Source organism: Zonotrichia leucophrys, chromosome 4 (genome assembly GCF_028769735.1).
Source record: "Zonotrichia leucophrys gambelii isolate GWCS_2022_RI chromosome 4, RI_Zleu_2.0, whole genome shotgun sequence".
NCBI lineage: Eukaryota > Metazoa > Chordata > Aves > Passeriformes > Passerellidae > Zonotrichia > Zonotrichia leucophrys.
This window is the reverse complement of record NC_088173.1, coordinates 37,060,800-37,132,888: the sequence shown is the minus strand read 5'-3', so window position 1 is coordinate 37,132,888 and position 72,089 is coordinate 37,060,800.

Genomic DNA, 72,089 nt, shown 5'->3' with positions numbered 1-72,089 from the left:
GTGAGGAGCCAAGTGCTGAGCCTGCAGAGATGCGGAGTCCCTCTCGCCCTGACCATGAGAGTCGTCCCCGGCGGAGAGACCAAGCCGGATAAGCGAGAAGGGGTAACATCTGACGGGGACCTCACGCCCTAAAGCTCCCACGAGGACTGGATCCCCCGGCTCTGCCCCTAGTGGACGGAGCTGCGCTTATCCTCCTCCTCTGAGTCGCCCTGGGAGACGCGACGGGGACTGCAGCCCTGCCGAGCCGCCCAATCCTGAGCTGATCACTTTTAATAAAGGCATTAAAAAGGAGAAGAAGTCTCCTGGCCCTGTTTATTTCAATTTTGTCTTGGTATAGGTACAAACAAAGAGCATTTGTCAAGAATGGATTGCAATATGGGCTAAGCAGAACTTAAGGCAAATTGTGAGCTCCCTTATCACCATGTTGACCTTATCAGACTTCCCTTTGTCAGGAAGAGAAAACACTTCACAGGAACCTGCATGCCACTATCCTGGGACACAGATGGACATTATAGGAAACACCATCACTTGCTTTACCTGTAACCTCATCCACTTTGGAAAAGATGGAAAAAGACACATTTCAGACATAGACCCTGACTTAATCAAGGCTCTGTTTGCACCACTACTCTCTGGGAACTCACATGGCTGGTTTACAAGGCACTAGGCATCTCTCTTGATCTTTAGATCTATTGGAAAAGCAACTCTTGCCCACACTCTGCTCTTTCCCAGCTCAACCCAAAGTAACTCCAAAAGCAATGTTTCTCCTTGTTTAACACCCCATAAACAGTGCTCTCTACTGTGTATGTTAGGGATGTAGCAAAGGTTGAAATAAACAGGGCCAGGAGACTTCTTCTCCTTTATAATGCCTTTATTAAAAGTGATCAGCTCAGGATTGGGCGGCTCGGCAGGGCTGCAGTCCCCGTCGCGTCTCCCAGGGCGACTCAGAGGAGGAGGACATGTACAGCTCTGTCCACTAGGGGCAGAGCCGGGGGATCCAGTCCTCGTGGGAGCTTTAGGGCATGAGGTCCCCGTCAGATGTTGCCTCTGAGCCTCGCTGGTTACCCTGGTCCCGGCGTCCGGACGACTCTCTGCTCAGGGCGAGAGGGGCTCCGAAGGTGTTCAGCATCTCTGCAGGCTCAGCACTCGGCTCCTCACGTCCAGACATCACTTTAATCTCTCAACTTTTATTTGGCTCGTTGTTTTTGGGGTTTTCTCGTTGCATCTCGAGTCGGGGTCCCACAAAGCATTCTGGACTTTGGAGTCACTTTGCATAACCCCCCCCACCCTCTCAGGTGTCTTCCCTATGTTGTAAGAGAGCACAGCCTCGGGGAAGGGTCCACCGCACTTAGCCAGGCTTTTTACTAATACAAAAGAAGAGATAAGCCTCAACGACCCGGTATTACAATAACAAAGCACTAAGTATCCTGGCAGAGACCGACCCAACAGGAGTCCCTGCAACTCCCTCCCACAAAAAAAACATTAACTGAATTTTTGTTCATAACAGTCCCCCCTCTTTTTCTTTGATCGAGCTTAAATTCTTAAGCTCGCATCAACTCACAATTTTTTGTTTTGAATCTACTATAAATCTCTTGTGCACTTTGGTAATCATGCTTACTTAACCTTGTTACTTTGCTTGGTTTTTCCAGATTGGTTTGTACAGCCAATACTGTTTTACTAAAACAGACAAATAAGCATAGTAAAAAGAGCAATCCTCCAAGTACATACAGCGAGAAAAAACACTTTTTCCCATACATATTTTCTGAAAATCTCTAAATTCTCCCACCCACTGGGATCAAGTGTAGGAGTTTGATCTTGATTATTTACACATGCCAATCTTTTTATTTCGTTTGAAATGTCCCTAATAATTGAATTCTTTATTTTTAATACTGCCTGGATCCGGATGACTTTGTTCAACACAGATTTTGGGATCTGAACTTGGCTTTTACAATTTTGGATTTTCTCAATTTCTATTTCACTTTCCCGGTTTTGTTCAATTTCTTCCAATCATTATATATAGGAACTCCCAAACTTGATCCAGTTTCTTTGGGTAATAAGAAAATTGGTGTTATCACCCTAGCAATGCAGCAATCCCAGATGGGATCAAACTTAGGGGTTTAGAGTTCCCCTGAAATGTGTTCCAAAAGGGGTTTCTCTTTTCTAGTACACTCATCTAAATACTTGTAACAAACAATTTTTTCTTACCATTTTCACCATTTCTTTGCTTTTTACTAGATCTGCTGAGCTTGTTTCAGCAGCATCACATTCAAAGCACAACCAGGCTTCCTCTATAGGGCACTCTCCTAGGAGAGGCTGCCTAAAAGTGGCAGTATTCTGGGCTATCCAATACACTCTCTTATTTTTCTCATAAAGGACCAATTGGGAGAGGTTAACACCATCAGGGTTAGAACTGATGTGGACTCTCGACAAGGAGCTCACTTCCTCCTCATAGCAGAGTTGGTAGCATTCACTGCACAGCTCAGCTGGGCTCCCCTGAGCACCACCAGCAATCAGAGCTATCAGTACTACCCTTCCCAAGAGTCCGGTATGGGTCATCTTGCACAGCCTGCCCACCCGGCCTTGCCTCTTGGGGAATTTTTTCTGAGGACAAGCTTCCAAGCTCTTTAGAGTCTCTTCTACCCGCTTCTCTGGTTAAGCCTCTCTTGGTCTGTTCCCTACAAATTTTAGTTTCCCCCCAGGGGAGTGTTCTGTAGAGGGTTAACCTGGAGTCTTTAGAAGTATATTGGGGAACTTAAACTAGAATTACTTATTTACAGCCTTAAACTTTTTACCAACATAATTTACACAAAACAGTTTTGAAACATTTTAAGCAATATTAGAACTCTGATACCAATTTTTCCCATACAGTTCAGTCTTTTTGACTCTTCCTCCTTAGAGTCAACTTTAAATCACCGTATACCCAGGTGAATTAACTTGTGATGTGGATGAATCCTTGTCCAGTGCCTGGAGGTGAGTGGTGTGAACTCTGGCCCAATGCCAGAGGGGAAAACTGGGAGTCTGGCCCAATGCCAGAAGTAGACAGGGGTGTAGTCCGGTCCAATGCCACAAGGAGAAACTGGGAGTCTGGCCCAATGCCAGACGGAGACAGGGGTGGAGTCTGGTCCAATACCAGGGAGAAAGGGGTGCAGTCCGGTCCAATACCAGAATGTCAGAGGGAAAAACTTGGTGTTGAATCCTGGTCCAATACCAGGGGTGAGAGTGATGTGAGTCCAACCGTCTCAGTAATGAAGAATACCTGAAACGGGCTTTTAAACACAGGCATTAATGGTCTACTGTTAATGATTTTATCAAAACTCAGCTTCTCTGTTTAATGTTATCAGTAATTTCTCTTTTTCCATAGCTTGTATGTTTCTCTCATCAACTTCTACATACTCTGTATTTTGCAAGGAGTTGTATTTCTCAGCTAGCTTAACTCTCAAAGTACTTTTATTCTCCTATATATCTGTGTATTTAATTCACTGGTTTTCTGTTCTATTTTCAAGATCTTATTTATTTATCTCTTGCTTCTGTTTCTTACTTTTACTTACAGCTTAAATACTTCTTTCAATCTCTTACACTTAAATTTTTTCCTTACACCATTCTTTTACACAATACACTTCTTTCTAAGGAGATGTGGTAAAACTTGTAATGCACAATCTACATTACTTCTATTCTAACTCATCTATATTCACCCTCTCATTTCTCATTCACTTTCACACACTCCTCCACACCTTTAAGACACAAACTTATTGCTAGAAAATCACAGGTCCCTATAGCCCCCCCCCCCACCTTGGGGTTGGCCCACAGGTCTCAGTATCTCTGGGCCTCTTGGAAGGGCCCTGACTCTGGTTGCCTCTGGTGCACATTCACCTGTGAGGCTGCCTGCGTGTCACTCACGCTCTTACAGCTACGGCTCCCTCACACATCTGGGGAGCACTAGTCTGGCTTGCAGGTCACACACACACACACTTTGGTCACAGCCCCCACCCACCCGGGGGACACAAGCCTGGTTTGCAGGTCACACACACACACACACACACACTCCCACTGCCCCCTTCCCACCTGCCCGGGAAGTTGAGGCTGACTTTTCTTGTGACTCACTCTCACACACACAACAAGACAACAATAAGGTACCTTTTACTTTCACACCACTTATTACAAGTTTAGTTTTACTGGCCAGTTTTGGTGCTATTGGATATCCTTTCTACCTAGCTGTTTTTTTGTCTAACTTCAGATGTTACTTTGTTGAGACAGGACTTATCTGCTCCTGTATCAACCAAAAATTCAAATTCCTCATTTAGGGGTCCCACTTCAAAGTTTACCAAGGGCTCTTCTAGATGTTGCATCGGGTCCCCTATATTAAAAAGCCCCTGACCCTCTACTCATCACCTCTAAGGATCTTTCCTAAATTATCTTGTTCCCTGGCTATTGCCACATCGAGACTGAGCTTTCTACAAAACTTCCTGGTGTGTCCTGGCTCTCCACAGTAATAACACTGCCGTCCTCTCAAAGGGACTTGAGGTGTCTCTATCCCTTTTGCACCTGACAGTACAAGAGGCCTATCCTTGCCTCCTCCTGGTGGTGGTCCCGCCCACCCTGCACTTTCTCTAGCTACAGCAACCATGATCTTAGCCTTGGCCTTTACCTTTTCTTCCTCCCTCCTTAAATGCACTTTTAATGCCTCTCTTAATAACTCATTAATGTCCTTTTCTTGCCAATCTTCCATCTTTTCCAGTTTTCTCCTTATATCAGGCCAAGATTTGGTAACAAATTGGACCTTTAGTAGCATTTGACCTTCTGGGGTGTCTGGGTCTATTCTAGAGTACAACTGGAAGTTCCGTCTTAGGCGATTAAGCCAGGCAGCAGGAGCTTCATCTTTCTCCTGCATGCCCTCAAATGCCAGTTGGGTGTTAGTTCTCTTGGGAACTGACTCTTTGATCCCCTGTATTATCAAAGACCTATATTCCATCATGGCCTTCCTCCCCTCCTCCTGGTTAGGGTTCCAGCTGGGATCCGTTAGTGGCAATTTCTGTTCACCTGATGGCACCTGGGGTCCTGGACGGTTATCCTTCTCCCAAATTCTTATGCTAGCCTCCCTAATCATCTGAACCTCTTCTGGAGAAAATAATATACTCAGGATGGAATTCATCTCCCCCCAAGTGTAGATATTTGGACCTAGAAATTGATCCACTTGGTTAGCTATCCCCACTGGGTCCTGAACTAAAGGCCCCAACTCTTTCTTGAATCCTCTCACCTCAGAAGCAGTTAGGGGAGCATTCACAAAGCCAACACCTCCCACTACTCCTCCCATAGGAACCTCTCTGAGGGGAAAGAGTCTCTCTGCCTTGGAGGTCTTGGATCTGGTGCTACAGTACGGCCCATCTTCAGATGCCAAACTACTTGGAGGGATATCTGGGTTACCCTGAACTTTCTGCCTATCAGCAGGTGTATTTGCTGATAGCTGTTTATCGGGCGAGGAGGCATTTGTGTCCCAACTAGGAGGAGGTAAAGGGACAGCAATAGGAGGTGGAGAAGAGCCTGAGTGAATATTAAGTGCAGCTGGAGAAGGGGTGGAGAATGCAACAGGTGGAGTAGGCACTTGTGGTGGTGCAGAAGGAGCTGGAGGGGATACTGGGTTTATCATAGCGGAAGCTGAAGAGGTAGAAGGAGGAGTCTGAGCAGGTGGTAGTGAGATGACAGCCGGGGGAAGAACCTGACCTGCCATTTGAGGTGCTTGAAGAAGAGGATTATAAAGTGGAGGGGCAGAAGGAGGCAAATAATCCAGGGGATCCCATCTTTTACTAGTCCTATCATCCCCTCCTTCATTCCCCTCTTTCTTCCTCTGTACCTTACAAATTCGCACCCCTTCATCCCAACAGTGCTCTTTAACCAGCAAGCTACATACAATAATTGCTCAGGATCAGTATCCCCTCGAGCTGTCAGATAATTATTTAATAGCTGGCACATCCACTTATCCTTTGTCCCACACCAAGGCCATCCTCCTTGTATCTCTAATTCTGGCCACACTTCCATACAATAATGGATCATTTTCGCTTTATCTAATCCCTCCGTGGCCTCTATAGAATCCCATTTTACTAACAGTTCTCCTAAGGGACTATTGGGATGTATATACCTCAGTCTCTTACCGGTCTTTCTACTATTACACCCTCCCATTTTACAGGTCTCAACAGTAAAAAATCCCAAAGGTGCCTTTACTGACCGGTAATTTCAAAAAGAACCTTCTTTGAGGAGCTTCAGCCTCCTCCACTGAAACTTCAAATTTCTGCCTGATGCTCAGGACTTTATACTGAAACAACTGCCCGATCTCTTGATTGCCTAACTTTCCCCACGTCAGGTCTTACATCTATCGGGACTTGAACACACGAAACCTCGGCCTAAGAATCCGGGTCGTGCCTGACTCCCTCAGTCAGGAAAAACAACTGCCTGATTTTTAGTTTGCCTAACCCGCCAATTTTTAGGCTTCACCGTATCAGGACTTAAAAGCAAACCACAGCCTCCTTCGCTGGGGTTTTTGCCTGGTTCCTGTGCCAGGACTTACTTTTGCCTGCAGGGCTTATGAGCTACCCGAATCCTTCTCGGGACTGATAAAATCTTACGCGAATCCTTCTCGAGACTTACAACTGCTACCCGAATCCTTCTCGGGACTGACAAATCTGCCCGACTTCCCTCTGTCAGGCCCTATTTTGGGTGCGTGCCACTCATACAAATATTCCCTCCGCACGCCCGGAGGGGGGGGGCCCTTTTTCCCCGTTGGGAGACGACTTACTCACGCTAATTCCAAGCTCCGCCCCCTGTTCCCGGCCGGATCCTTCGCAGGAGTCCGGAAACGCGGTACTGAGAGGTCCGCTCTCGCTTCGAAGGTCCGGCTGCCGGCCTTCGTCTCATTCACACACACATGCGCACGTCTCCCGCTCCCGCCACCGGCTTTCTCACCAATCCGGTGTTCCGGTGCTCCTCTGCGTCGCTGCTCCTGAGCTGATCCCTCTGGTCCTGGTAGCCAGCTGTCCTGAAGTCCAAGATGGCCAGTCTTGAGTCTTCTTGCGGCGTGGCTATCCCGGATGAGCGCCCCCAGCTGAAATAAACAGGGCCAGGAGACTTCTTCTCCTTTATAATGCCTTTATTAAAAATGATCAGCTCAGGATTGGGCGGCTCGGCAGGGCTGCAGTCCCCGTCGCGTCTCCCAGGGCGACTCAGAGGAGGAGGACATGTACAGCTCTGTCCACTAGGGGCAGAGCCGGGGGATCCAGTCCTCGTGGGAGCTTTAGGGCATGAGGTCCCCGTCAGATGTTGCCTCTGAGCCTCGCTGGTTACCCTGGTCCCGGCGTCCGGACGACTCTCTGCTCAGGGCGAGAGGGGCTCCGAAGGTGTTCAGCATCTCTGCAGGCTCAGCACTCGGCTCCTCACGTCCAGACATCACTTTAATCTCTCAACTTTTATTTGGCTCGTTGTTTTTGGGGTTTTCTCGTTGCATCTCGAGTCGGGGTCCCACAAAGCATTCTGGACTTTGGAGTCACTTTGCATAACCCCCCCCACCCTCTCAGGTGTCTTCCCTATGTTGTAAGAGAGCACAGCCTCGGGGAAGGGTCCACCGCACTTAGCCAGGCTTTTTACTAATACAAAAGAAGAGATAAGCCTCAACGACCCGGTATTACAATAACAAAGCACTAAGTATCCTGGCAGAGACCGACCCAACAGGAGTCCCTGCAACTCCCTCCCACAAAAAAAACATTAACTGAATTTTTGTTCATAACAAAGGTCAGTTCAGCATTCTGGATTTAGGGCTTCAGCCCTTTCCTTCCCTGCTGCCCTTCCTGCCATTGGTCTGTGGCTGTCTTTCCACTTGGGATGTGCATCCCAGCCAGAGCTGCTCATCTCACTAATGCATTTACAGGGAACCTGAATGGTCACAGAGCACTCTGGGTGCCATGGTGATGGCAGAATGCTTTACTGACTGTAATCCCTTTTCTCTATATCTTCTTGTCTCTTGGATTTCCCAACAGGAATCATAATGCATCAGTCTCTGCCATCGCTAACACATCACTTGCTTTTTTGTGATGGCAGGTGTCTGTGCAGTGCTGAGCTCAGTACCCACCTTTACTGGTACTAAGTGCAAAACAACATGGTTGCAGGTTATTTTCCTTATGCAATCGCTGAAGCATATCTGTTATCTCCACATTTGCTGAAGGTTAATGGCACTCAGCTCTCAAATTCATGCTTTGGCCTATCTGCCTTCCTGCTTGGAAAGCAATGTGTTTATGTTCTCTGCACTGACAAAAACAGAGTAGGTGAATGATAAATGCTGTAGCATTGTGTGCTGCTCCTGATAATGTTATCTCTGAAGATTTAAATAACCCACATCATTACAGAGAAGCTGCCCTCCTCTAGGTAAGCATAACAGCTGTTTGCACTGCTAACATTGAGCTGCCATTATCTGCACATTAACTGAGAAAAGTTTAAGGTTTTCCGGGTTATTTTGCTCATGCTGGTAAAATGATTTTGTTTGTTTAAGTTACTATTTTATAATTTACTTCCATTTTGTTGTTAAGTATGACAGACACACACTACAACACAAATGCTGTATTCACTTGGTAAAGGATATACAGATAGGCACGTGATTTATTTTCACAGGGCAGGACAATTTTGTGCTGGTGTGGTAAACCCTGGAGAATGTGGTCCAGAAAATCTGCTCTCACATAATGCAAAGTGGAGCAAAAAAATCCATAATCATACTGCATTTTCAAACCTTTTTCTCTCTGGCCTATAGGAATCAAGGAAAATAGAGATTAGAGAAATCCATGTGACTCAACAGGGAAAACCTTAACCAAACAGCAAGTTCTTATGGGCTACTGTTCCAGCAGACAGCTTGAGAGATACATCTTCCTTTTCAAGGGGCAAGAGCGAAAGATTTTCCTCATGCTCAATGAATGGGAAGCAACTGCAGGACAAACAATCTGGAACAGCCACTATTTCTGCTCTTCTCATGTCCTACTTAATCTCCCATCTTGCCCTAAATGGCTGTTGACAAACCCCTTTCCCAGTGCCCAATTCTCTCAGGTGTTTTTTTCATCCCTCATGCCCATGTCAGAATTTCCTGTCCAATTTCAATGTAGGGCTTGTCTAATTTAATCATCTCTTTGCTCTTCTTAAAATATTTAATCTTCTCCTCCTTCATTGACCCCCCTTCTAAAAGTCAACTCTCTAACATCAACTCCATGACCTGTCTTATAGTAAAGACTTTTCCACTATGTTATTTCACATCCAACTTCTCTCCCATAATCTCCCCTTGCCTTGGAAAGAGATGCTTCTTGTTTTTTTTATTTTTTTAATGTGAAGTTTCCCGCTGCCTTTGTCCAGGATTCATCAAAGTGCTCGGGGGAAAGGATAGTACTGTTATATTTATTTTTTTCAAATAAGGGTTTTCTTTTCACCTTTTATTTATCTGTAGACAACATGGAAATTCTGTATACAACCTGAAATAGCAAAATCCATATCTTGATTTCCAAGCTGTTTTAATTTGTACTGAAGCAGTGTCTCCTGGGAGTTACAGCTGAAGACCACGCTAACATTCTCATTCTTTGTGACCAAACAATGAAATTTATTGTCCTTTTTCCATTGCACAACAACCTTTACAGAAGAGACTTTCCTAAACACTGTGTTGCCCACCCTTTAGCTTTTACAGATACAGCCTCCTGAGAAAGACCACCAGAACAAGATGACATGGGTGAGACCATGTTATTTCACATGTCTGACATGTAAGACTGCATATCTTCCTACTGTGGAAACCAAAAGATATTTAGGATCTCATTTAGTTAAGCAGGATGGATTTAACTAAATAATCTACCACAGTTTGGGATAAGTATTCCTCTAAAACATCATTTCTCTCTCCACCGAGTCTGTCCCTTCGCACAACAAAGTTAGGATGGAGCATTCAGCAGCAAAAAAGTGTGGATTTAAATTTTAATGTGCACAGGAGATCAATTAATGTGTTTCACATGCAAATATGACTGCAGTGACCCTGATTCAGAATGCTTGTTATTTCTAGAGTTGGCATATGGTTCTGTGTAACAGCAGGCATAATGATTGCAATAAATTGCCTCCTAATGCTAAGTAATGAACTCTGATTTGTGTTAATTTGGGCAGTACTTAGCAATTCATGTTAATTTTTTAAATCAGTTTTGTAAGACACTGTATATGAATTCAGCTTAATGTTTGGGTTTTTGGCAATGTTAAGAACACAGTCTGACATACAAATTCAGCTTTTGTGCAAAACCATGAATCATTAATAAAAATGCAGAAGTGCAGGGAAGACAAGCCTCAATGAATCTTTGGGTTTCAATGTCCTTTAGGTAAGGCATGTCAGCTAGAAATGGACTGCAAACCACTTGGGGTGGGCTTCTTATCTTTTGGGGTTTGTACAGCATCCACAAGAGGCATCATGGTAAGAATCCTTCTTGACAAATCATAAACAATGTTAATGTTTGACAGCAGAACAACTGCCACTTGGGAGGGGAATGGGAGAGAATAAATCAGCAACTTTTACTGTTCTTGTTTTCATTTTATTTACTACTGAATTTGTGCTCTGGATTCTTCTGGATTCTCATAAACCTGCTTATTTTAGCAGTCAATGGGAGTTTTCACAGGCTCCAAATTAAGCATGACTTTATGTACTCTACTAAGCAGGGATAAAATTACATGCTACAGTGCTCTCCTGGACTGCTGCATTAATCAGAGATTTAGTGCCCAGGAGTAATCTTTTCTTGATTAAAATCTAATTCTCAGTGTTATCAACAATTTATGTAATAAAATCAGAAAACAATGTTGGATTTATAATGGAAACTAAGATGCAGCTGTAAATTAAACAAGGCTCTTGCATCACCATTATAAAACTAACTCATTAAAAGTGTATTTTGGAATCCTAATTGTTTGGCTTGCCAATTACTGTGGCTTTTCCCTCCATGCAATCGACATTCCCAGGATTGCCATGCAGGTAACTAATGAGTAGTAGGGAAAATCTCTGACCTTTTATGAAACAGCTCAGTTATTACATCAGTTATAGTGGTTGAGCATGGATTTAGTATCCTGATTCTAGGCTGCTCTTCATAAGACCTACAGGTAGATATAATTACAAAGATGGTTATCTGAATATTACAATATGAGTACGAAGTACACTTTCTCATCCCTGTAAAATAGGAATTTAGTGCAAGATTATATAGGTCCATCCATCAAATCTTTATCCAAATAACGAGAGAGGCATGATTAGAAAGGCCATGTAAGACTGTCAGTCATGGACCAGCTCCTTTCTTCCAATTAACTCTGGATTAGGTAAGCAAGTTGTTAATACAAATATTTGAGGACACATTCTCTTAAAGTTGAACCACTCTTCTAGGTTGTTCTTGTTTGCTAAAATGAAGCACAAGGATGTACTTTTGGCAGTTGTTCCTCTCTCTAGCGTATAAGTTCAAAGCACAATAAGTTGCAGATTTCTCTGTAGGCCACCTGTGAACATTCTTCCTCATTCCTATGAGGGCAGAAAGGAAGAGGGTCCTCAATAAGAATCCCCTTTTGAGATAATTTTTTAAATTCTCAATTTCATAATATCTTTCTGTATGTTGTAAACAAGTTCACTACCCTTTATCTTGACATGAAAGGTGAATTTTTCAGTGGAGCAGCATAAGGGAGTGTCAGATAATCGCTAACACATTCCTGTTATGCTGCTGAAGGGGAACAGAGAGTTTTACATCTTCCTCTGCACTCAGTTTTTCAAAGTCAGGATATAAAGGGTGAGACCTGGATGGTCATTGGCCCCACAGTGTAAGAGACTTATGGATCATAATTTCCTTACACACTGTTAAGATCACTGAAGGACTATGCCCACTATGGCAAACTGCAGAAAGGAGAAGCTGCTCAATCACCTGTGATCCCTGAACACATCCTCCCCTCCACCCAAATATTCCTTCATAAATTCCTGGAAGTTTGAGCAGTTAGATAAACGCCTGACTGGAACCTGAGATAAGGTAAAGGTGGTGCTATTGTCTGGTTATCTCAAACTAGGGGCAAATAAAGTGGTGGAGCACTGATAATGGACATAAAGAACACAACAAGAAAGCCAACACAGCAACTGTGCTGAAAATCAGCTCTGACTGGTCTGGAAGGGGGAACCATATAAGAAACCCACCAACTGAAAGGAATAGAAAGACTGATCATGAGACTTACTAGCATTGGAATTGAGAAAATCATGTAACCCATGGACATTGATTCCTTTGTTTGCTAAAATGTATAAAGGATGAGAAGTTTTGAGGGACAGGAAGAATACCATCACAGAGAAGAACATGGTGAAGGACCAATAGGATACCACTGTATGCACAGGCATGGTGAATATCTTTCTGCTTAGTCTATTTCTCTCTCACTCTCTTTCTCTCACCCCCTCCCCCTTTTCTATTTCTTTCCATCTCTCTACCTCACATTTTACTGCTAGATAAAATCCACACTGTTGATTCCAGCATATGGTCTTGTTTGCACCTTTTTTTTTTGGTGTAGAGGCATCTCACAATAATCAGATCTTAACACACAGGAGAGTGGCTTGTCTAGCATGGTACAATATTTTCCACGCTCTTTTCCACAGCTGGTTGTAAAGCATAGTTAAAATATATTTGCTTCACTCATTTTCCACAAGTCCAGCCTGAAAATCTGCATAGATTAAACAGTCTAAACAGACTCCACTTCAGAGCTATGCATGCCTGGGAAATCAGTCATGCCATTTAAAGACAAAAAGGCTCCTTATGTTTATCTAATCTTACTTCAAGGCAGAGACTCTCATGTACATCACTCTTACATCAAGCAATACCTTCAGTGCTGGTATTAATCCTGCCCTCCAGAAAGGCATCTCTGCAGATAATCAAGATAAAACATCCCTCAGGAGTTTGTTCCTCACTCATCCTTATGTCATAAAATCCATTTTTATTTGTCAGCTGAATGTTGTCTGTCTCTGCTTCCCAATCTGAGTTCCTTGCTATGTGTTTCCCATGTAGAGAAGCAGTTCTTCAGTTTCTAATATTTTTCTGAGTTAGAGGGCACCTCAACCACCTTTTCACACCAAACTTCTTTTGAAGTTGATGTTGAGGTTTCAGAAAAACGGAGCATTCCTATTCTGCTGCCCTTTAGGAATAAAAGACTGTTGTATACTGGCTGTATAATTTTGCATAGATAGTAACCATTTCCATGCAGAAATAAGTGGCTTTTGCTGTTTTATCTTTTATAACAGTGGTCTGGTAGGAGAGGAATCTAATTTTCTATTGATCTTTATTTGGTATCAATCCTGCATTGAAAAAGGAAAAAAAACCCCAGAAATTATTGCATTTTTCAACAAGTTCAGATTTCATACTTTAATTTAGCATAATAAAAGACTCATCCTTTCAAAAATGACAATTAGAGGTCTGTAAATAAGAACTTTAAAATTTTTATTTCCCCCAAGATGGGATTGACCAGATGCCCTTAAAAATCTTTGCAAACCCATGGGGAAAAAAGACCCCACCAGAAAAAAAAAAATCTCCCTGCTTATATAATAATTTCATATATTTCTCATTTTCCAGTTCTTAGGAAATGTCAATTTGATTTTCACCTGAACAAGCCTTGTGGGAACCAAGGACTCATGCAGAGGCGAGTAACTATGATCCTAGAAAAAGGATTTAATATTGCTGGAGTGCAGGATATATGATGTGACACACAGTGGGCAGAAAGCATTTATTTTTTCTTTCAGTCTATTCTGGATGTTGAAAAGCAATCGTGCTGGCATTTTGTGTTACTCACCCTGGACAAAATCAGCTAATCACAGAATCACAGAAAGGGTCAGGTTGGCATGGACAGCAGCAGGTCAGCTGGTCCAGCCTCTCTGCTCAAGCAGGGTCATCCCAGAGCACATGGCATGGGATTGTGTCCACGCAGTTCTTGAATATCTCCAGTGAGGGAGGCTCCTCAACCTTTCTGGTCAATGTGTTCCAGTGCTCAGTAAAGAAGAAACTTCTTCCTCATGTTCAGGTGGAATTTTCTGTGCCTCACTTTCTGCCCATTGCCTCTTTTCCTATTGCTTGAAGAGCCTAGAAACATCCCCTTGACAACTCCCCTCAAATACTCATAGACATTGATGAGGTTCCCTCTCAGTGATCTCTTCTCAAGGCTGAACAGGCCCAGCTCCCTCGGCCTTTTCTGGCAAAAGAGGCGCTCCAGTGCCTTAATTAGCTTTGCCATCTTCCAGTGGACCCACTCCAGGAGGCACTACATGGTAATTATTTAACCTTTTACTCTATTACACTTTCTGATTAAACCCATTTGAGCAATTAGTTGTCAAAAAATAAGGTTTTACATTATCCTATTCCTAGGACCTCTTCACATGGTGTTCTGCTCCTGAGGACTCTTCACAACTCCATTTTCCAGCACCCTGTTGCCACAGCTCCAAGATTACACCATAGTTGCTGTGAAGTTTTTGTGATTTTATTTTTTTAACTTCCTCTGACATAAGCTTTATCTTTGGATTAATTCAGAGCAGTCTGAAAGCTGTTCTGTGTTACAAATACAGAAAATAATCTCCTACCTTTTCTGTACCTTAGTCCTGTTTGAGAATATTACTGTTATGGGTGTATGCAAACCAGCCTACAGGTGAGTGTCCACACTTCATTCAGCTCAGGTTTCTTCACCATCAGAGAGAATCAGAAGATATCCCCTGGACACAGTTTGGCCTTTGCTCATAAACAAGTCACCTGGGGAAAAGATTTTAGAAATATTGGTTTCCCTTTTCTTCCTTATTTCTGTGTAGCCTACCAAAGAATTTATTACACACACAAAAAATTTGATCAAACGCTTGCAAAACCTGATCCCCAAGAAAACTATTTGCAAACAGACAAACAGGCCAAGCAGGATGGAGGGAGCCTGCATATCTAAACAATGTGATAGACATTTGCTGCCATTTGAGCTATTTTCAGTGTCCTCACAGCATGCCCAGTATGACAATTAGCTACTGGCACTGGGAGAGAGCGACTAATACCACAAACTGGAATTTATTTGGGTTGTTCTCCCACATGTCTTTCTTCTTCCTCTCTCAGTCCAATGTTATGGAGTTATCTTTTTCTTAAAAGAAAATTAGATACCCTACAGTAAAACATAGCTTACATATAAAGACCCTTTGAGTCCTCGATCTCTTTCCTTTTTTTTTCCCGTGACAAATGTGATTTTAATAACTACAATGTTCAGAGCAATTATTCCATCACAGCTGGTAGGAGCAAAACATGTTGATTTATCACTGTTCATCTTAGTGACCCTCATGGGCTCAGGGGGAGTTCTTATACTCTGGTGAGTCTAGGGCCAACATCCAAGAGCTGGGAGTGAATGATTACAGTGGTAGACAGAGCAAAGATTACAGTCAAGGTTGAATTACTGCCCTGACTTTACTCCCACCGTTTTCAGACTTTTTTGAATTTGGAGTCTATCCTGAATGAGTTTCCATTCCATTTCCTTTAAAGAAAGTCTGCTTAACTTTGGCATGTTAGCAACAGAATAAAATAAATAACCCATAAACCTATTTTGTATACTCATAATCCTTGTATCTCAACCATATCTGAATGGATTCCATTAAGTCTGCTTTATGCATCCAATAATGTACCATAGTGGGTGCCTGGAGGAAAAATATTATGGCAGGTTATGTAGTAGTACTTTCCTAGTTACACCATCCCAGCTACCAGCAATGTGCAGCTGGGCGAGTAGTAGTATTATGCTGTTAAATAACCCTGATGGATTTTCTTCTGTGAATTTCTTCTGTGAACTTGTTCTAGTGAGTGCTAGCAAGGGCCCTTTGCCAGGGACTCAGAGATGTGCTGAAGTCATGACTTTGTATGAAGTATATTATGCACCTATTATTTTATAATGGTAGCGCACACCTTTCTTAAAGATGTGATTTGTGATTAATTCTAATAATTTTCAGATAAAATTGGCCACATTATGCTCCAAAAGATTTAGAATGTCTGCCTGCCCATCCTTCATAGTTCACAATTTTCTTCACAATCATAGATGCTGAGTGTGCTTTAAGACCTTCAGCCACTCTGTTCTTAGTGATGTCAAAAAATGGTGCTCCTGGAAATGCTATGCAAATACTTAATTTCTCTTAATAATGTCTCATTGATCCTATAAGGTTGTGCTCTTGGCATTCTGTGCTCTAATATTCCAGAGACCTGTAAGACTGCTGCTGTTGGCTCTTCCCTGCTGCAGCCAAAAGCCTACAGCCATCAATATCTACTCACACACTCTTACTGAATTTACCACAGTGGTTCCTGATTTCCTATGCCTGCCCTTGGGAGTTGCTTGTTAGTGGAGAAAAACTTGGTGTATTGTTGATGCAAAAAAAAGTCCTGTTACATAGCAACCAAATTAAAGTGACTGAAATTAACTTTCTGTAGAAAGCATAAATCATAGAGTCACAGAATTGCTTAGGTTGGAAAGACACCTTAAAGATCATCTAGTTCCATAGTTCTGACCATAGGAGACACCTTTCACTTGTCCAGGTTTCTAAAAACCCCATCCAACCTGGTCTTGAACACTTCCAGGCATGGGAGAACCACTTGTCTGGGAAATCTGTTCCAGTGCCTCTCAACACTCAAAGAATTTCCTCCCAACATCAAAATGTTATGGCTTTTTATATTATTAAACAAGTCTTCCAATTGTTCATGAAAATCATTACATAAAAGATTTTTATTGAGCTTGACTTTGGATTTTTAAAAGAAAGAAATTCCCACAGAAAACAGATGCTTCCTGTTTTAATTAAGATCCTCCATGTGTCTGGATATCAGGAGGTGAGTGAGGTTCAGCCTAGCACTCTTGGTTTACTCTGCAGCACAGTAATTTTGGAGGCTGGAAAACAACCAGTCCAGAATGCAGACACAGAAAAGAAATTTCTCTGTTTTAGAAGATAAAAGGAGGATATACTCCCGAGAAAACTCAATATATGCCCCAAAGCCCTTGGGACAAAGCAGGACAGTTGATGGGGTGCTGCTCCTCACTCTGGACAAGAGGGAAGACTGGCACGAGTTTTTAGAAGCACTGACATGTCCCAAAAGCCTTCCCTCCCATCCTCCTTCCTACCAATGTCCAAAAGCAATTCCATGGAGGAAGGTAAGAGTAGTAAAACCACAGAGATGAGTCCCAAAAATTCTTTATGAGTGTCCCTATGACATCAGGCCTCAGTGGACATGGAGTGGAATCCTGGTGTTGTTGGAGCTGCAAGCCCAGCCTTCCTGTGCTCTAAAGGACTCTGGAACCAGAAGATCATGAGACAAATCCTTAGGGAAGTGGATGGAGGAAGGATAAATGGTATTGGGAATGGCTAGGTGGGAGAAGGGAAGGAAATCCAGGGACTGAGTGCTGTCTGAGAAAAAGAGGGTTGGAATAAAGAGGGCAAAATCCAAACTGTCCCTCTCCATCCTAACTCCTCTTGTCATCACCAACCACTCCCTTGGATCTGAGCCTCTGTAACTATGGCAAAACAATTCAATATAAAGTTGTGTATATAAAGATCTTACATGATGAATTTTTGCATGTGGCATGTTATGAATGAGCTTCCTTCTGCCACTGGCCAATTGATTACAGTTACAGTAATTTTACTCTTTACTTTCATTGTTAGGTTAGCAACTGAATTAAAGACTACTATGAAAGACATTTTTTATTCCACTGCTCCTAATCCATAAAGCAAAACATGAACAAGTGGCTGTTCTATTACATCTACAGATGTAATACTGACTTTGGCAAATTGTTTCACTGTACAGACAAAGTAACAAACAATCTGATATTGGTAACAATTTCTGATATAATTAGATAAAACTTACAGTTCAACTTCAAACAGCTTAAAAATATATTGGTTATATTATGGAACAAAGGAGTTGGGAAACACTCTTACAGTGTAGATTAGTAGTCCTGGTAAAAAAACTTTGCATAATTGAAACATCAGTTCAGAAATGGCCCCCAAATTTACAAGATAACAAGAGTGCTTTTCTTTTTGCTTTTATTTTAAATTATGAATTGTAACTCTTTCTTATAAGTAACTTAATACACACAAAAAGATGTGATGGCAGCACGTCCTCTAGCATTACCTTTGTGAAGAGCAACAAAAAGTAGAAGATGGAGTATCCTTAATGGGAAAAGAAATTTAAAAATTACCCAAAGCATTGAAGCCTCATAGCTTCAGCACACATTCTGGACTGAGACTGACTTTAGGATCTATTCTGAAATTAGACTTGGAAAGTCTTGTTTCCTTGGCAATTCAAAGAAACAATTTATGGCTTTATTTTGAGGGCTCTGTTAGGCCCAATGTCATCAGCTCTGCATCTGCAGTTTGTTTGCTCTCTTAGGCAAGAGCTAAGCTGGCCACAAGAGAAAAAATTGTGGGTAAATAAATAAATAGATATGAGCAGCTTTCTGGGATCTTGGGCTTGCTTAGCATTTCAAAGGCCCTCTCTTTTTAATAAGTCATTGGACAGCAGAAAGGATTGCTCAGTAAAATCTGACATTTAGAAAGAAAAAGAACACATCTTTAACAGTCTTTTCCTAGCAAAGCTATGAATACATATCTACATAAGCTCAGCCAACCTTCTGGCTTCCTTTTTATTCTAATTATATTGCTCAGACAGAGTGTTCTGTCTCCAGGCTTGAGTCAAAGGTCTCTGTGTTTTATTCAGCATGGATAAAACTGATTCATGACTGCTGATTCCCTCTCTGCATGGGGTGTTGCTGGGTGCAGAGGTTTTGGGAAAATGTGGCTCTTGACTGCAGTTCCTGCCTAGGACTGGTAATACATAACCAACTATCTCCTACCTAACCACTCTAACTCCTTTTAAAAGTATTGGCTTTGCTGTACATTAATTAAGGTGGATTCCTTACATCCTTCAGCATGGGGGTTGTACTGGGTGATGTGCAATGGTGCCTTCAAACCCAAACTACTCTATGATTCCCTGTAAAGCAGTTTTCCAGATCTGGGTTCAGTACCATGGTTGTACAACAAAGGATTCTTGCATGGTCCAGCAGGACGAGCACATCAGCACAGGGAGGCTCTCACTCGGCTCATGGACTTAGGGTGCTCCCTCTTTGCCCGCCTGTTATCCCTGGGATTTTCCTTTGAAGCCAACAATGGAATAACTTGAATACTGGGTGCAAAATAGCTGATGAAAGCTTTGGTCCACTGTGAGCAGGATTGCAAATCTTTGGCTTCATTTGAAGTAGAGCAGGGTTCATTTGGATGCTGCTTTCACTTTCAATTAATGGTGGCCCTGCTGTGCATTTGCTTGTTATGTGATTCAGCCGTAGAATGACAATCCTGCAATGGATACTATTTTGCAATTAAATCCAGAGCCTTTGATATCTTCAGCACTTGCCTGGACAAGCCTCTCAGAAGTCTGATCTAACAACAAACCTCCAGAGGACCCTTCCAGCACAAATCTTTCTATGATTCTAGCAGGGCTTTTTCATCATCCATAAGAAAAGGTTATTTAATATAGAAAGAGGTCTGTTCCTCATGTGACATGCCAACACTTTGCTTTATCACTGATAACCATAGAAATCACTAACGTAACTCACAGCTCAGAAGTTTTAATCTATTCTCCCAGCTAGTAGTAGGGTCAGGAAAACTGCAGAGGTATTTCTAAAGAAAAGGGAGGTATGGCTCCAATACTTTTATACCAGAAAATGATTCAGTAGAAAACCTGCTGAAAAGGTTGAAGTGTAGTTAAGCAGGCAGATAAAGAAAAGTATGACATTCACCTAAAATATCATAATTAATGAACAAATGTATCATCCTGAAGTAAATTTGATAGTGTGGTCTCATTAAGTTCACAGCACTATTTGCTCCAAAGCAGATGACTTGTTCTTTTTATCCCTTTAAATACAAAAGCATGTAAAAAGAAATGCAGTTTTCCTGAAGGTCCCATGCATGAATTGAAGGTAATGCAGGCTGTGGATTTCACAGGCAGGGTAGAAATGTGGTTCTGCTTAAACAGGAAGATCTATCATCAAATGATAAAAATTATTACAGATCAGATAAATTCAGTGTAAATATATTGAGTCTTAATAAATGAAAACCTGGGCCTGCAGGTTTCTTAGGCTACTCACAGTTATTTATCCAGGAAACTGGCAGTTAGTTGGCATTGAAATTTAGGGCTGCTCAGGTTTTGGTATGAAACATGGAAGAAGCTTTTAATGAAGAAATGTCAATTGTGGCAAAAAGCTGTGAAAGCTGAGGCTACAGCCCCAGCACAGACAGGTTCTGGTAGAAATACCCATGCAGAATTCTCCCAAAGTATCTCCTCACTCTGCCTGTTCCCAGGACCCACAGCACATGGCCTGTCTGTTCTGCTGGCTGCAGCAGTGATGTTAGCAAAAACATCAGGGTCCAACAGGCCTTTAAAAAACACCATGCCTTGATTGTGCATGCTGGTTTCACCCTTCATGTTTTCACCAAGATCATACATATTTGGAAGACTGATCACAAATGTAGAAGAGAAATTTTCAAAGCTGTTCACTCCATTATGTGTACAAGACTTTTATCAAGAGACAATGAAAGTGCAATGAAAGTACTGTTCAGTTTTTCAATGAAACAGGGACATTCAGATGACTTGGGCATTTATAAAAACTCTACCATTAAAGGCTCATTTAATGTGTTTGTGTTTAAACATCTTGGCTAAGATCATTCAGTGATTAAACACAGACCAGGGAGAATAATTTTTGGGGAATGTTGGCCATCATCCCCCATAGTAATCTATTACATATCACTTCTATAATGGATGACATCACCTCTCTTTGACTCATCTTTACATGTCTGTAATGCTTGAAAAGGATTTCAGTGTTAAGATATAGAAGGTTTCCTCATACATCACAGCTGACAGGAGGAATCTCATTTCCCTTATAATTCAGTCTTCATTCTGTCCTCATAAAGCCAACCAGCTGAAAGATATCTTCTAGCAACTGCAGTTGCTGTTACTCTACACAAAATGTCAAATTGTGCCCTTAATTCTGCCTGTGTCCATTGTTACTGTATGCTGCTGGCAATCTGTCAACATTTAGCAAATATTTAGTCCTTTGTTACAGCCCACCTTCTAAGAGTTTTATGTAATATATGCTTCTTTGTTTTTTCTATTGGCCACTAAGAAGAAATATTGTTAAGTGATGTTAAAAAAGGGAGCTTCTGGCAACTAACTCCTTGTTTGTAACAGAGACTGAGAAAATCTGATCTATAAAATGGAAATGGAAAATCGACTGCCCTAATGTTGGCTCAGGTTAAGATTTCAGTAATCTCAGTGTTTATGTAATACAACAAGCCAATCACTTTCCAAACAGCACCTGGTATGGTAAAACAGAAAATCCCGGAGCTGGAAGATGTGCCATCATCACACAGCTTAACAGAAACTATTGAAGGGTGCAGAGAAATATCTTAGTGAGTGTTTTGCTTTATAAGCGCTAAGAACATCTGGACCCTATTGTTTTGCAGATGACCCCCCACTGTTCTATGCTTCCTTCTTTGCTTATGCTTATGTATATTTGTGCAACATCCAAAAATGTTTGACTTATTGAGTGAGCTCATACAGACCTTTTTTCTACAGCCTGGAGTTGGCTGACACCAACTTTGGACTGAAACATGGCATAGCATGTGCACCACTAATGGATAATCCAAGGTTCCTACACTAAATGCTTCTTCCTCCTTCCTATATTTCCTTCACAGTTACTTTTATGTCTCCTCAGACAATATTTTCTTGTTGAGCAAGCTGTCCAGCCACGTGCTCCCTGCTCTTTGCATACATCCAGGGTTGCCCCATCCCAGGTGCAGAATCGGCCCATGTTAAACTTCATATAGCTGGTGATTGCTCAGGAATTTAATTTGTCAAGATGTCCACAAGATCATGACATGTGGCAACCACTTTACTTAAAAAAAATCAGAAGATTTGGAGCTCTGAATCAGGCTTAGGACCCAACAATGTAAAATATGGTAACCCTCAATTTGTACTCAGTAATCAGGTAGATATGTGTACAAACTGGAAGTCTGACCAAGAGGTTGGTTATGTGAAGAAACATAGATAGAGTGAGATGGTACTGGAATCACTCCCAAGAAGACTAATTTTGAGGAAGACCTCTAAACATAGTTGAATGCATATTGTGTTTATTTGTTTTGACATGTGTCTCCAACATGTGTCTCTGTCATTCTAGAAGCCCGGCCTGTAGAAGCCTTTCACTGATCTTCCATCATCTTAAGGAATTTATTAAAATGACCATTCCCAATAAATTTTCCTCCAGGAAAGACAAATCCAGACTTAATGGTTAGAGATCATTTCAGGCATGAGAACGCGCAAGCACATTATTCATGAAGTTTATTGCATATTAATATAATACAATACTGTCTGATCTCATTGTTTATGTAAATGTTCCATTTTTATTTGAGTTCTCTTAGCTACTTGACCTTAGGGATGTCTGCCCAAAAATGACTGATTTCTGCTCTTTGTTAGAGTAGTGTAAATGGGCAGGGCTGGCTGGACTTCTCACAGGATGTGTAGCATAGAGTTTAAAAATGTCATGTTCTGGAAGGTTACAGACTAAACAGGCTTCAGCTAATGGGGTCTGCAGTGTCTGAGGAAAGGGAAAGTTTAAGGCCTAGATGCTTATTACAAAGTCATCCCTGCTTCTTCAATAACTCATCTTGATATTTTTTAATTTGCAAAAATGTGTCTGTGTGATCCCATAGGCTCTTAACTACTTTGTAATGAGTGTGTATGAACAGATGGAAAATGTTTTCAATTTCTGAGAGAAGTGCTAATGGATGTCACCAGCTATTAGAAAAGCTCAGGTGGTTCCATTTTGGGAGAATAGGTATTGTCATAAGCCTCTTCATTTTTAATGAAATGTTTGCTCATTTATACCTTTATGGTAAGTTTAAGACTGCCTGTACTAGTGCAAAAAGATCAGAAATTGACCTGGAAATTATTCACTGTGAAATGATCCAGAAACTTAAATCCAAACATTTCACTTGAAAATAACAAAAAGCTTGTTGTAGGTCACACCAGTATAAGGAAAATTAATAGCTGGGGGGGTAAAAAAACCCCATCAAGGTTAGACTTTTTTTCCCTTCTTTGTAACAGATGCAGAAAAAACCCCAAAAACCCACAAAAAAAAAAATTATCACAGCAGAAAGGAACAATTTTTCTATGTAACATTCAATACTCTGATTTTTATCCACTAACCCAGATGAGATTTCATACTGGTTTTGAGTTCCCTCTAGCATCAGACATTAGGATCTTCCCAAGAGAAAAACCTGAAATATGAAATATGAAAGGATAAAATGAAACTCAATAAGTAAATTTTCCACACTGAAAGGCATGAAGAATTAATAGAGGGAATAGGGCTGAGAAAACAGCTAAAGAAACCAAAATGTTTTCCTGGCTGGGAATTGAAGAATGGGGGGAGGCACAGACGAATTGGGATGGAGTGGTGCTACTGGGCTGCCCCTCCTCCTCTGATACTACAAAAGTCAAAGTTCAATAATATAGATTGCTCCTCTCTGTTCTGGTGTTGGCTCACATGGCTCTGCTGTATTGAGACACTGCTTTGATCAAACAGCTGTGAGCTGCAAAGAATATATTAACAGATAAAGACATCTCAGTGTGCTGTACACAGGCTGATACTTTGGAGATTAAAATGTGTAAAAGACCCTTTGTGCAAATCTTGCACTATTTCTCCATACATCTGATGCACAGAGACCAATCCCACAAACAGAGCTCCTTCAGCACTCAAGCCAGACTTGAAGGAGCTTTCACCCAGCTACTGCTCCTTCTTATGTTCCCAATTCAGCTTTCACCTTGCCCAATAAAGTGGACAAAGGAGTAGCAGCTATGACAAGTAAGCCAACACCTACAGCAATCATTTCTCTACCACTGCAATGTGAAGAGCAACAGAGCTCAGAAGCAGAAATTATTTTTCTCACCTGTCCCATGAAAGGCTTTCCCTGAGTGATAGCTGAGGTTGCAGGTGTTTGTTCAGTGACTGGAAGGTGGATGAAGGAGCTTGAAGAGAAGTGTTAAAACCTGCATAGGGTGGAAAAAAGTCTGCACAGAGCAGGCTGTAGGTGAAATATGCTCCTCACAGGTTTCTTCACAGCACACATTTTTTAGGAACATCTTGAACATTTATACATTTATTTTGCTCTCACATTTGATGAATCCAGGCATAGGGAAAAGTCTCTACTGTGCAAGATCCTGTACAAATTATATTTCTTGGCCTCAGAAAAATTCCACTTAGAGCCATATGCCCAAACAGATAGACCAGACATTCTCCAGAGACTGACTAGGTGAACCATGGACCACAGGTAGCAAGTACCTATATCTAAGTAGAAAAGAAAATAATTGAATTGGAAAGAAATTTCAGTTCCTGCATTGAAAACTGCAAAGAAAATGGATATTTTGCCTTCAATCTGAGAGAAAAAATTTAACCATGTATGCCAGTGATGGTATGTTATCTACCTTTTGTAAAGTAGAAATATTTTAACGACCTCTCTCTGTCCAGCCCTGCCAACACTTCAGCATTTTCCCAGTTAACTACATCCCTAAATGATGCAGGGAAACATCAGGCTTTACATGACACTGAAGCTCCTAATTCTTCCGTGCATATTCCTCTGCAGTCAGGCTGAGTTTGTTAGAAGTTTGTTTTATTTCAAATAATCTCACAGCAGAAGAAATGGAAGCCTCATGAACAGCTGGGATATGGCAAGTCCCATATCCTGACTCATAAAAGTCGCAGGTAATCCAAAGAAAAACTATTCCAAAGGCACAGAATGGCAGTTACTTTGCTTTGCAACAGCTCTGCACTGAAGGTAACAGATGCCTTTCTTTGAAACCAGTCTGTTGGAATTTCACAGAGGGGCAAAAAATGCAGAAAAAAACCCCCAAACACAAAAAAGCCCAGCTGTCGGGTTCAAACAGCCTTGAAGTGGAGCTACAATCCAGGGAGAAAGAGAAACATGCTGAAAGCCAAGAACTGAGAAAAAACTCCTTCAGTGTTTATTTGCAGAAGTGCTTTGCAAAAGCTCTGTTTTCCCAACAACTGCCTGGACCTTTAGGGCTGGGCTGGCTTTGTCCATCCACATGTTTGACACCATCTACTGAAAATGGTGATCTTCGAAGACAGGTTGCTCACCTGCCCAGCACCATAACTCAAGTTGTGGCAGGAGTTACAGAGCACAAGCACTGCTTCCACCTGCTGAGATTAACCATGATAAATGAGCTTTTTAAATTCTGGCACGAAAGAGGGTTCCTACTTGTGTTTCATTAAAACGGAGCTAGTAACAAGTATTTATATCCTAAGCAGCTGGGAGAAAACAGGGCATAGCACCAATGCAATTCATAGCAGAAAGAAAAAGTCTTTTTCCTGCATAAAAGATCCTCTTGGATAAAGAAGCAGCTTTAAAAGCTGCTCTTCCCACAGAATATGACAGCTTTTCAGACAATACTAAAAAATGCTAAAAATCAACCTCCAAGCCGGAGATGAATACTGTGTCTGGAGTACAGAGGAATTGGATGAAAACTTCTGTTGACAAAGACCAAACTTGGTGGCTGAAGATGACTCAAGTTGAATTTTCAAAAGTAAGAAACTAAAAATTTCATTTCTTTGTTAGTTGATAAGCTCCTTTTTCACATGTTTTGTCCCAGAGTTTTGGATTATTTTGGGTGCACAAAAGCTCAGCATGCTCAAACATCATCATCAGCAAAAAGTTCAATTCTGGCAGCACCATGAGGAAGGGAGTGGATGGTCTTACTGTGTTGAACAAGGAATACATACAAAACCACACAGAATGCAGCTGCACTGTCTGTGCCTCTTTACAAACAGCTTTTCCTCTGCTGGCCTCAGGGGCTGCTTTCCTCTTCCCTCTGTCTTTATTAAAAACCCCTCTCTCCTCTTCCTCGATGATATTCTTGATGTTCCCTTTCTCAAACTGTCTCAGAATAGTTAAATGGTGTTGAATATCCCTTTTGTCAGTTTAGGACAGCTGTCTTGGCTATGCCCCAACCTCTTGCCCAGCCCCAGATGTTGGGCCTGGGGACAAGGTGGTGGCACTTTGGAGGAACAACCATGAAGGTGTGGGAGAACTGCTCAGCAGTAGCCAAAACACTGGTGTGTTATCAACACTTTTCTAGCTGCAAATACACAGCACAGCACTGCAAAGGCACTGTGAGGAAAGCTGACCGCCTCCCAGTCAGACCCAATACATTTCATAATATACAACTCTTAATAAAATGTATTTTTTAATATGTACAGATGAAAATGTAACTGTAAATGAGCTAGAGAGTTTAGAAAGAAATGTAAAACTTTTAAGGAAGTCATTTTAAAAGAACCCCACACTGAGTTCATTACTTGTTCCCAAAGTCACAGCATTCTTAGTTTCAAGAAAATTGTGTCTTACAAAAGATGTGTCTGGTGGGGGGAAATCAACATTTCTTTCCTTGGATTACATTCTCTGCTTTTGTCAAAATGAATTTTACCATTTGAATTTAATCTGACCTTGTATCTAAAATAAGCTCTGATCTTTTGCAGGCTATGCAAACTTGGTTTGCTCTTCTTTCACAAATACTTTTAAACAAGAAAAGCATTACACAAATGTTAGCTGAGTGCCTCATGTCTGCATTAGCAGAACAAGTTCATACAGCCCCTTGTTTGATCTGCTTGTCAATTTTGCCCTGAGAGAATAAACAAAGTGTCAGACTCAAGATTTATTTGTGTAACAGAGAGGCATGCAAGGCATGAGTTTTGGAGGACTACAGGGCTTTAATATTAATCCTCATCCAATCCATGCAGGGCACTGGTCTGGAGGATTGACAGATATCTGGTGGCCCAGATGGACTAGGAATGGTGTAAATCTAGGACAAGTAGGCATGGAGCTCGTGTGGTTTGGCTGCATGGGGTGTGTAGTGAAATTCATGTTTTGACAATCCAGATTTCAAGAACAGTGCCTAGGTTGTGTCCAGTTTTGCCAGGTCATATTGATCAGCTTCCAGGAGAAAAAACCAGGATGATATCCAGAGAAAAACCTGCATGAGCGGGTTACAATTGTGCTTTTGGGCCTGGGACTAGAAAGATCTGCTAAATCTATCTATAGTGTATGATAAATGTATTAATCATATACTATAGATGTATTCCATTTCATCAATGGAATTCTTAAGTTTTCTTTCAAAGTATATAGTCATCCCTCAATTCCTGCCAAATCAGGGCTGGACTAAAGCATTAGCAACATTTTGGACAGAAAGGAGAAATGTAGGAGTGAAAAGACAAGACAATGCACAGGTGAAAGCCCTCTCCACCATGGCACTGCATCACAAGTTGCTTGGGCATTCAGCTACAAAGGTGAGGCAAGATCTGTGTAGTCCAGCAGATTTCAGTTTTATCATCAAAACAAAAAAAAAAAAAAAAGGAAAATGATGGGTTTTTCTCCTTATCTCAGCCCAGTGCCTGCTACCTGCCATGAGATAAAAGTACCAAAGTGACAGTTTTCTGCGTTGTTTTTTGGCTGTCCCTCAAAAATGTATGTGTTTTGGGGGATATATGAAAAAAACTTGCAGAAATATTTCTACTACATTTATTCATAGTGCTGAAGTGCTTTGGATGCCTGATCATGAATAGTGTGCCTGGTGGACACCAGCTGGACAACACATCAGAAAATGTTACTTCCACCAATTGGTTTACAGTAGAAGGCCAACACAGATTGATGTGTGAGTGCAAGGGAACAGTGGCATAACAACAGTGTAAGAGGTACACTCAGCATTCTAGCCACTTGATTGTTTCAAGTTTTGATTATGTTAACATTGTTTCTGGGAATTTCAGATGTTTTCTTGGGTGTCACAATAAAACAAAATTAGGGAGGGAATAGAGATGACATTTTCATAGTATATACAGCCAATGCTTCCAAAATATTAAGGAATCACAGCAGGATAAAGAGCCAAAAGAATGATCTGAAAATTGTTTGAAATGCTTTACAGTGTGGCTAACATTGCTATATGCTTTTTTGACTACAGGAATCTCAGATAACCTGTATTTTTTCAGTTGTACATTAACTAATTCCAGTCTGAGTTACCACACACACTGCCCTTGAGTATTACACACCATAAAATGGACATGAAAGAATAACACTTCATCCTCCCTGATCTCATGTAGAAGAAAAGAGAATATCTGTGAGTGTTCTCACATTCTGCAAGCATCAAGAAACACAAAACAAAATGGCAATTTGCAGCTAATTTCACCCATTTCAACTTTAGCTATGGGCTTCTTCCTAAATGCTATGAATTTTATATGCTGATATTGCTCTCTCTTCAGGTGTACAAGCCTTTTGCATACCAGTCTATGGGCTGCTCCATGGGTCCTAAATCTCTCACCTTTTAATTTTTGGTATCTCCTGGCTTAGCAGAACATGATCAGAAGAATAATCTCTAGTCAGGGAATACACTCCTGTTTCTTGGTGCTTTAAGTACAATCCAGTTATTTAAAAAGGATTATTTTTTTATTCCCAGCTAGGAATGAGCATTTGCTTTGGATTCTCAAGTCAATCACTTAATAAGTTATTGCAGGAAATTTCAACCTAAATTTTTTTCACTCTTTCCAAAGGTCCTCCCAAAAAGCAATTTAGTGCTTTGAATGCCTTCTTCAGAGGGTAAGTTTGCTATTCATAGCCAAGAATTCCTGTTTGTCTGAAGCTGAGGCAGACCAAAAAATTCAATAAACATCCATTTTCAGAGCACAATTAGTTCCATTTGATTCAATCCACCTTCTAGACTTTGTAGGATGATTCTCCTGCTAGGCAAGGATAAGAACTGCAGAATCAAGCAGTCTGATGATTCACAGAGATATGAATAAGTATTTTCTAAACATTAATAACTCTTTTTTTCCCTGAATTGGAACACAGTGAATACAATTGCATGTGTAAAGCTCTAAGCCTCTACTTCTGCAATGAATAACTTACAAACATTGGCCTTTAAGTAGTCTACAGGCTAAGTGCTTAAGCTGAAGTAGACTTGAGATTTTCTGGTGGTTTTTTCCCCCCTCTATTCTTTCTATTTCTTCCCTCTATTCAATCCTGCCCACAGCCCTGACACAGGTTGAATGCAAGAGCTTCATTGGACATACTTGAAATCCTTTATAATCAACTCACCAAGCACACATTCTATCAACTTCATGAGCTTTTGAATGCTCTTTGCTTAAAGCAAACACAAGGAAATACGTGGCAGGAAGGTCAAGGGTAGTAGGTCTGGGATAAACACGCTAAAACAAGTGACAACAGAAACTTAAAGTTTTCTGTGCAGAATTCATTGTTAAACTGTAAAGGTGTCATTATCTGTTTAGCTTTTCAAACCATTCAATAAAATAAACACAAATAAATTGCATTCAAAACAGGGTCAAAATGCAAGAAACAAGAAATTTTAATGGGATCCAGAGAGTTGCTAATGGACACTTCAGTCCAGTACTTCTGAGCCCACCACTATGGATTTCTGCACTCAGAAAAGCTTGTGTTGCCTAGAGATTATGTTTTAAATAATCCCAGTGCCCAAAGGCCTTTACAATTTTGAATGTATCCTCTTCCCCTTCCCTCTGGGACTGAAATACCAAGCATTGCTAACCATTCCATAAAAGAGAGTTATTGTGTGTATCTCATCAGAAACCTATTTAGATAAGAAAATAGTTCCTGAACAACAGAAGAATTGCCTACAAAGACATATGTGTGTACATATATATATATGTGTGTGTATATATATATATATATATATATGTATATATGGCCCAGAAAGCAAATTTCGTCCTGGGTTACATCCAAAGCCAGGTGTGGGCAGCAGGGTCAGGAAGGGGATTCTGCCCCCCTGCCCTGCCCTGCTGACAGCTCACCTGCAGGGCTGCATCCAGCTCTGGGGTCCCAGCACAGGAAGGACATGGGCCTGTCGGAGTAAGTCCAGAGAACGGACATGGACATGCTCAGAGAGATGGAAAAGAAAGGTTGAAATAATTGGAATTGCTGATTCTGGAGAAGAGAAGGCTTTGGGATGACATAACTGCAGCCTTACGGGACCTGAAAGGAGCCTACAAGAAGAACGAAGAGGGACTTTTTACAAATGACAGGAGGAGGGTGGAATGGATCCAAGCTGAAAGTGGGTAGGCTTAGATTAGATATAAGAAAAAAATCTTTACGGTGAGGCTGCTGAGACACTGGTACAGGCTGCCCAGAGAAGTTGTGCATGCATCATCCTGGGAGTGTTCAGGACTGGGTGGAATGGGGCTTTGATCAACCTGATCCAGTGGGAGCTGCCCCTTCCCATGGCTGGGGGTTGGAGCTGGATGATATTTAAGACCTATTGCAACCCAAGCCCTTCTATGAGTCTGTGTTATCATCCTCTGTTTCTATACTGTGCACTGCTTGGCCTTACAATAAGTAATTGTAACACACACATACAAAAAAAGGTGAGTGAAGTACCCCTCTTTTCTGTTTTTAACAGTTTTGACTCTTACCAGTATTGTGCAGTGCAAATTATAAAGGGTCTGAGTAAATCAATTTAAGAAGCCGAAGTATTAGTTTTCAAAGGCATACTGAAATGAAGCTCTGAGTATTTGATAGGAAGCCAGAGAAATGGAAATGCTACACATAAGTATTCTTTAAACAGCACAACTTAATGTGGAATGTGAAATCAGGAGTCTGAGATTGTACTGTGAACATTTTTATTAAAAGACAAAACATTGATAGTATAAAATCTGAATAAATATAAACTCTGGTGGAAGAAATAGACTCTGCGCAATGAGACATAATAGTTGCATAACCTCTAAAAGGTTATGCAACTAAACATTGTTTAGTGATGCAACCTTGGTATGCTGGAATTCAATGGCAAAATGAGTCAACAATGTAATTTAGGAGGGACTCTCCTGGTTCCCTCCTCACACAAATCAAATCCGGAGGCAGAATAATGTCTTATGATAGCAAGGCAGTACTTGCTGAATGTGTTGTGTGGCAGCTTGCAATATACCTTCATCTGAAATCACATTTATAAAAGAAATGTTCCATTCAGAACCATTATTTACCCCATTTACTGACACCCAATCTATAATTCTTGAACCACATGTAAGACATTGCGCTATGCAGAGAGCAGTGAAAAATGGCAGTGACAGAGAACGTTTTTGTGTCTCCAGTAATCCCACAGTGCAGGGACAGGCCTTTGGATTTAGCCTTTTAGAGGGTCTATGCAAACTAGGGGCAGACTAGGATAACCCAAATCTGCATATGAAATTATGTGACATTATTTACACTGCCCTGACTGGATTGCTCATTCTCACTTTTCATTTAATTCTAATCCTCCCACTTCTGGAATTATCTGCCACTGCCATTCAGACTCATCTGCAGACAGAATGAGCAATCCTCTGCTCCACTGCCACCCTATATTTGTGCCTGGTGCCATTTGCATGTTCTTTTAATGGAGATAATTCCATTAAAAGTCTAATTGCAAGATGCAGAACCAAGATGACAAAGAAATGTAGTTTTCCCAGGAGGCGTGACTGTGAAAGCTGTTACAAAGGATCACTATTCATGCTTTCTGAAAAATTTTGTTTCCAGCATGTCTCCATGCCTGTAATTAATGGGGAAAGACCTGTGTGAGGGGGCAGCACCTTCCCACTGCAAGGCATGGGAATCCCTAAAAGGAGACAGGAGCCAGGGAAGATATCCTCCTCTGACCTCCATGCTCCCATAGGATGTTTTGATGTGTCTCAACCATTCTTTTAGTATGGTTACCCCTCAAAAACATTTTCTACTGAGGCTGGTAGATGGTTTCAAGCAACATGAATCTTATGCCCAGACTTATGTCTAAATAAGGCTTTTCATGGTACCTCAGTCAAACAATCCTTCCTGCTCTTCCCATGGGCATGAACTTCACTGTTACCTCTCAGTGATACCCCATTGCATTTCCCACTAAAGCCTTCCTATTTTGGAACCATCTCTACTGGACCTAGCAGTCTTCCATTATCAGATGTCACGATAGTAGACAAAAAAAATTTACATAGATGTTTAGATGTTTTATCTTGTTTCTGGGTTTTCCTAGTTACTGATTTTTTTTCCTGCCTGGTTCAAACCACAGTGAGGTGGAAGCTTCAGAAAATACCTTCTAAAGTCAAGAGCTGTTCACTCAGGTGCTACAGGAAGATTAAATACACCTGTGAGCTGGGATCAGAGCTCAAGTTTCTTAACCCCTTCAAATGTTCCATTCAGTTGTTTGTATTGCCTTCTCTGGTTAATTTTTAATGTTTCAAGTCCGTAATTTACACACTCAGACCAAAACTTGTAATTTACTCTGTTTCTCTAATCTAGTTTAAATTGTACTTTTATTATTAAACTACATTAGAAAGTTAAAAAGTGCCTTTGGACAATCTGGAGAGTCAGTGACATTTCATAGTTAAAATTATTATATATTTAGATTACTTTTTTTTATTATCCCAAAGTCTGTTGGTGTGGGAATGGCAGCTTCAAGTGATTGTTAGTTATTGAGAGCAACATTTGGATTATTACCTTTCCAGAAAAGTACTCACATTTCTGCTGAGAAATTGCCTTAATTTGCTTTTATGACTCATACTTAATGATGTATTAATACAAAATATAATTATTTTTTATAATAATTTAGAAATTTATAGGATAACCAAAGCAGCATTCTGTCTACTAAGCTCATTTGGACGTTTGGTCTCCCTGGTAAAAATGTCAAAAATAATGTCTGCCAGTTATTGCCAGGGCTGATGATGACCTCTGACCATGGTGGCCCAAAGTAATCTCTGCCTTGGTTTCCCAGCCACTAAATATGATGGGGAACACAGATCCCTGTAGGCTGTGACCCTTCTTCTTGTTTCATCTTTTAAAGCTCCAATTCTGCAGCGCATACAAGCACAACTTTATCATTGTGACAGCACTGCTGTCAGTGGAGCTGCTCCAAGAATAAGGTCAGCAAGAGCATTCCTACAAGGCCATGGATTGAAAAATATTTGGGGTAAGATTTATTTCCCAGTTAAGAACCTGAATGGTGCCAAGCACAATAGATTCTTCTATTTGTTTGTGGCTTCCTCAGTAAAAAAGTTTGTTACGATAGTAATAAAGTGAGAAGTTCTATCTATCCTTTATCATTTTACAGCACTATCATATTTCACATCTGCTACTGTGTTTGACTTTTATTCCCAGCCCTGTTAATATGTGACATAGCCAGAGAACTGCAGACTCAGAAGATTGATTGAACATTTCTAATAAATATTAAGCTCTAGTGTTATGCACTGGCACATCAAAAGAAAAGGACAAATACCTGCTTTGCAGACATCTGAATTTCCAGCATGTTAGATGAAACACACTGGTTTCAATCAAAAGCAAATCTACTTAAATGGATTGATGTTCTTCAGACAGGCAAAAAATAAGCATGAAATGCCACAGACGTTTCTCTGTTTCTCTGGTTTTATTTCAGTTTCTTTTCACAAGACAAGACAATACAGTTACCAGATATTGGTCATTGAACAGCCTTTCATGAATTATTTAGGGGAAAGCTCAGCTGCTTTAGATGGCAAAAGAGTGCAATGTAAGGTGAGTATTATCCATTATTTTCACTTGAAATGAGATTTATTTTAGCCCAGTTTCGTGTTTACAGAGAAATGAGGCCAGTGGGTGACTTCTCACTCCTATGACTGAGGCCTTGAGAGCTGCCTTAATAAATCCATTGCCAGCTCCCTGCTGACAATTGATCCCATCAAGCTCAATGAACAGAAATAAGAAGTTCCTAATTTGTTGTGACTTTGCATGGATGTGTTTATTTATAAAAGGAGGGAGCTGTGGCAGTGTGCTTTCCATTCAGCACTAGCACAACTTTGTGTTGGCAAGGACTGGGGACAGAAGGGTGGCCCATGCCAGGCATCTTGCAGGAGATGAGATGATATTGATATTTGTGATTATTGCTTATCAGCAGAGCATCTGTGCTCCCTCTCCTTTGTGCCTTTGCTTTCTCTAGCTAATATTCTAAACATAACAGTTTGAATATTGTTGAGAAGCTAAAAGCAGGGGAAAAAGTTTTGCCCTTGTTCTGCACAAGGAGGCTCACGCTCAGCTCACAAGTCCAGCAAGACAACTTCTCTGCCCTTCCTTCCACTTATTTTCTCCAAAAGTAGTTACTCAACCCTGTGAGTTGAAACTAGAAACAGTTTACATTCATGATTAAATAACCCAATTAGCTCCAGGGTTTAATCACCAGGTCTTCTAGTTCATAGGGCAATTGGAATATATTCTTAGAATTCTATATATAGTTTTGCGGGCAATGAAAAGAAAGCAGCTGGGGGAGAGTTTCTGCCATCAGTTTATTCCCACTATCACTGTTTTGTTTCTTTTTCAACAGCTTCAAGGCCTTCATTGCCAGGAATTTCTCTGGTTCCTCACACTTAGTTCAGCATGAAGGATGTTTTGTCAGAAATGGGAGTATGAAATAGAGGAGTAATTCTCCATTCACTGAACAAGGGACTGTCAGGTCTCTGTGGTTCATCGGCTCCCTGTGTGAATAAACAGCTACAGACTCAAATCCAGGAAAAAAACTTTTTGTTTCTTGTAGCCACCAAGCCTAAGGGTCTTCCTCAGAACTTTTGCTTTCAGATACAGGGATAAACTATTCCCTCCTGTCCTGTTTGGAAAAGTTTTTGAGCAGAGGTTTGATAGTGAGATTTGCATCTGCAGCAGTGTCTGGTAGTGCCAGCTCCTTAATTCTGTATTTCAGAGCATGCAAATCTTACCATGCAAACAATTGATAAAATTATGATAAAATTGTGTTAGGTCTAAAATAGGAATACTCAATGCATTAAGAGAATAAAAAGTAAATTAACACAGAGATTCAGTAGTTACATTGAGAATCTCACAGAAATGCCTGCAAAATCAGGTAATGCATCAAAATTTACATTTAATGAAATTACTGTCACAAAGTTTCTTATTTGCACAGTGCTTTAGAAAAGCTACTAGTTGTTTCTCAGTCAGTTGTTTTTATAGTCACCAACAGTTGTAATTTTTTTTTCCTTTGGAGGCTCTGATGCTTTGTGTTCTTTCTCCAATAACTACATGGGGCTGGAAAAAGAAATTGCTATCTGAGAGAATGAAATTTCAAAACTCTGTGTTACCTTAAATTGGGATGAAAATCTCAGAATAACTTGCAAACAAAACATGCAGACATCTTTTCTTTCTGCCATGCAGAGCATCTCATTTCAATAAGTTCAGAGCTGCTAAACTGATATTCTTATTCTGTTATTTCATCAAAATACAGGAAGGACAAAAGATGTTTGGACTTTTTGCAATGAACATGCCAGCATTCTGATAGTAAGCCAATAATATATATCTGATATTATAAATATTACAAAGAATTTGAATGAAAAATAGCATTTATCTGCAGGATATTTTCATTCTGAATTGTAAACATTTTCCAACAGGTCTCTTTGGAAATTTTTCATCTCACTTAATGCAGAATTGTTGTGCTGTTATTATTATGTAGACACTATCCTTTGTTTGCAGGCAGCAGTACCTGCAGAACTTTGAATTTAGAGGACAAGACTGTGCATGATGGTAGGAAGAAGGAAAGAAAGCAGAAGAGGATGGGATAGGAAAAGGAAAAAAAACCCCATGCATATTTAGGTACAAGTCATCAGAAGCAGATTGTTGTGGAACTGCTTGTTTGAGAGATGGATGTGGAGATGCACCTTTTACTCTTCCCACCTGAATGATTCTTCCTCTCTCCTGCCAAGCAGGGTCATAACAACTACATGGGAGGCAAACAGGATCTCCATGTCCACAAACTGCATAAAATCCCAGTAGCATTCTCCCCATCCTCCCATAAAAACTTTCCTTTGCACTGATATGATTGGTGGTACCAGGATCTTTTAGGTGTTTCTTTATATCTTCATTATCATTCAAATCATGTTATCTTTACACATTCCAAACTCCTTCAGTGTCCTTCTGCAAGGAAATCCTGAAGAAGCAGAAAAGCACTTGAACCCAGAATCCAGTTATCTCTGCTACCTGCAAGAAATGATCCAAACTTACAGGGTAAATTCCTTTTCATTTCCTGTGCTAGGAGTCCCTGGGTCTCAAATTTGTTATTATTTATTATAACAACACAGACTGAATGGAAAATACCAACTTGCTTTTTTCTTCCTGGAAGGTGAAGAACTGCAGAGAGAGGTATGTATGAATCTAAGTAATGCTTAAAAATAACTGTGAGATCTTTCCACATTAAATATGTATCAGGTAACTTAAAGGATACTAATGCTGTAGGACTTTATGAATTTCCTTCACACTTGTGTTTTTATATTTTTAGGCTATTCAAATCAAGACACACCAGCAAGTGCAAATAAAATCTTGTTAGAAAGGCAACCACACACTGAAGAATCATATGCTTATTTTGGTTTTTTTTTTTTGATGGTAACATGCTGTATTTACTGTATTCAGGATCAGAATAAACTCCTGATGGTTTTACAAAAACACTTCCTACATTGCTCTTTACTCAGCCCCTCCCAAAGAGAGGCATCACTTGATTACTGCACTCCTGATCACAGTTCCACAGAGATCCACACAGACATGATGGAGCACTAGGAGTGCAGCAGCTCACGAGTTAGGGATAGGATGGGGGAATGCATTCTCACTGCTTGGCTAGAAGGGCTGGTGTTTAAAAGGGAAGCATTTTGCCACCTGTACTGTGAAGTGCCTTGAAGCACTTGTTGAGGCACAAGCTGTGTTTCCCTCCCACCAGTGTGGATCTGGCTGGGAGAGCAAAGCTCACTGATTGATGGCCCAAGCTGCTAAACCCATCTGCCCTCCTGAACACTGGCAAAGATCGCATTCCACAAAGGCTTCTCTGAGCTTCTGTGGAAGCCCCTGGTCTGCAAGACTTGTATCCTTTCTGAATTAGGATTTTCAAAATCTGACATCTAACCTTTGCTGTGTCATAACGTAAGTTCTCATATGATTTCCATTTTAGTAGGTTCAATTGCACTACATGCTGGTTAGATTATAAATGCTGTGCATACCTTCCCTCTCCCTTGTTTTTTCCCTTTTTATCCTCACAGAGTTGTGTTTTGAAGTAAATACCATCTTTTGGAGTATCTGTGCACTGTCCTGAACAGTATAGCTCTTGCTTATGTGACAAGGCAGGTGTTAAACAGTAGGCACTGATTATTATGTTATCACTATTGCCATTTAATTAATTTTAGCTGTGGTTTTCAAGAACAATGATGTTAAGGATGACAAGAGATTGACAAGGAGGTAAGCCTCAAATACGTTTAGGAGGAGGGCAGAGAAAAGCAGTCTCAAAGACCCTTGCTTCCTCTTCACTCTGCAGAAGCCAAATTGGTAAAGGTAGGACTCCAGTGGGAAGTTGCCTTTCATCCTTTTTTCTGTGCTGCAAGAATATTTGCAGTTTCAGATAAGAACAAAAATATGTCATACACTAGGAAATTCTAGGGATTATTCATGTTTTCATATCCTTTAATGAATAGCTGTTGCACATTTGTATTTGGGGTCAGGGAGGATGGTGACAGCTGATATTTTTTCCAGCTGTGTCCAAGCTATTCGCAGAAAGTCACACAGATGCAAATTTAAATGCTCATTAATCACATCCCATCTTGCATAAACTTGCTATTAGAACCAGGTAGCAAGTTACTTTCAGTCACTAAAGAAATTCTAGTACCAAAATTGTATTTGTAACTTCTACTTTTCCTGATTTATTTGCATTGCAAACATTCCCTCTTCAATTGCTGAGCCTTTTCACTTAGACTGTACAACTTAAACACAACTGAACATACAAAGAGAGGTAAATTTCCACAGGGGGGCTGAAATTTGTGATAGCTTGTCTTCTCAGTGGTATCTGAATTGTCATAAAGAGAAGAATTTATTGTTGGGAATGCTGAAAGGGTAAGAAAGTATAAATCTTTCTTTTCTAAGCAGCTGTTAGCTGTCCAGCCAAATGTAAGTTATATACGGACCTGATTTGTGAGTTCAATAAATAACTGGATCAAGGAAGCTGGAAGCACGTACAGGTTTAAATCTGGAAAACATATTTGTGATGGGTCAGTTCTGATTTCTGACAATTATCATAAAAAAGATTTTTGTCTTTATTAATTTAGCTTTGTGTAAAGCATTTTAATCTAAAAAGAGCTAGGGGTGAGTGAGAAATGAGTACCAATGCTTGTTCTGAAGGAAGAAAATTTGGAAAAAAATTTGGTGTTTTGCATGTGATTCTGATGTCTTCTATATCACTACCATCATCTTTTTTATAGTTTTACCTAAGCTTTAATTTCTCTCAGTGGCAATCTACATTAGTTTGTCTTCCTATAAATAATTTCTAAACAAGCCAGGGCTTTGCATTCTCATAGGCACCAGAGCAAACCAGAAAGTTATAAAAGAAGAAAAGACAACAATCCCTCCTCCAACACTGCTCCTGGCTTTTCAAGGCAGTGACCACTATCCTGACATCAGTGTTCCAGGAGTAATTAAATTGATAGATCAGTCAAAGGCTTTCAGTGCGTATTGGATCAAAATTCTCAGCTCATGCATGAAACAAGTGATACAACACTCTAATTCAGAATGCACTAAAAGCAAAAGGGGGAACGAGTCAAGCCACTGCACAGTCAGGTGTCAAACCTTTGACCCTGCTGAGAGACCTGTATCCCAAATCAAAAGTGTGTTCAAAAATTGCTTTGCATTCTAGGAAGGTTGTAGGTGCGCAAGTGAAACCATTCATCCCTGGCATCCTTTAGTCTAGGGCACAACCTCTTCCCCTCACTTGGAGTAACTGATGTGTTTCCCTATTTGCAGAGTTAGAACAGCTCCAGAGGAAAAATACTGCTCATGGAGTGCTGGCATACATTCAGGTCAGCAATTTGTCTAAGGTATGAAAAGAAAGCATGGCATCCATCCATACCTGAAATGTGTCCCTCATGCAGCAGTTTTCAGTAGTGGGACGTGTGTGAAGTGAGGCAGATGATCCCTTTGCAACTTCCTGTGTATACTAAGGACCATGACAAATGCATTTCCATTGACCCCACCGTGTCAGCTTTTTATTTTATATTTTAGTGGATTGTAATCACACCCCTTGATGGTGCCAAACACACATTTGGGCTTAAACATAAGGAGATTTGGTGAGCAATGCATTGGGCAAGATCCTACTGCCATGAGCAGTTCTGCCAAGAGTCTGCAAAGGTGTGTCATGAGCTGACTCCTTACAAACACTGGTGCCAGCACCAACCCCATGAGCAGTGTAGGGCACCTCCTTCTTGAGTTTGGCTCATCCCCCAGCCCCAGCTGTGTTTACCAGAGGTGACATCTGAGCACTCATATTCCACAAAGGTTTCAAAAGAAATACAGCGGCGCTTCATCATCCTCTAAAAATGTTTGGAATTAATTGATGGATTTTTTGTTGCTAACAAAGGAATCTCCAGTCAGGCACTGTGTGGTACCATGCCCATAAAACATTTAAATCTTTCCCCTGAGTTGAAATGTCTTGTTGTGATCCCATACTTCAAAGGAATATAATTTATCTTTCAGTTTAGCTTAACTGATGAAAATTCTTCCTCCTGGCTTTAAATATGTATGCCTCACTTGAAGTCCCTTCTTTTTTTTTTTTTTTTTCCTTAATTCCATATAATAGGTTGTCTAATCAAATTACTAGTTGTGTTTATTTTAGTCAACATAACCCAGTATCTTGATCTCTGGGGGCAGGCATGTTGATTTTAAATGAATTGGTTGATTTTCTGGCAGTTTATGAACTGTTTGTGCTGAATATATCAATTACCATCATCATGTAATCAAATCTGCCAATTATGTGACATTGTGTTAGTTTATTGAGCAATGCAAAGAAAAGGCTGTGACCAAAACTGCTGGGTCCATACTACTTCTGTGATGTGGGAAAAACAATCAAGTTGTAGATTCAGAAATTTTATTGTTAATTTTAATTATCTTCTTCTCCTGTCATGAAAGCTGTGTCTTGTATTCTCCTCCTTACCTCCAGTCACAAAGCTAGGCTGTGATTGCTTCTAATTATTTTATAGGACAGAAACCTTTTTGTAAACAACTATGAGAAACACACTTCTGTGACAAGATGATATCAAACTAGACAGAGTAATATCAACAAAAAGGTCTGTCAGCTGTGACAACTTCATGACAGACTTATCTCTCATCCAAAATGTTTTTCTCCCTGTCATGGGTACTGATGAAACAATGCTTTCTAGGATGATTCCTCCCCCCAAAAAACAATCCCCTCACCAAAATCCTAAGTAGTTCTACATGTTTTTTTGCCAAAAGGAACCAGACATAAGAGATCTGAGATTTTTAATGCATCCCTAGCCATACCTTTTAATGAGAAGACATTTAAGAGAAGGAGCAGTTTACACGGCATATTTTCTTTTCTTTAAAATTTAACAAACTCAGAAGCCTGAACAAAAGGCATTTGGGAGCTCCAAAGGAACACCTCAAAGTACTCATAGTTAGACTGAAGATGCTGGCTGCTCCCAGCTGTCAGATGAAGGAATTGAGGGCCATGAAGAAGGAAAGTGGGGCTGAAGGTGTGTTACAAATCACACCACCACTGAAAATTTTGAGAAGTCCTCTTCACTAGAACAGTGTCTTCTGTCCTCCTCAACAAGTGTTTTCTGCAGCCAGTCTGAAAGCCATGTGCAACACATACAGCTCTATTATTTACAGTACAGCTCTACAGACAGAGTGCCCTTCTCCCTTGCTTCTCTTTCTTTGTCTCTTCAAGAATGAGACCCCCAATTCCACCACACCTGAAGATGGATGCCACTGTGTTAGGAGAGAAGCACACCAGCACATGGACTGTGAATGAGCACCACTTGTCTTCTGGGCTTCAGACAACTTCTCTGATGGGTTTTGGGCTGACAAAAACTTACCAGGCTCATGAATGTCATTAAGCTACTTCCTAGCCTCAGTTCCATAGCAGCATGGCTTGGACCACCTGCCTCTCTGCGCACACACGCCACAGATCAACTGCAGTGGAGATAAACAAGATATTTTAGTCCAGTCACCTTCTGCTGTAGTAAAATCAGATCTTTTCCACGCTTGTGAAATACCCTTGTGAATAAATTGATATGTAAATATGTTTGTATTTGAATATATTTTTCCTAGTGCAGAAGGCATTAGAGAAACTAAGCATTGTTAGTTGTACACCAGCAAAGCTGGATTGATGGTTTTTGTTTTAATCATAACAGTTAATGTGCAATTATGGGAAAATACAATCAGTTTTAAAACTGTGGGGAGCTTACTCAAAGTCACAAATGAAAGGGTATGTTTCATCTTTCTGCCCTAAAGAAGTAAAATTTTTTTCCACCCCATCTAGGCTGCTTATCATATGGGAGAATCAGTCAGAGGGAGCTGGCTGGGGAATCGTCTTTCAGAGGAGCTGCTGAGCAGTGTCAAGGTAGCTCTGATACCCATGGTGTTGGCTGGTGCCAACCAGCATGGAGCTGTTGCTGCTCCCAGGGCTTCTCCCAGGAAAGGCAGAGCTCTTTGCCTGCAAGATGTTGCAAACTTTCTTTGTTCCTGAGGAATGCATGAACGTGTTTGGGTTTCTTTCCCTTGATTGTGCACCTTGGCGTCCCTGCAGCCTCTGGCAGCAAAGTTGGTGGAAAGACAGACAGCTGAGTAGACCAAGTCCACTTGCTTTGTCAGGAAGTCAAGTAAAAAAAGATTTCTTTAATACTGTGTTGATCTTAGTGACCTCTACTGAGCTCCTGTCCTTTCCTGAGACAGAGAATTAGTCTCCCTTCTATTCTTGGTTTGAAGTGATAAGCTTGTTCCTTTGCCATGGGAATGGACAATGGATAAAAATCAATTCTCATTTAAGAAGCTACAGCAGTTTGCCTTTGCCTTTTCCTGCTGCCTGTATTGATTCCCTGAGCTCTCAGGGACACTATCAATCCTGCTGCAGTCCAGATTTATTTGAAGAGGAACTGTGATGATGGGTGCAGTTCCTGAGAAAAGTCCCTTCCATCTCCTCCTTGCTGTTCTGAGAGACAAACCAGGGCCATTTATCCCATCTGTCGTGGTGTGGATTCTCTGGAGCAGTTTACAGCCCAGGGCCATGATTGTCACTGCAATGAAAATTGCAGTGCTTGTCACTGCAGGCCTTGTTGCTGCAGGTCTTGTTTAGGTGGAGCAGAAAAAGAAAAGTTATCACATTTCTGTTTCTTCTTCTTTGAGGAAGAAACAGAAATGTGACAGCTTTTTCTGAAGGCATTTTTGAAGGTATTTTCCTGATGGTCCCTTGACTCTTAATTACCTTGACATAGTCAACAGGTCTGTAGCATCCTGTCCAAACAGTGCTCTGTGTCTGCCCTGTCTCATAACATATTTTTTATTTATTTACATAAGGCACTGGATATAAGCTGGCTCACACTAAACACCCCACCAGAAATGATACCTAAAATGTTAATATTCAAAATTATGCTATTGTAAATAACCATGTGGGGTGAGGATATAGTGGAAAGTTAGGTGCCCAAGACTTCAAACACTTATGCTCTTATAGATCACTAGGTAATTGTTCCCACCCTTTCTCCCAAATAGGAAACCCAAGCCCAAGGAGCTCTTGTGCAGCAGGTTAGTTATGAGCTGGCTTTTATTGACAGTGGCAAAGTGGAGTGGTGCAAAATAAATTTTCTTAGTAGGCTGCATCAAGCACCATCTTCAAAATAATCTTCTTATACACATGAAATAATGTATCTCGTTAGTTTCTTCGCACCTTTATTCTCATTAGTGAAAAATACTCCACAAACCAATGGGAAAGTTAAATCAGGTGCCTGAAGCATCTACCATCATGCAGGGTTTCTTTTTAGAAAAAGTTATAAGCAGTCACCCATTACATACATTTCAACATTCACTCCCAGATTTGAAAACTCAAACTCAATCAGCTATGTCTCTTGGCAAGGAGAATTTCCTACTCATTTTCCCTGGGATTCATGGATCAAAAACTCTGATATTGGCAAGAAGTATGAGTGTGGTACCAAAAGCTCAATACATCCCTGCTCTGTGCTGGCAATGAAAAACATTTTCCGTGGATAATCACCTGAGAAGATTTCTCTGCCCTTCCTTGAGAATTTTCTCCACACTTTCTATTTCCTCTTAGACTTGCAAATGCTCCTGTTCTGCATGGATGGATCTATGCTGGGTTGTGCTGGTCACTTTCATTTGTTACTGTGTCTGACTGAGTTAAATTAAACTCTTTTGGGTACATTGGATCTGATATTTTTTCCGGGAAGCCAAAAATCCTGCCAACAGTGCCAGGTGATTATAAATCCCAAACTGCTATTGCTGGATGCAGGAGAATCCTGAGATTGTAGGAGTTCTCACTGCTTGAACATAAGAGTTAAGCCTTAAAACTATTCACAGTTGCATCTTAGCTTATTTGAAGGTAGGTGCTAGGCTGCTGTAAAATAATTATTAGTCCTTGTAGAGTAAGCCCAAGTGTATAAGGTTCACTAGGCAGATATTTGTAATTAGTTCTGGGTTTTATTTTTTAGTGCAGTTGAAACACATTAATTATTTAATGAGTTTTGAAGTGCCGAAATGTGTTTCCTTCTCAATGAAAAATTTATGCCATGAGGCAATGAACAGTTTGTCTCTGCCTAGTCAATAAGTATTTTTTTAGACATATGAAAATAATGTTTATCCATAGGGGAGGACTGAGGATCCTCAATGTGCATGAGAGGAAGCCTTTCAGTTTCTCTTACTTGAAATTTGTAAAAATATACTTGAAAATCACTAAAATGAAGTTAGTACTGAGAGTCAAGGAATGTGCTAAGGAACTCAGAGTGCATTTTGGGAGACAGTTTTTAAGGATTTCCTTCTTGCATTTACATCTGTTGCATATGCAGAGCCATGCAGAAATAAGTTTAAATGTTCTGGGAAGCAACAGTGATAAACAAAGTATTCAGTGAGACTCTACAATGAACAAATAAAGGGAGGTTTTTCTGTCACTGGAAAAATAAAACCTTCCTGCATTTTCTGCTCTTTGAAGTTACTCAAACAAAATATGCATCAAAGGTGTTGGATTTTTGATTTTTTGGCACCAGGGAAAACTTCATCTGAACATCAATACTCCTTGCAGAGTATTGTGGTCTGTCTGTAGTGTTTTGAGAAGTGTTTAACTCTTCATATCCTTTGCAGAATGTTTTGGTATGAGCTTATGGCAAGGACACTTGATAGTCCCTATCTTTACAACACAGTGAACACACATTTTATGACTAATTTTGGAGCATACACACACTGAGCTGTTGTTCAGTAGCCCTGATTCTATATAGAAATTCTGACCAATTTTCCACCCTTACTGAAACCAGTGAACCAGCTGTCATTTTACTTTCTGATTGAAGTTTATTAACATAAAACTGTTACCAGCAACACCTGTAAAGCAAAAATGAAAATACAAGGTTCAGTTGCTAAAAGCTAAAATTGTTTATCTGTCAATTTGTTATATGTTTTCTTTTGGTAAGTAGATAACACAGCTGATTTGGGTAACCAGTCCAGTTATTTTGAGAAGTTTGTGGAGGAATTTCCAATTTTAAAAGATGATATGTGTGCATACACACACACACAGACCCAAACACACACAGACATATATATATATATATATATATAATAGCAGTAAATGTAACAGATGAAGAATTCCAGCATCACATATGGCTAAAAAAGAAGAGGGAGCTGGGGAAAGTCTGTGCAGAGAACTGGCAAACAGTGTGTGAGTGAGCAGGATGAAGACAGAGACAGTTGTCTCCATCACTGTGGATGCACAAAATACAGAAAAGGGAACAGACACCACTTAGACCTTCTCCCTCTGTATTCCCAGTACTGTAGAATTAGACAGTGAGGTGTGACATACAGCTGCAAATGCCACTCTGTGTGTGATGTTTTTTTTTTTTCCACAGGAGATGTAGATCTCATATTTGTAAGTCTGCCTCCATCTAAGCTAAACTTACAGTTTAGAAACAGAACATGATGTCTCCCCATGTGGAGAGAACAAATCAGTCACTTGAGCTCAGTTTATTCTTAGAGGTCCTGACACAGGGATGACAAAACCTCCCCCTATTCCCACTCCTAGCCCACTGCCCTAGCAACATTGTCAGTGAGACATGAGCTGGGACAAAACTCCTGAAAATCATACTTTAGCCAAGACAAGTGGAACTGCAAAAATTTCCAATTTTGCAAAGCACAGAGTCCAACAATTTAATTGTGTTGAGAGAATAGGCAGCAACAGCAAAACAGATCGAAGTAAGTCTTTATTAGCCAAATAAAAATCCCTATGAGAACTGCAATACCATCACAGAATGTTGCATCTCGAATTATTATGTAAGCATACCTTAAAAGTCAACAATGCTTTAATTTTCCTTTTTGTAGAGTGGTACTTATGTTCTGGTGGAAAAAATGTTCTGCTTTGTTTTGTAGTAAATTCATTCTGGACAATGATAAGTCTACTTAGTATAAATTGGACTTTGTTTGGAAAATGCTATTTTTATTGAAAATTACTGAAGTGATGAAAGAAAACTCTCCTATTCCTTGTCTGATCAACGCCCAAATGAGGGTCAGAAAAGAAATTCCTACTCCTATAAGCTGCAACTATAAAATAAATGATATATACCTTGGTTTCATACTTTATTCCAGTTTTTAACGATCATTTCCTACATGTATAGTATTTCATTCTGACTAGAATGTCATTGAAAAGTGTGGATTATTTAATGAGTTTTGAAGAGCTTAACTGCCATTTCTTTAAAAAAAACTAAAATCCTTAAATGCATCTAGGATGCTGCCAATTTATATTCACACAGCTCTTTGCTCACTCCCCCACAGTGGAATGCAGAAGGGAATCAGCAAAAGTGCAAAAACCCCTCCTGTGTTAAGATAAACAGTTTAGAAAGTAAAGGAAAAGCTGTGGATGCGAATAAAAAAAACAAGGAATTCATTCCCAGCTTCCCATGGGCAGGCAGGTGTCCCTGATCTCCAGGAAAGCAGAGTTCCCTACTGTGGGATGGCTATCTGGGAAGGCAAATGCTATCACTTCATCTTCTTCGTTGCTTCATCTTCTCTGCTCTAGTGCTGAGCTCGAGGCCCTGTGGTCTGGAGTGTCCCTTAGGTCAGCCAGGGTCCCCTGTCCCAGCTGCATCCCAGCTCCTGGCTCACACCCATTCTGCCCCATGCTGGGCAGTGTGAGGAGCAGCAAAGGCCTTGGTGCTGTGTTACTAACCCCTGCCAAATAAAAAGTGTCACTTTGATAGTCTGGCTTGATTACAGCCACCAGTGCTGCCTCACTGCTCTCCTGCGCTTCCCAATCTTTCTGCATTTTATTACCTTGTCTGTGAACTGCAGAGGGAGGCATCACATTTTTGTCTTTTTTGTCCAGTTTAGTTGTGCTGTAGTTCTTGAGGAGAATCCCTGCATGTTGCTTGGTATTATGGCACCTGATGAGGATTAAACAAGGTGAGGTGTGAAAGTGACTTCTCCTTTGCTTGCCTTGGTTTTGTGTAGTGTTTTCAGTTTCTTTTTGAGGAGGCAGCAGACACAGAGGTGCACCAACAGCTACCTGTTCTCCCCTGCGTTTAGGAGCACTTTTTCCTTCAGAGGAGTGCTGTGACTCTCACAGAAGAGGAGAAGGAAAACTTTTCACCAGGAATAGTCAACAGACAGATTTAGTCCTGAATGTGCTTCAATCAGAGCAGCCTCTCACCACGCTCCTCTGGGATTTCCATCACATGGCTCCCAAGGAAAGACGACAACATAAATACACCTAATGCTCTACTGCCTGCTTTAAAACAGCACCTAAAGATCCAAGATCTTCCTGACTGCTAGATAAGTGGAGACACTATGTCCTTTTTAGCACTATTTCACCAGAAATACAGGTTGAGAAAGACCTGATTTGCTTTTGTGACATTCCACATTCCACAAAGAGATTGCATTTAAAAAATGCTTTTAATTATCTTTAAATTTTTTCCACCCATCTGAAGAATGGCTGACAGCTTGAAATAATGCAGGATCTTTGTGATATGAGTTCTGCTGTCTCACAGCAGAATATTCTCAAGGTAGGACTCCACAATATAAGTAGTTGAAATCCCCAGCTGCCTGTGCTAAAGACAAAAGAGTGCCAATTTAATTAACCACAGCAGCAAGGAACATAATTCATTATCAATTTTACCAATATCAATATCCTGAATGTGAAAGAGGCAGGAACACAGATGTCTAACCAGGAAAGCAACACTGTAAATCTGATTGCTTTCCTTGCTTTCTTGCTCTTTAACTGATTGCAAGAAAAAAAACAGCCAAAAAAAAACCAAACAAAAGAACTCCAATGAATTTGACTAGCATAGTAGGAAAATATGCCCAAAAAAAGTCATTAAGGAGCACTTCCCAGAATCCCAAAATTTCTTTTTTTTCACTTAACATATATTTTCCTTCTAACCTGATTTTGTCATGCAACAGTTGTGACAGTGACAATGGTTAGTCACAGAAATGAAAAGAAGCAAGGAGTTCAAGAGGTCACATAGACTGTCCTCTTAAATCTAGGAGAAAATTAACTGTATCTGGATTCACTAATATGTTTCCTAGAACCCATTTTAGAAACTCCCGTTACCAGATACTCCACCACATCTTTGCCTATCAGTCAACACTGTCAGGAGCAAGATTTTGCATGTATTTAGCATTATTTTTGTGCTCTAAATTAAGATAATTACTATTTACTTTGCCTTTGAAAATCAGAGCTGATTAGGGAGTCACATTTTCATTCTACAAGGAATTCCAACTTCCAAATGCTATTGTGATCCCAAATGAGAGAAAGAAGCCAAAATGATTTTTTTTTTTCCTCAAAGTTAAAATGTCATATCTTGGATTAGGATGACCAAAATGTTTTCAAGTCTGTCAAACCATTTGTCTAATTATCCTTTCATACATTCATCTGCATGAAATCATTCAAAGAAAAGATTTTAGCATTATCAGAATGGTACATGAAAGCTGAAATTATGTGCTTTGTCTTTCCTGCTGAAATTGCTACTGAATCTTTTACATGCCTGTGACTTGTTTATTTTATTTTCAAATAAATTACATTCTTTGTTGGAACATTATTCTAACTCTTTGCTAGATTTCAGTGAATAGCTGGCTTGGTAATTTATTTTTTTTTTTACAAGGGCAGTGACCGTAGGTAATAGATTTTTTTAAAAGAGAAGCTCTCCTGTTATTTACAATCAAAATCTGCATTAAAATATTACCTGCAAACCAACACAGATTAGTATTTTATCAATTTTACTGAAATGAGTTTACTAATAGCACCAATATCCAAAACCTTAGTTTCAGAATAAATCGAGACTTCTGAGCAAGAAACTGCTAGAGCTGAGACAGGGGATGTGCACCAGAGACCTGTACCAGCACTGGAGTCATTGATGCATCCTTCACTGGAATTAAGCTGGAATTAAGCACAGGCAGGGAGTGGAGGGGGAGCAGGGGGAGCAGCAGATTCTGCTTTCTTCCCTTTGAATCCTGAGCTCCCTGCACTACCTGAGTGTGCCTATCATTGCGCATAGTGCATCATTACTAGTGGGAGCTAGGCATAGCCCCAGGAATGTGTGTGGAGATCAGGAGAAACCCCTGGAAATTAAACCTGTGGGAAAGTCAAAATCCTTTCTAGTTCAGTGCAGCAAAGCAGCTTGTAGCGAGTGAGACAATAAACAATAACCCCACCCTCAGGCTGGGTTTTCCATGATAAAGTTATGTTGATTTCGCATGATTTAACAGGCTCTGATCTTGGAAACTTCAATCTTGGAGTGGACTCCTGCATTCCCAACTAACCCACATTGGTAGGTCAAGATTGCTGCTTTTCTTTTACTGAACAGGACACTTGATGTAGAAGTAGACAGAATTAATGCCCCATTGCTCTGCTGCTCTTTGCTGAACCTGCATTTCCCACTCAGCCTGATCTAGAGCTGATTTATTGCCACCAGAGCTGACAACAGGATATTAGACACTGAAATAACAACAGCATAACAGGAAAGGAATGGAGCAACAGATGTGTATCCCAGATCAGGGTCCCAAACATCTGAGGAGACTAAACAGCTTCTTCTGTTCAAATTACAGATTTTGCATGAAGCCCCAAGGCAAAATACAAATGCCAGCCTGACGTCTTCACAGCTCAGAAATACACACTGGTTCTGCTTGTCCCTGCTAAATCCAACCCTTTCTACATCTCACTCACATTTCCACAGACTTGTAGTGAAATCTTCCTCTGGAAATGCTGCATTATACCATAACACATTACTGTTGGTCAAAATTAAACAATACTGCCGCTTCATATTTTGACCACAAACCCCAACATTATCTCTTCTCCTCAGGTTCACGGAGACCTTGAGGAGAAGAGATAATATTTTGGCTACATCACACACTCTGTGAGCTGCCATGTATTGCATCTTCTACCTTCTTCTTCACCTGCTGCTGAGAGCATTGCTGTTTAACACCAGCAAGATATGTGTCATTTGCTGCTGTTCCCAAACCTTCCTTTGCAACATCTGCTTCCCAGTTAGGAGGGCTGGTGCTAGCAGAAATGAACACCCCATGTGTTCAGCACAACAGATAAGTGTATTAACGCATAGGAGGTGTCAGTGCTCTCCCCAGCCATCAAGACAAGGCTGTCATCCAGGTCTCAGGAGGTTTGAGTTACAGGGTGAAAGAAGCACCAGCCAGGGCTGTGGAGCTGCTGTCATTTGGCAATGAGAGCTTGTACCTTGTCTCTGTTAGCGCTGACACCTCTTTGTGTTGGGACTTGCCACTCAGCATCAGCAGGAAAAGGAAACAGCCCAACATACCGGCAGCCAAAATAATGTATTCAGGGGAGCCTTTAGAACAGCAGAGAAAGGACCAAGCACATGATTTCTAGTGGCAGAAATGATCAGATTCCTAAAGTGTCTTTAAAATGGTCTCATTTGACTGGCTTTAATACATGATTCTTGCTTTCTTAGTCTGAGTGACTATTTTATTCAAAATAGCCAGAATACAGTCCCTTCAAATGAATTTTCTTTTTTTTTTTTTTTTTTCTGGGGAGGTTTCCTTTTCTGTATTGCTATTCAAATCATGTGTGATCATTTAAGATACACTAAGTGCATCTGTACACTCATTTTTCACACATGCAGAGTGGCTCATTTCTCCTTTCAGGGGAGTACTAAATTTTGTGTTAAAAGTAATACTAAGCTCTTTTGTGTACAAAGAAAATTATTTTTTCCTGGCCTTGTGTTCCTTTCCTGCACTATATTCATTGTCATAAATAGTAAACACATACAGAATGTCCTCTGAAGCCAGACAATCTCATTTTCTATTTAAAATTCTCCCTATTATTTAAATAATTGGGAATTTACTTTGCTTGCAAAAAAGCAAAAAAGTATTATTCCTGTTGACATGTTCTTCACATTAAATCCATGACTAAAGAGCAGGAAATTGATAAAATATCTCTCTTCTCTACATGTTGAGTTTTTTTCCCCCCTCTGGTATTCCTTTTACACCAACATGGGACATTACATTTCATTGCATCTGCCTGGATTGTGTCAACTCACACCTTTTATCAGAATGGAAATCTGATGTTTTTCCAGACTAAAATCTGTAAGTCCAATCACTATGTGATATTTCTCTCAAGAGAAATCAGTTTCTAACTGATTATCTCAGACACTACATTTTAACTGGGGAATGGGTATTTGTCATAAAAAATTGTCTGCTTCCCACACCAAAACAGAAATACCCCCAAACTCAATTCTAAATATAAATATATTTGCACATACATATGTGTTTATAAAGCTGCACCCCATATACATATTTATGAATTAAGTCAGTCTTGGGATTTTTTAAATGTTTGTAACAGGCATAACCACAAGCATAAAAACATCTTTGCAAGTTTCTACGGTAACAGAATGTGTTTGTTTCCAAACTGAAATCTGGAGGACCAATGATTTACAAGAGAGAAGAAAAAAATGTAGTGAAACCTGGAAAGCAAACAGACCATAATGAATTATTCTTGGACTTCACTACTAGAAAGCACCTTAAAAATAGGGAATGGATTTCCATGGTGTACAATGACATCTGACTGCTGAAATGTCACTGGAATTTGGGAGCAGCAACTCTTGAAAAGCCTGAGTGTCTGGACAATTCACATACATTTTCCCAAACAGAGTACAGCTGCCTACCTAGAAACACCATTCCAAGAGCTCAGTTGAAAGCAAAATGAATTATGTGAGATATAAATATCCATTGATTGTAGCAGGGAAATTGTTTAAGGTATTTCCCTCATGCACAAATTTTTTAAAAAAATTATATCTAACCTACAAATTCTCCTTTATAGAGTTTAACAGCTGCTTTCTCAAGACTTTAAACTGCTTAAGTTTTTTATCCTCTGGCTTAACAGCTGAAGTGTTTTCCACAGCTTTACTTTGAAAAAAGTAAATCTAACGTGCTATATTGTCACTGGCAAATATTTATTTACTGTAGGCTTTACATGCTGCTAATTTATCTTCCCTTTATAAGTAATTTTCCAGAAAATTCAGCCTGTGAAGATCCAAGGAAGTACCAACTTTTAATCTTAAGAAGATTTAAAAAAAATTTCTTTATTGAAATGCTGTCAATAATGAAGCAGAAAAATGTTCTGCAACCTGTACATTTTTCTTCTCCCTCCAGCTTCTGTCATTTGATGTATTCTCTTCTTACATCTTTTATAGGCCCGTGAAGTTAATTACAGCTACACCTTATTCACATCCTTAATCTTCATGGTATTTGATAGGAGTTAATGAATATGGAATATATTATTTCATCAAAAAGATCAGGCAGAAAGACGGGGAGAACAAGGAGGTATTCACTGCATTTAAAGGCCCACTCAGTATATATAAGAGAGTTCTGAGCATATCTCCCCAATCCTATTGCTTTTCTGCTCTGACAGATCCCATCCCTCCTTATGCTCCTAAAAACTTCAGCATTTAGGGCTTTTCAAGGGGCATAGATTCCTCTTCCTCTCTTACAATCTGATTTTCTAGCATTTTGGGTTTTTGTCAGTGAAAGCTGAACTCCTTTCCTCTTCCTCTTTGGGTAGCATTTCAACACTCTGTTTTCTCCACTGTCCTCATTTTCCTACTGCAAGCCCTCCTGACTCAGTATCCACCTCCTAATATATCATCCACAGGCAGTTTTCCATATCAGGGACACAGAATCTCACTCTGCTTATGTGCCACTCCGATATATTTGTTCTCTGCCTGTAATTAAATCTACTAATTATCTGCTGACATTCAAATTCATAGCACCATGGAGCCCTTTTAAGCAGAACCTTGGCAATATTTCCAAAGACTTGTTTTTTGTGGGGGGAGGCAAAAGGAAAGGGAGATGGGGAGAGAATAGGATTGTTTTCATTGTCTCCCTTGAGTTATAGCCTACATTTCCAGTAAGCACCTACTCCCAAGCCAAAATAATAAAATCTGGTCATTGTGGATCTTTATTAAGGGGGTCTGCAGCTGGTGTTTTCTTACTGTCTCACATGCTTAAATTTGACATGTCTAGAGGTAAGAGATCTCTGGGGAAGATAATGCTAGACTGCTGTGCATCTGCTTGGAAATTGGATAAACTCCCAAAATTCCTGACTCTGGTCACAGAGACCCTGAAGGTGATCAGCAAGGATAGGAAGATGAGCAGCAGCTACAGCTTTTCTGTTTGAGAATGACTTGGAGTGCTGCTTTCACAGTAGGTGCCAAAACTGGCCCAGCAAGGGCCTGAATCCATGTTCAGCCCTGGCCATTATGATGTGCAAGCGCTAATGCTGGGTTTGGAAATCAAATTCAGCTTTTGCCCACAGCAGTGCCCGGGATGCAGCAGGCACAGCCCAGACTGATCCCCCCACTCTGATGGCTCAGCATCTCTCCACGTGCTGTGAGCACTTTGAATCCAAGGTTGAAGTGCTCAGGTCTAACAAGCCAGGTTACATCTCCTCCTAAGCCACACCTGAGATATTTGCAGGCCCTGCTCTGCCAGGACAGAGCACAGAGCTTGCAGAGAGGGGCAATGTCTTCCTGTGCCACTTCCTGATGTTGCTTTCCCACCAGCACCCTGTGAGTCTCTGCAGATAAGAATTAGGCCTTTTTGCTTTTAACTTTTTTAATAAAAGAAGGCGGATTAACTTCTTTAGGGGAAGGAGCTGCCTGGGATCTGTTTGATCTTCTGTCTGCATTCACAGTTTGATCTGTTTTTCCAAGCAGTCAAAACCCTGCTTTTTGTATTTTTTAATAAGCCTGGGAAGAATTCTTCTGGGTGTCTCTAACAACCATCTGATCTTTTACTGGTACCTTTTCATTCATGAACAGGCCTGATGAGAGCAAAGATTATTTTCAAAGAAAATCATGATAGGGGGAGGCCCTGAAAAAAGAGATTTTAATGCATGAGGGATTGTAAATTCGCTGCATTTTTACAGAAAGATGAAATGGTGGATTGTCACAAAATATTTTCATGGCTATTACATAGAACAGTATTTACAAAGCAGGTGCAGTTTTGTCCGCAATAGTTATTACTTATCTGGAGCCTTTATAAATAACTGGAAACAAATTTGAATTCCCAAGAGTATCATGGCAAAGAAAGATGTTTATCTCCAAAAACATCTATGAATGTTATGAAAAAAATATTATGAACATTATGAAAAAAATATTTTTCTTGAAAGCAGATCAGCCCCAGCCCCTGGATGTAAGGCATGTGGAAGTCTGGAGTGTTCCAAATCTACAGCTAAATTGAGTAAAGGGGCTGCATCATTAGTTCTTCTCTTACTGTTAGGAATTTGATGTAAGCAGAAAATATGCTCTCATCACTGTGCATCTGACAAAGGACATGTCACAAATGGGGAAGAATTAGTCCAGTGATAAAACACCCTGAAATGCCACAGCAAGTTCATTTTCTGTCACTCTTCCTCTCTTTTTTGGCAAAGATCTAAACCTGAAAACCATGGATAGTGACACGTAACTGGAGTGGTTAGTGGAGGAGGGAGGAAATGAAAGTAAATATGATGCTTCCTACATTCACCCAAAACTTCTTCAGGGTGTTAAGAAGTTTGTAGCATTAAGTCCAACCTGCTCCAAAGTACAAATATCTGGAAGTTAAGGACCATTTTTATCTTGGCATATTTAGGGCAGGATTTAAATCCCCAGCTTTGAGGTTTCTCAAAGATACAGATCACAGAGATCAGAATCTCACTAATAATTTAAAAGCTGACAGGGACATAGAGTTTGCCACTCTCAGGATGTCTCTGCTCAACAGAACAACCATTGGTCTATATGTGCATAAGTTATAGAAGGCTAAAATTGACTGTGGTGAGTGCCACCATTAACTTGTATGCACACCTGCTTTGACACCTGGTGTAATGTTCATCTGCCAAAACAGAGGCAGAATTTTATATTTCAAGCATTAAAAATACACCCAGACCAAACTGTACAGGTGATTAGGGATAGAAACCAGCCCATCACTCTCCACAGAGCAAAACTGCTGAAGAATAAATGGGTGGGTGACACATTCCTTATTTTCACTCCCTTGTTTCACTTAATGCTCTGCACAGAGTTAAACCACCCAACAGTACCATTCTACAACTCCAGGCAGCAACACAATCCTGGACAGAGAGATTCAGTGGATGGGCCTGTGAAATAAGCCACAAAAGAATGCCATGTGTTTAACCATGAATCTCCTTACTGTGGATCTCCTCTTTACTGTGGATGGAGGCACACACTGTCACAGACATCTTTTATGAAAAATCCTTTCCTTAGGATTTTTTCTCCTGAGAAGCCGAGAGGCCTCAGAAACAAAATGTGAACAATGGTTATCTGCTGCTGTGGAATGCAACAGGTGCATCTGTGATTGGTCTCATGTGGTTGTTTCTAATTAATGGCCAATCACAGCCCAGCTGTCTGGACTGTCTCTGTCAGTCACAAGCCTTTGTTATCATTCTTTTCTATTCTTAGCTAGCCTTCCAATGAAAGCCTTTCTTCTATTCTTTTAGTATAGTTTTAATATAATATATATAATAAAATAATAAATCAAGCCTTCTGAAACATGGAGTCAACATCCTCGTCTCTTCCCTCATCCTAAGAGCCCTGTGAACACCATCACAACACATGGCATTGCTGTTAGTGCTGACAGGATTCCGTGAGCTGATGTGGCAATTCTGCGTCTCCTCTTGTTCACAGATTATTGTGATATAACAGCAGAAATCCAGCAAGGCACAGTGCAGTCAGCTTACACTACCTTTTCCAGATGCACACACAGCCCTAGCATCCAAAATCATAAAAGTGTGGGTTGGAAGGTACCTGTTAAAGTCTCCCAGTCCAACCCTCTTGCAATGCACAGGGACAGAAAATGAAGCTGTACAGTGACATGTTGTGCAAAGCAAGGGAATGCTTGGGAAGTATCAACTTCACGTGCCACATGCAGATTGTAGCTCAGAAATGCAGGGACATGGTTACTGTCCTAGGCTGGGCATCTGGGACAGCATGGAGACATACAGGAATATTTCAAGAGTTGAGCAGTGGAGCTGTCTGCTTTAGAAATGGGAAAATATGGTTCCCAAGGAAGTACCAGGAGACACTCAGCTGCTCTGCTCTGAGGATTATAGACTCAGACCACTCTAACTTTTATGAATTGCTGGCTTCTTGTGACTCCATACTCATCAAAGTATGGAAACTATGAGGTGAAGTGCAAACCTGTGAAAGGAGCCTGTACTGTGAAGAATGAAAATGTTGAAGATCAGCAGCTTCTCAGGAAGAAAAGCACTTTGAGTAGAATAGATGGCAAGTTTATGGAGGTATCTTGCAATGCAGTGATTTTTTCTTATTTTTAATATTCTTTTCTTCCACTGTATGATTTTCTCTCCTGCTTATTTTGACAAGAAATCATCAGTGCAAGGACCCTTGAAGATATTTTGGTGAAGAACTCTTCTTGGGCACTAACCGAATAGGTGATAAGATACAAGAAGCTACTGTTCTTTTAAAAATAATAACAGAATCACAGAATGAGTTGATTCAGAAGGGAGTCACAAGGATTATTGAGTCCAACTTCTGCCCCTGCACAGGTTTTTAAGTGTGATACTATCACCATTCCCTGTCTATAGTGCAATAATTTTCTGGTTTTGACTTCTATTTTTCATGTCTCTGCTTTTCCTGAATTGTTTTTCTCTCTTTTCAAAGGAGAGAAGACACACAAAAAATAAGGCAACTAGTTTTTCATATGCATGAATACCACAGCCAAAACTTTACGCACAACAATTAAGGAACATTCACTTCAGTGACCTTGAGCACTGTGTTGGCCTCTCTGGATGTGGTGCTGCTTTCTGTGCTTTGCTGTCCTGACAGAGATGGAGCAAACCTGTGCCCCACTGCTTTTCGGATCACCCTTGGGCATTTTTTTAGTGAGGTGGTTGTCTAGATGATAGTGAGGAGAAATCAAAGCTGGGTTAACAGCAAAATGCTCAGTGACTTGTGCAGCTTATGGCTCCAGGGCCGTTCCTTCCCTTATCAGATTGCAAACCAAGTAGGATGGACAAGTTTCTTGTACCTTATAGTGTAGGATTCCACTGTAAGGAGTGTCCCTGTAAATAAACATCCTTGTGGCAATGCTCTGCCAGGGGACTCCAGCCCTGCGGGGAGTCAGGGAGCAGGAACTGAACACAAGAGTCTCTTCTTGACGCCCAGTATAACAGAAAGTGAAGCAGTCCAAGATGATTGCTTTTTCCTCCACTGAGCACCCGTTTACATATTTGTGTTCCCTTTCATAGATCAAAAGTCCACTGCAGTTCCACACTTCTCTCTTGTGGTTGTCTTATCAAGAGCAGAACACAGAGCTCAACACCAAAATGGATAAATGAGAATTATGGGTTCAAATATGGATTCTGTAGGTAATAGCATCTCAGTCTTTTTCCTGGGAATAACTTGAACATGGAAATTCTTTGAGGATCAGTCCCTGCCTAAATTGATTCAAGTGCAAACCTGGGCATGATATTATTTTGTTTTGAAGCATGTTTGGATTCTATAGTTTCCCAATTCAGTTTTTGGTTAAAAAAGCCAAACCAAACCAAGAAAACTTTGGGCCTTCTTTCGCCTCTTTGTGCCATTATTTCTTCATTCATATCTCTGTAAAGAACAGCATTTGTAAGACTGCAAATAATGAACTTCTGAAGGTTGGACAGATGCCTTTAGGCAAAATCAGACTGATTTGTGCATATTTTAGCATATCAATTTGCTTTCTAAAATATGCATGCCATAATTTGCGAGAGGAGTTTCTCAAAGTGCAGCAAAAAGAAACTTTAATGCTGAATCAGAAAGGAAGAGGCTGAAATAGGAACTTATCACAGAATTACAGAGTCATAGAATATCCTGAAGTGGAAGGTACCCACTAGGATCATCAATGTCCAGCTCCTGTCCCTGCACAGAACAATCCTGAGAATCCCACCATCTGCCTGGGAGTGGTAAAAATTAATTTCTTCCACCAGCAATTGCAGTATCTAAGGCATGAGTGTTATAATTTCTATAAGACATTGACAGTGGCTCATGGGAGGAAAGGAAAAGATTTTTGGCCTGAGACATAAAATTTAATCCAAGTATCTGAAGTATGGATCCCGCAAATCTGCATGTCAGTGTCAGGAAGGGAGTTTAGACTTAAACCATGGCTGCACAGTTGGATTACTTTAGAAAGAAATCCCATACGAGCTACATCTGTAATGGACATGTTATTGTGCAATTCCTACAGAGCTGACCTTGATAACTGTGATATGCAGTATCTACAGGACAAGTCTGTACACAAATGGCTTTGTTTCTTGTACATCAGCACTGTTCTTCTGCTGTGGCTGTAGGCTTGTAGAGTAAAGCTTGATGTACTGTAACTCCTGAGTCTTGTTTGTATGGGGTTTGTTGTTCTATTTTTGATTTGGTTTGGTTTGGGATTTTTTCATTGCAATAGTTTGTAGTATTCAACAGGAAACAATATTGGTATATACCTATGCCACAACTGCTGCTGCACAATGTAGGTAATTGTAACTTCTCTCTCATTTTCATAAAATAGGTTAAAATGATTCAATTTTTTTATTGGAACTTTTGATTGTTTGCTTAAACTTAAAGGTAAAAAGCATTACAAATAGTGACAGTATCAGTTACTTTTCCATTTAACCTGCCATATCCTTTATCTGTCAATTAGGTCAACCCTTCCTGCTTAGTGTTGGGGGAGGGAATCTCTTTATCAGATTCACTGCCATTTGGGAGGTAGATTGTCCATATGGCTCCACTTGAGCCAAATGACCAGAAGGCTTCTTTTCTGAGTCTTAAAGAGCTTGTTGGCTGACTTTAGCAAGGACACACTTTTGATAATTTGTGCTGTTAACAACAGGTAACTTCCCAGTCAGAACAAAAAGAAAGGAAAAGGGAGACAAGCGGCAATCAAAGAATACTTTGTTCTGTCAGGAGATGGAACACTGATTCTGCCTCTGTGGCAGTAAAATCCTTGACTATCATAGAATCATAGAATCAAAGAATGGCTTGGGCTGGAGGGGACCTTAAAGACCATTTAGTTTCAACCCCCCTGTCAAGAACAGTGTCACTTTCCATTAGACCAGATTGATCAAAGCCCCATCAAGCCTGACCCTGAACATTACTATGAACTGGGCACCCACAAGTTCTCTGGGCAACCGCTTTCAGTGACCATCACAATAAAGAATTTCTTCCTAATATCTAATCCAAATTACTGTCTTTCAGTTTGAAGCCAGCCCCCCTTGTCCTGTCACTACATGCTCTTGTAAAAGTCTCTGTCAGTCTTTCTTGTCAGCTCCCTTCAGCTTTTGAACAAGAAACCTGGTACCATCCCCCAAATTCAGTCTTATATATTTTTATCAATTGCTTTAAATTAAGCAGTTAGCTGCCTTGCTCTGTAGACAGCAAGAAGAATGCTTCCCCCAAATATTTTCAAGAAAATCTTCTACCTTTTCTTTTCCTAGAAATTCAGGTTTGGGGTGATAGGTTACTTTCAGTTGTGAAGCTGCATATCTTGGATTATAAAGTACTCTGAAAAAAACCAAAACCAGTTAAATGAAAAACTGAGTGCTATTTTATTTTTCATTTTTTTATTACTAAACCTCAATAAGAATTTTTCAAGCACATAAAAAGAACTTCACTCACTGAAAAAATGCTTACTGCATTTTCTGATTCTGGATATTGATTGTTGTTCTGAAAGAAACTGAAATAATGACAAATTCAACAGCTCTAGAAACTCGTGCATCACAAACACAATAAACTATTCCAATTTCTAAGTAATCTTTTGCCTGGGATATGAATGTGAATTGTGTTGTTTCACTCACATGTAATAACAATTCTCTGGGCTAAAAGTAGCATTTTTCTTTGAGGAATGTAGACAGGTTATTATTTTACTTGTTTCTATCATATTGTAAAAAGGCATAATTTATTTATAATATGGTCCTCATCTCTCATTTTCCGAATAGTAGAAAGCTCTGATGTAAGATACTATTCTTTCTTCTTTTTGAACCTACCCTTTTTTTTTTTTATATTTTGCATGTGGTGAGGATGTTTTGCCCTTCCCCTGAGAAACAGTGTCAAGCAGTTATTTATTCAGTAGGAAAACTACCAAAGCAAAGATATGCATCTATTATAGGAGCAAACTTGTTTCACCTCACTGGTGACTGCCAGTTTAAGACAGAAGTAAATGTCACAGATCATATTACAAATCTGAAACCTGTTGCTGTAACTAGCATGCAAAGCAGACTGTCATTGTTTACCCTGTAGAAAAAGTATTAACTCTGTAGTTTCCACTGCACAGGCAGCAGCACAGTTTTGCATTCTTATAGAAGTGGGGAAATGGGCTGTAGGGTCCCTATTAGGCCAATTTAAGTGTGAGACATGGTTTGGGTCACTGTAAATGGGTAAACAAGTCCAGGTGGTGCCTGCAGAGGAGAATACAGCTTTGCAGCACCATATTTAAATGACTTCTTATTCTGGGCTACCTGTGGAGGCATTTCCAAAAGAAAGAGTGGGACAAATATGAATGCATATCCAGATGAAATCTCTCTTTCTATGAAGGGCAGTGGCCCCAATGTTTACCCATGCAGCTGAGAACTTCACCACAATTATTGTCCTACTGAGCTGCAGCCCTCAAAGTCTCCTCTGCTCTGCAGATACGGGAGGAACAAGCTGCATGAGCAGGAGCTTGCCTGTGTGTGGATGCACAAAACCTGGCTGTAGTGCCATCCACTTGCTGGGAGTTAAGAGAAATGGGAGAGGGATGGTTGCCTCCTGAAACAGGAGCTAGCTGGAAGAATGAAAATGTGTCAGGAGAGCAGGAAAATGAAGTTCAGAGGTGTCCTGCTCACCTGGGGTGGGGTCTACAGAAGCCAAAAGGGGGAAGGCTCAGTGAAGAAGTGTGAGCCTATACAATTCCCCCTGATTTTTGCTGGAGGTAACAACAATCTGTCACCAATGTGGGTTAGACGTGACCTCTTTGGACTGGCAGCAGGTGTTAAAAATCTCCTAAGGGCCCAAGAGTTCAAGTGGGTTCACTGAACGAGCTGAGGCAGGAGCACTCTGGGAGAAGGGGAAGATGTTTAGTGAAACACAACCCAAGGAATTATGGGGTTTATGCTTTGTGGATTTTTAAATTTTTTTTTCCCTCTGAGCTGAACGCAAGCCAAAAGGACTGGCTAGATCTGATCACAAATAAAATATCATAGAATGCCATGGAATGGAGTGGAATTAAATTTTGTAGAATTTAACGGGATGGAGTGGGATGGAATTGTATGGCATTAAATGAAATCGCATAGAATGACATTGAATGGCATGTTATGGCATGGCATAGAATGAAATGGAATGAAATGAAACCTCACAGAAGGGCATGGAATGGCATGGAATGGAATGTTACGTCATAGAGCAGCATGGAATGGCATGGAATTGAATTTCATAGAATAAAATGGAATGAAACCTCATACAATGGCATGGAATGCAATGGAATTAAACAAAATTAAGAGGACTGGAGTGGATCGGAATGGAACGGAACAGAACGGAACAGAATGGAATGGAATGGAACGGAGTTCTTGCTCTTGATGGAGTTCTTGCTCTTGCACTCTTTGCAGAAATCTCTTCACTGATGCCTCTTGAAGGTCAGTAGTACGAAACCCAAATACTTTGTCTTCTCTGTTATTCCTGTCAGATACCCATTCATTGTAAAGTTCACTAGGCAGCATCAGCATTTTCGTTCCATGTACTGAAACCAGATTTTTGAGAAGTAATGCTACAGTCCTGCTCCCAAGGATAAAATGAGAGAGCTTCTAGTGACTGTTCCTGAATGGCTCCCACAAAAATAAATATAAGTAATAAGTAAGTGCCTGTATTGTGAAGCCTTGATTCTCACTCTGGCATAAAGAGCTGCAGGAAAGGGCAGCAGAGTAGCGCTCCCAGTGGGGAAAGATATTTGAGAATTTGGAACAAATTATGGTACTTAAGAGTTTGTGTGCCATTTATGTTTACATCTTGTGGTTTATTTTTACAAAGCCTCAGGATTCATTTTCCAGGTAGAAAATACTTTTGCCTTGCAACCTTTCCATTTAACCATTGACATGACTCTTCTGCCTTTATATCTTATTGACACTGAATGAATATTTGTGACTAACAAGAATTTCCTTTAATTCAAACAAAGTAGTATTTGAGGAGGCATAGTGAAAAAACTTTTGCAAAAAATGCCTCTGATTTTTAAAGACCTTCACATTATGTCCTTGTTAGATATTAGTTGTGCAATGCTCTGATAGGCAGTAGAATTTAGCTAAAAACAACCTTGAAGGTATAAAGCCTAGAGGATGTTTGTATTTCCATAAGAGAAAAATGTCTCAGGCTTTTAACAAATTAACAGTTCCTCACAATCACTGGGCTGAAGCTGCTCAATACAGAAATAAGTCTGTTTGGGCTAGTTGATGAGGGTGTCAAGACTAGGATTACAGCAATAAAACCTATTTGAAACATACACATCCATTTTGCAGAAAAGTCAAAGAGTTCAGGAAGTGAATACTTTCATAAATAAAGAAATCTGCAAAGAGTGAAGGAAGGACTCAGGTTCTCAAGGATAACTTTCTAAAAAATTGTGGGCAAAATGTGTTAGAAGAGAAAAATATGTCTAATTTTGTGGGTTGAGGTGAAGCAGGGATTGTACTTCATTTTTTTTGCTTAGAGAGCCTGTTATGCAGATAAATTGGGGGTTGTATCCACTGAAACACATTTATAGGGGCAACAGCTGAAGCAGCATGTTTCAGTTTTCTGGAAGGAGAACCAGGAATAGACCTTGAGGGAGCTGGGTTTTACTCAGCTCCAGCTGCCTGGTAGTTAGTATCTTGCATAAATCTCATTTTGTTTACAGAAAAAACCCAAAAGATCATTACTTTGCAGGCATAACTTCTTCCTACATTTTTGTTAGAAATCTGAAGATCAGATATTGTTTTGTGAAGTACCTATCCCCTCTCCAGTGACTAGTGGGATACTATATCACCAGTATAAATTGGCTTGGGTTGGGTGAACCCATCTGCAGATAAATAGATTACAAAGACAGCAAATTTTCCTGCTGCCTAGTACAACCTGATTAAAAGAAGCCTTCTATTTTTTTTTTTTAAGGTTAGATTAATGTGAGAGTGGAGAAGCAGGTAGGAGAGCAAGACTATATCAAGGAATTGTCTTCTCGCAAGCCGGGGTGCTTTACAGCAAACACAACAGATGGCAAACAGCCCCTTGCAACTGGCAACATTTTCCAGTTTCCAGTGCTTTATGCAGACCTGCAAACCAACACGTGAACCCAGGAGTATATAAATAACAGAAATGTGCCATGCAGGCCACAGTCCTTCCCTGCTGGCTCACGCTCTCAGGCAGCACCCTGTGCAAGCTGCCACCTTTGAGTGTCCTCCTTGCTGTGTCTTTGACACAGACAGCAGGAAGGAAGGCAGCAAATCCTCCAGCTAAGTTTTCTTTGCTATTTGCAAAAGCTAAACATTTACAAAACTCCCCTTCTAGTTTATTTCCAAAGTGTAAGAAGACATGACTCCTTATAAACATTTCTGCTGGCAGTGTGTTTGCTCTCTTATTGGCACCATCACTGATGGGGGAATATCATGTCTTGAAATGTTTAAATGAAAAGTTAGGACCAGTTTAATCTGGCCTTGTTTGCAAGAATTTATGTGGATTTTTTTTTTTTTTTACCAGCTCCAGTTCTTTCCAGAAACATTTGGCAGTAAGTAGTGTCTAAATATCACAGAGTTCTCAGACACAATTCATAGGCAACATTTTTTTTTTGCTCTGTTGGAGACACTTCAGACAAGATGCATGACAAACTCAATGTTTTGCTATGAGGATCCCCTCCAGACAGGCTGCAGATAGCCAACCAGCATTCATAAGAAAATGACACGGACTCAATTTTTTCTGATAAAGAGAAGGGCAGATTTCCACTGACAAATGCGATGGGCCATTTGGAAGGGCAGTCTCTAACTCAGGTCAAACCTCAGTTGGATCCAAATGATGACCTAAATTTTGGGGAACTCTGTGGTAAGTGTTTTTCACAACAGGCAATCATAAAGCAAGGGCCTTTATCTGAACCTGTTTTCTGGATGTTTGGTAAGGATGGCAAAGATCTTCCCTTCCATGGCAATGAGCCTGTGTAGTCTCCATGTCTCATGCCATGATCCTATGATAAAGGTTTTACGTGATGGTAGACTTCCAAACCAGTGTGACTGATGCCAAATGCTGCTCTGACAATGTTTCATTTTAATATAGTAAATCACTTCCAGCATTGTGGTGGGCCTTGAAAGTCATTTATTCAAAATCTGGCAGCAGCCAAGCAGAATCAAGTGATTTTCATAATGTATTTTAAATGAAAGTCATAAAGAAAAATTACTTTTATTAAGTGCTTGAAGAGTGCTCTTTCCCAATGCCAATTCCTTTGAAAATGTATATGCTGACTGGATAACAATACCTTTTCCTGAGAAAGTGCTGTCATCTGCTATGAGATAAATTTATTTTTTGTGGTTGTGGAGTAGAGTTGGTTACATTGCTTGTTTCAAGAAAATTATCCAATTCATCTTTTTTTATGACTACATTTTTTCTGACTGGGATCTATCATTACTTGACTGCTTGTACAAAACTCAAATATTTTCTGATGAATCATTTTGTTTTTCCACATTCTCCCTCTCTATTTGTCCTTCATCAGTTGTCATAAAAATTTAGCAGGCATATTGTATGAGGCTATTTACTCCTGTTGTTTAAGTAACTTTCAGAAAATCATCAGTTCAAAGCAGAGCTTATCAGGAATTCCCTGAAATGCTTTTGCTTTCCAAATCAAATATATTCCCTCAGGAATTCATGTGTGTTGATGAAATTTTCATCTGATACCTGTCACAGGGAGAAATTGAAAAAAAAAACCTGGTGCATGGGTATCCACCATCCCAGGTCGAGTCCCTGGGCTGAGTAACAGATTTTACTTCAGATGGTTTTGTTGGGTTTTGTTTGTTTGTTTTGCTTTGGTTTCATTGGTTGGTTTTATTGTTAGGAGCAAAAGATGACATAATTGCAGGCTGCAATTGCTCTCCAACCTCTGTTCCCCGAGTCAGAAATACCAAAATCTGCACAGATGCAGGCAGGTCTGACACCCTGCAGACATGTCAACCAAACAGCCTAGAGCAAACCTAGCAGCCAAGAAGAAGCAGCTACCAGAGGGTCTTCCTGGATGGCTGCAGTTAGCAATGGATTCATATGCTGAGACAGTTCCCACCCTGAGCTATATATTCCCAACTGGAAAAACAAATGGGTGTTAAACACGCAGCCTGTGTGCACAGCAGTGTGTCAGACACCTGAGCCAGCTGCAGGTAATGCAGAAATGCAAGCACAGCAGCATTTCTGTGCAGGGCAGGGACAAGCAGGAATGCCAGCTCCAGTGCCAGGGGGTGGCATGACAGGCATGTGTGACCAGCAAGCCAGATCTCAGCAAGGTCTGTCACACTGAGACTGCTTCTGCTTGCAGAGCTGGGTGTTTTAGCACGTGTCCCACAGCCACATCTCTGTGCATGACACCACTGCCCACCCACCATGGCTCTTGGTGCCTGAGACAGTAAGTGCCATAGCTGCTCCTTCTCACGAGTCTTGATTGGTGTCCTACCTTTAAACAGGTCAATGTTTTCTCCTCCTCCATCTTCCCTGAATTGCTCTTGTTACAAGGACAGCAAACCACACTGTGTTTGCTCCTCCAGGCAGCCATTCTCTCCTGCCTGCCAAGGCAGCAGTTCTCTGGCCAGGGGACATCTCACTCTCCCTCTCACTTGGACATATGTCCAATTCCCCAAGCCTTTTGGTGTTTAACAGGCATTTGGATGATGCCTACCATGACCTGCTTTAACTTTTGATCAGACAGTTGGACTGGATGATCTCTTTAGGTTCCTTCCAAATGATAATGACATAATCTAGTCGTGCTACACAGAGATGTTTAAGCCATTTGAGCTCAAAATTTTTCAATCCAATTGAATAGCTGGATGCAAGTCAGTTGGACACTGAAGAAAACCATAAAAAAGAGTAAATTTGGTTATACTGGATGATATTTTAAGCAAATATGTGCATTCTAATGAAAATCAGAGTCCCTTGAACAGTTCTGTTCTATGTTTGCCTAGAAACATTAACCCTTTCCTCTGAAAATTGGGCTAGATCTATTGGCCCAAACATAACACAATATTGCTGCTTTTTATTCACTTTCTTCATCCATGCATTGAGTTGATCCTATTTCTGGGCTTCTTCAGTCACTGTTTACATTTAGCATCCTTTTTGTACTAAATAATTCCATTTACTACTGTGTTGAAGTCTCCACTTCTTGCCTGAGATAAACTGCTGAATAATCATTGTCTGAAAGTGAATGGGGCATGAAAGGGCAGGGATACAGTTCTTTAAAAAATGCCAAGAAATTGCTATTCCCCAGGCTCACCCTGCTGCTGCTGTTTCTCTCATTTGTTTGCCAAGAGAGCACCTCACTCTTATTTACTCTTTCTTTGTGAAAAGTGGTCACATCAGCCTGGGTATTTTATAAGTCCACCCTGTCCTAAGTAAAGTGCAACAGTTTTCAGTGCTCTTTATGTTCTGATTTTAATCTCTGATGTTCCCAAGTGCAGGAATATAAATTCCTGTACAAAAGGATAACTGTCAGGAGAAAGTCCTTTAATCTAGTAGATAAAAGTCTAACAAGATCCACTGGCTGGAGGTGGAAGCTAAATTGTAGCTAATCTGAAATTAAAGGCCCAGGTTTTTGCCTTTTTCTTTATTTTAGCAATATAGTTAATAATTTAAACATCTCCTGGTGGTGGCAGATAGTGAATTTGTCATCACTTCAAACCCTTAGCAAGGCAAAGCAAGGGGCAGTGATTCAGCCAGTTTTTTTTAGCCATGTAATTCAACACCTAAATTGAGAGATCAGTCTCTCTAGTCCTTCTAAAGTCCAGAGAGAAAGGGTATTGAATACAAGACAAGGGGGATGCAGAGAAGAAGCCTAGCAGGTGATCTAAACATCTCTGCTTGGTGAACACAGGTTGTAAAGAACAGAATAGAATAGAGCAGTTGAAAGGGATCTAAAATGACCATCTAGTCCAACTGCTTGACCTCTGCAGGGCTGGCCAAGAGCTAAATCATAATGCTAAGGGCAGCGTCCAAATGCTTAAACATGAACAGGGCTGAGGCCAGCCTTGCTGCGCTATGGATTAGCTCTAGGCAGCTCTTCTACACGTGGATGGCACAGATACAGGGACAGTGAGGCACCCCAGTTTGATCAGGCCTTGACAAAAAAGTGCTCCCCCATGCCTCAGTCGTCCCACAAGAGCTGTGGGAGAGCTGGGGATGTGCCTGCATGCCCTGCCCTGATCTGTAGCATTCCTGTGCATGGCCGAGGCTGCAGGGGCACAGATGGAGAAGGTGCTGCAGAAAGAGGGGACAGGTGTGGGCCTGCTGCAAACCAGGTTCTCCTTGAGTGGTACCCAGGCTGCCCAGCACTGCTTTCCCAGCCCAGTCTGAGTCAATGCCAATGCTGACACCACAGAAACCTGCTCACTACAGCCACCTTCTTACATACCATGTCCTTGTGTCTGCTTGCACACCAGTCTGCTTTCCAAATCTATGACAAATAATGAGGAGGTCTCCTTCTCCTCTTTTCTCTATGCCTCCACAAAGGACAAAATCCTAATTCTGTTCCTTGTTAAACATCAAAGCTGAGAGCAAATAGGGAAAATCTGCTTGGTTGGACTCTGAGGACTGTAAAAGAGATTATATCTTCCTTTTTTCCCCCTTTTTTTTCCTGCTGCACAGAAATCAGCCTTCTGTTTTACATAAAGCCCATATCCACTCTCTCAGCACTATGCCGTGGCTGATGCCAGCCAAAGCTTGTCCTCTGGTGAAGGACCTTCAGCTGAGTCTTCCCCATATATAAGATATTTGTGGGTAAAAATGTAACTGGGCATTTCTCTCTTTTGTTTTTTTTTTTAGGCACTAAAGGCAAGGTGGAATTTTCAAGCTGAGAGGTAAATAATACGTGAAAAATGCTTCCCTCAAGAGTGGGGAAAAAGTCAACACACAATCTAAACTTCTAAGAGTTCCATGTGACAGCCTAAATGTGGGGGAGAATCTTAAGGGGCGTGAAACAGCCTCGATCTCTTGCCTGGTACAGAGCAGCTGAAGACAGGCAATGATGATATACACATAACAGATCTGTATTTTGCCCTGAGCAAAGCTGTTCCTGGCTAACCAGAGAACAGCAGGAATATAACTTCCTCCTTCTTTACATTTCAGAGATTGGAAAGGCAACGTATCAACAAAACAAAATCAGAAAGATACAGAAGAGGAGAGAGACAAGAGCACAGAGGAGGCCCGGAGGGAAAGAAAAATATTCAAATAATGGAGTGAGGGTGAGGCTGGCAAACTTTGTGGCAGTGAAACAACAGATGGACTGTAGTTTTAGTGATTCATCACACAGATGGTTCAGCAGATGGATTCTGTTGGGTTCATACAGCTTAGGTGGAAATATCAGCTGCTGATTTTGACAGGCAGGGCAGCTTCAGCAGAGGCAGTATCCTTGCTTTGCCTTCCCTTGTACATGTCCTGCTCTCCCACAGACTGGCAGTGCAGGGACAGCGCTGAGTGCCACAGCTTTGGCCTTGCACTCCTTACGTGCCACACAGCTCAAGATTTTCTCTGTCTGTTTTAGGAAGGAAAAAGTTTGCTAAGAGTGGATTCACTACCTCATTTCTGCCACCCAGTCAAGTGACAAATGCTGTTCCTTGGGAAACAAAAATGTCTACAGATTGTGATGATTTCTATCTATAAAAATTCTGTCAGCCTGGATGGTATTTCTGACAGAGTGTAACTTCTCCAAGGGATGAAACATCTTCCCAGTTTCACTGTGGGGGTCTAGATTCCCAAATAGCCTATCCACATTAATGCAATAAAGAGGAATTAAAGCACAACAAAATTGCTAAGATACAACAAAACACCTCCACTTGAATGTTTTACTTGTGGATGTTCATGTAGGCAGGACATTTTGGACCATCTTTACCCCCTAAATACAGCTCACCAGTTAATGAGAAGGACAAGCCTATAAGCAAAATTAATTGGTTTACATACAGAGGTCATATTGCATGCACTCTGCTCAGCAATCTGTCTTGGTCTCAGATTTCAGTTTCCTGATACCAAAGCTCACAGGAGTAAGAAAATCTTTAAGCAGATGTGCAGTAGATTGTACATAAGAACTCTTCATGCCTGGTATTAAAATATAGATGGAAAAAAATGTAAGCGGCTGAAGAAGGCAATGAATAAAGAAATGTCAAAGTGGGGGTGGGAAGAAATAACACAAATGATTTGGGTCAAGATCACTTCTAGAGAAGGGCAGTGGAACAGATCCTGTTAGGGGTCCATGAAGTGTACTGTAGGTTTTGGATTTGGATAGAAGCTGTCAGTGTTATTAAGAGAGAAATATTATCACTGACATCAGGGAGAGTCTAGATTATGAGCTACAAACTGAGGCAAAAATGCTATTAATGAGGTAAGACCCAGATATGCCTGGAGATAACAGCTGACCGACTTTGTCACTCTACTTTCTCCAAAGCAGCAGGAGATGAATTTTTTTTTCCTGGTAAATAATAAGGCCTTTGAAAAATTAGTTGAATATGGGTAAGATTTGGAATGTACTTTTTTCCTTTTTAAGCCAGGAGAGCAAGAAGAAATTAAAGAAAATAACAACCTTCTAAAAAATATTCTCAGCATTAATTAGTAGAATTCCTTCTGAAAGAAAAAAGTGCACTTTTTAGCAGGGATATCTATGTCTAGAGTTGAGGGCACACAATAAGAAAGTAGGAAAAACCCCAAACTTCATAAAACAACTAAGCAAGCAAATAATAGCATGGACACATTTCAAGTTGCTGTTTCACTTTCCACATCACATTTCTCCCCACCTGTCCTGGAACATCCACGTAGCACTGTGGACACTTAGAGGAGGCTTCCAGAGGCACTGAATTACAGTGCTACTCAAAATTAAAGGCACATTTTGGCAGAGTGCATAAGAACCACTTTTTCACTCTTTTTCTGCTTTATTCCACCTTCTTCCTTGATGACAGACCTCAGAAGACGTCCAAGGCTTCCAGATAAGAAGTGTTGCCCCTTTTCTTCTTCCACTGATGAACAGGATCACTGAGTTAGGAATATCATTTGAATTCCTGACTTTCATCCTGAATTGCTGAATTTCATTTTCCCAGCAACACAGTTTACAAATGCCTAATACCATTCCCTGCAAGGAAACATGTACTCAGTGTGTGGAGTTCAGCTGGGAAGAACAATGTGTCTGCTCTCAAATCCAGTGACAGTGAAGGCTGACTAGAAAGTTCTTGCCTCCCACTTGAGGCCAAATTTTCCTCCTTGATACTGCCTTGCATTTTGCCAAACTCAGTTTCCTTTTCCTCCCTTCTTTCTCCTGCCCTACTCCAAACAGAATTAAAATGGAATTTTTGAACATTGTGTTCAAACAATGTTTGAAAAACAGCTTCAAACAGCAGCAAATCAAGAAGGGGCTGATTGCCAGTATAAATTTTTGTTTTGCTTCTGAGCTTTCAACCCTCTCTCCATTGAGCTGCTTTTTTTCTGCTTTTCCTGCAAAAGAAAAATCTCTTGCCCTGCCTCCACAAATATATATATTGCTATTTTCCAGTTTATTATTGAAGTGTCGTAATTATGCAAACATTCTGAGAAAGAAAACTGGAGAACACATAAGGCTAAGAAAAGTTTCCCATTTTTTGATCTGAGATATCCTTACCCCTATTAGTTAGCAATCAAGCTTTTTAAAGTCCCATGTTTTTAGAGAATTGACTGGTTATAAGGTGAGATGAAGGGGAAGATAAATATTTAATTTGGAAATGTCAAATCTAGTCAGGCTCCATAGAAACAAATGTGACATCAGTCCAGAGGGAACTTTCCTTGGTATCTGAGCTGGCTAAGAAAGAGAGCTGCTCAAACTGACCCTAAATAAACACACCTTGTTCAACAAGCTAGAAAACACAAAATGTCTCTTTGCCCTTAACTGGATATTTGCTTTAACAAAAGTGAGGGGATAGGACAGAGTACAAATCTTCTCACTAGAAGCCAAAGTTTTTGACAAAAGAAGTTTCCTCCACTATGATGGTTTTGCATCTTAGGCATATAACATCTTTTGAATTTTTCAATCACACTGTATCATTCTCCTCTCTTCTCTTCAGATTATCTCACTGCACCACAGCAGTAGAGACAGCTTCATGCTTCACAGGAGTAAAAGTGCTCTGGCATTTAGGGTGTGAAGGAATGTTTCCTTCCATTCCCTCCAGTAGGAAATACAGAGAAGTACTGCGCTCCTTTTTCAAATATTAACACCTTCATTTTCATTTTGGCAGGAAGGGGCCTCCACATCAAGTGCTCAAGTGGTGAATTTTCAAAGGCAGAGTGTCTTTTTCTCAGAAACCCAAGCAGTGAGTGTGTTGTCACAGCGTTTCAACCAGTCAGGGTCGTGAACTGCTAAGATGGGGACAGAAGCTGTTGCAGTTTTGGAACAGAGCTTATATTTAAGCCAAGATTTATATTTAAAATGCTTGCCAGCTGAAATACTTTTATTCAAACATAAAGCCACTGGGAAAGAGCGCAAGGCACAATACAGTTCAACTAAATCTTGCTCCTGTTACAAAACCCCTTAATTTTGGGAAACTTTAGTTCTATGTGTGCCAAATAGAAGAAAATGAACCTGAAAACTAACAGAGCCCTGAAAGTGTCCCTCCCAGATCTGCAGAATAACACAGAAATTTGGTGTATTTGTGTGCAGGGAGAGCATGCCTGGGAGCACAGGACTGGACAAATTCAGCCGTTCACTGATCCACACTTAGTGAAACAAGCAGGCAGAATTATTCTGCAAATGTCTGAGGCATGGATGAGAAAAGCAGCTCTCTCTGGCCTTTTATATCAGAAAGGAGATGAAAAAGACTCTGAAAGTGGCCTCCAGATGACAAGCCTTCTAGCACAAAAGCCCCTTAGAGATGCATAGCATATCCTTCAGCTAAGCCTTTTAGTGAGTTCAGTCTCCTGATGGCCCTTACAAGTGTCAGAAATTGTGACCATCTTTTTTCCTCTAGGTCTCAGCAATGATAGTTCAGCAAGTTTCCTGGGGGAAGGTTCATTCCTGACTGTTTGTGATTAGCAGCTAGAGCACTTTCTTTTTCTTCAATCCCATAATTTTCCCCAAAGATGTTAACTCCAAGGCTGAACCTGCTTCTTTTTTATACAAAGAGGTATTGAATATTTTGCCATAATGTATTGTAATTTTCCCTTGAAAGAATATTTCATTGTACAGCTCAGCGCATAAAAGTTTGAGAACTCCAGAATTAACATTTGTCTTTGATACCTTGGTTTGT